Source organism: Callithrix jacchus, chromosome 12, assembly GCF_049354715.1.
Source record: "Callithrix jacchus isolate 240 chromosome 12, calJac240_pri, whole genome shotgun sequence".
Classification (NCBI taxonomy): Eukaryota; Metazoa; Chordata; class Mammalia; order Primates; family Cebidae; genus Callithrix; species Callithrix jacchus.
Window position 1 is genome coordinate 24,986,151 of NC_133513.1, and position 72,089 is coordinate 25,058,239.

Consider the following 72,089-nt stretch of genomic DNA (forward strand, 5'->3'; position numbering starts at 1 on the left):
AGTCACTGATTGCCTGTATTAAAAACATTGGAGGAAGTGTAGCAATTAGAGCTTCGGGAAATATTTAAAAAACAAAGTGAAAAGAGGCCTCTGAGTGCAAGGACAAGGAGAGACAGCCAGGAGCCCCTGCCCAGCTGCAATGGACCCTTAGCAACCCTAGACGTCTGGGTGGTGCACGCCTGGGACAGTGGCCATCACAGTCTCAGGAGGAATAAGTGAGTTTCCTCCCAGTCACTCTCCAGACAGGACTGTGAAACCGCCCTGGAAAGGCAACACAGGAGGAAGACATTTTGCAAACAATGCATAAAGATAACAATAATCCCAGATATGCAATAATTATACTAACATGTTAAATCCATACAACAAGCCATAGCATTGTTCCCATTTTAAAGAAGAGGAAACAAAGGTCTTCATTTGCAGAGAAAGCTGAAGACTTTCTTAAGGTCATACACAGAGCGGGTAGCACATCCCAACTCAAACCCAGACTTGTTTGATTTCAAAGCACATGGCTGGAACCATTCTGTTATTTTATGTCTTCCTCAGCTCCAGAGCCCTGGATTCTTCTAGCCACTAGCACCCCAGAAAAGCAAGCTTGCAAGCTCACACCACTCCTTCATACCAGCCCTTCAGCATTTCTCCCTCTAGAACCTGCTTCCAGTCAACAAACGAGCTGATGACTCCATTGCCCAGCTCATGCCTCCCCAGCTGCTGCTTCTCAGCCCTTCCAACCAAGCTCAATGAGAATGAGGTGAAGGAATTTCTTCACTCCCCTTCGCAGATAAGATCTGAGATCCAAGGTCCATCATCTGTTTCTATAATTCTACTTTGAAGAATTCTAATCACCTTCATTGCTCATCTCCAAAATTCTTCCTATCCTTTCTTTATTCCTCCAAAATTCTTTCAGAGAATCCTTTCAACTATCAACCAAATTCACTTGGCCTCTTGGTCCCCGACTACCCTTAATCCGGAATGTAAGCTCCATGAGGGAAGACATTTAGGTCTGTTTTATTTCCTCCAGTAACCCTAGCATGTAGAAGAGTGACCGACCATAGTAGATGCTCAATAAATGTCTGCCAAATAAACAAGAGCTTTCTGTTATCCAAACAGAAATACATTCTCTCCATTTCTGGGCATCTCTTCATACATGATGCTTTCTCAATTGCCAGAAATGTGTCCTTTTTATTTCTTTTTAATAAATACACTTTCTGTAAAAACATACCTCCCCAACTTCTTAGGTTTAGATATGTCAATTTGTCCCTTCCCATCTTAGAGCACAGAATGCATTTACATCATAGTGAGACTCTGACTCTCCATTTTTTTTTTTTTTTTTTTTTTGAGACAGGGTCTCACTCTGTCGCCCAGGCTGGAGTGCAGTGGTGCAATCTTGGCTCATTGCAACCTCCGCCTCCCAGGTTCAAGCGATTTTCCTGCCTCAGCCTCTCTAGTAGCTGAAATTCCAGGCATATGCCAACTCACCTGGTTAATTTTCGTATTTTTGGTAGAGATAAGTTTTGCCACGTGGCCAGGCCGGTCTCAAACTCCTGGCCTCAACTAATCTGCCTGTTTTGGCCTCCCAAAGTGATGGGATTACAGGCATGAGCCACCACACCCAACTTTAAAAAAAAAAAAATTCTAAAGCCTGATTTAGGATTACCTCCATGTCACTGTGCAGCACCCCTGTAGGTAAAGGTGTTTTCAAATTAACCTGTATGGTGTCCTGAAAAGACGGTGTTCAACCACACGTGTACTATGTTCATGAGGAAAAGAGATTAAAATTTTATTTCCATCTCCTAATTGGTACTGGCATCCCAAGAGAAATACTGGTCCATTAAGTAAGGAACACTAATTGCTTACTCACCTCCTACTGACAGTGATGGCAGGCTTGGTTAAGGGTTTTTATTAAGGCCCATTAAAGGGAAGACTGTGTGGCAAGTTGCTGGATTGCTTGGGAGGCAGAGACTTGCACAGAGAGGCTGAGGGAGTGCTGGTGGGAGTGCAGAGTGTAGGAAGGTGCAGGTGAATGAGGAAACAGATTCTGGGGGAGGGAGGACAGCTGGGAAGAGTGCAAGTCGCATAGATCACATGCCTTAAAAATGTTTTTGGATCTGAAATAGTTTGTTGTAATTTAAAACAAATTTAATCCTCACTGATTGTGTTAGTTCATTTTGTGTTGCTAGATGGGAATACTTGAGGCTGGGTAATTTTTTTTTTAATGGTGTATTTGGCACACAATTTTGATGTCTGGAAAAAGTTCATGATTGGGCATCTGGATCTGATAAGGACTTCAGGCTGCTTCTACTTCTAGTGGAAGGTGAAGGGGAGCCGGTGTATGCCGATCACATAGTGAGAGAGGAAGCAAGACAGAGAGGGGGAGGCACCAGGCTATTTTTATCAACTGCGCTCGGCCAGGTGCAGGGCTAACGGACTGTAACCTCAGCACTTTGGAAGGCCAAGGAGGCAGGATCGCTTGAGCCCAGGAGTTTGAGACCTTCTTGGGTAGCATAGTGAGACCCATCTCTACAAAAAAAACAAAACAAAACAAAATTAGCCTGGCATGGTGGTGCTTACCTGTAGTCCCAGCTACTCGGGAGCCTGAGGTGGGAAAATCACCTGAGGCCAGGAGATCGAGGCTGCAGTGAGCCAAGATTGTGCCACTGCGTTCCAGCCTGAGCGACACAGCCAGAACTTGTCTCAAAGAAAAAAAAAAGGCTGGGTGCAGTGACTCACACCTGAAATCTCAACACTTTGGAAGGCCGAGGCGGGCAGATCACCAAGTCAAGAGATCAAGACCATCCTGCCAATATGGTGAAACTCTGTCTCTACTAAAAATACAAAAAATTAGCTGGGCGTGGTGGTGCATACCTGTAGTCCCAGCTACTCTGGAGGCTGAGGTAGGAGAATCACTTGAACCAGGGAGGTGGAGGTTGCAGTGAGCCAAGCTCTCATGAGAGCTAATGGAGGGAAAAGAACTCACTGGCCCTCAAGGGAGGGCATTAATCTATTCATGAAGGATCCGCCCTCATGATCCAAACACTTCCCATTGGCCCTCCTGCCTCCCAACACTGCCACACTGAGGATCAAATTTCAACATGAGCTTTGGTGGGACAAATATTCAAGCCAGGGCACTGATACATGCACTAGGTACATATCTACTATATGGCTCAGCAATTTCATGATGTAGTATTTTATCTACATCACATGAAAACACACATCTGCAAAAAGACCCGTGCACAAATGTTCATAGAAACCTTATTCACAATAGCACCAAACTGGAAACAACCCAAATGTCCCCCAAGAGGAAGATGGATAAACACATTGTAGTATGCTCACACAGTGGAATACAGGTTAAATATTCCTTACCCAAAATGCTTCAGACCAGAAGCGTTTTGGATTTTGGATTTTTTTCAGATTCACATGGTACTTACTGGCTCAGCATTCCTAATTCAAAAACCCCAATCCAAAATGTTTCAGTGAATAATCCCTTTGAGCAGCATGTCGGCACTGAAACAGTTTTGTATCTTAGAGCATTTCAGATTTTGGATTTTTGAATTAGGGATGCTCAACCTGTTCTACTCAGCAGTACAAAGTAATAAACCACCGATACCTACAACAGCATAAATGAACCTCAAAAACATTATGTTTGACAAAAGAAGTTGGTCAGAAAAGGGAACATACTGTATGATGGAGCTTAAACAGTCCAGGCTTAGTCTACACTAATCGAATCTATGGTGATAGAATAAATAGATTGACCAGAAAGGGACATGGGATGATGGAGATGCTTCATATCTTATTTTGGAATGGTTGTTACACAGATGTATACAAGAATCAAAACTCATCATAAGGTCTGGACATTTCATCCCATGTAAATTATACATTGATTTTTTAAATATGTTTTTAAAACTCTGTGAGTCATGTTTTCCATTTTTATAGGTGAATATCAAAGTTCAAAGTAAGTAAAGTGGTGGAGCCAGAATTTATGACCAGCTTTGACTGATTTCAAAGCCCATGCTATACCATATGACCACTATATTAAAACATTCTAAAGTTCTTCTGCTAGAAAAAGTAGGCGAGAAAAAGAAAGAAAAGGCATTCAGGTTGGAAAACAAAAAGCAAAACTATCTCTATTTGCAGATGACATAATCTCATATATAGAAAATTCTTTTATGTTGTTTTTGTTATTGTTTGTTTGTTTTTTTGTTTTTGTTTTTGTTTTGAGACAGAGTGTTGCTCTGTTGCCCAGGCTGGAGTGCAGTAGCACAATCTCAGCTCACTGCAACCTCCATCTCCTGGGTTCAAGCGATTCTCCTGCCTCAGCCTCCCAAGAAGCTGGGATTACAGGGATCCACCACCTTGCCCAGCTAATTTTTGTTTGTTTGTTTGTTTGTTTAGTAGAGACAGGGTTTCACCATGTTGGTCAGGCTGGTCTTGAACTTCCGACCTCAAATAATCCAGCTGCCTTGGCCTCCCAAAGTGCCGGGATTACAGGCATGAGACACCAAGCCTGGCCATATATAGAAAATTCTAAGGAATACACACACACACAACTGGTAGAACTAATAAACAAATTCAGCAAACTTGTAGAATATAAGAGCATTATACAAAAATATTCTATACAGTAGCAACGGTCAATCCAAAAATGAAATTAAGAAAACAATTACACTTACAATAGGATCAAAGATAATCAAGTATTTAGAAATAAAATAAAAAAGAGAAGTGCAAGACTTGCTCACTGACTACTGCAAAACATTGTTGAAAGACTTAAAGAAGACTTAAATCAATGGAAAGACATTCTGTATTCATAGATCAGAAAGTTTAATATTGTTAAGATGGCAGTATTCCTTAAACTAGTCTATAGATTCAGCACAGTCACTATCAAAATCCCCACAGCACTTTTCTGCAGAAATTGATAAGTTGGCCCTAAAATTCACACAGGAATCCAAGAAATTCAGAATAGCCAAAACAATATTGAAAAAGAGTTGAATAGTGCACCATTCCCCATTTCAAACCTAGAGTTTCAAACCTAGAGTAACAGTATGAAGACAGTGTGGTACTGGCATAAGGATAAACACATAGATCAATAGAATAGAATTGAGAGGTCAGATATTTATAGTGAATTGATTTTCAACAAGCGTGCAAAGACAATTCAATTAGGAAACCATAGTCTTTCCACAAATGGTGCTGGGACAACTGGATATCTCTATGCAAAAGAATAAAGTTGGATCCGTACCTCACATCATAAAGAAAAAAACCTCAAAATGAATCATATCTAAATGTAAGAGCTAAAACTATGAAATTTCTGATGGAAACTCAGGAGTAAATCTTTATGACCTTGAGTTAGGCAGTGGTTTCTTAGGTATGACACCAAAAGCACAAATGAAAAGAAAAAATACATAGATAAATGGGACATCATCAAAATAAAAAATAGTTTTGTGCTTCAAATGACACCATCAAGAGAGTGAAAAGACAACTCACAGAATGAGAGACAATACTTGAAAATCAAATATCTAACAAGAGCCTTGTATCTAGACTACATGAAGAACTAATGCAGTTTTCTTTTTATTTGTCTTTTGGCTGAGGAGGGATTCCAGATAAAAATCAGAAAACCTGATAGACAAATTCTAAAAGAACTGTAACACTAATGCAACTCAGTAATAAAATGACAACCTAATTTTAAAATGAGCAAGAGATTTAAAAAGAATTTCTCCAAGGACACGTAAATGGCTTATAAGCATATGAAAAGATATTCAACACCATCAGTCATTAGGGAAATGCAAATCAAAACCACAGTGAGAGATACCACTTCACACTCATGAGAATGGCAAAAATATGAAAGACAGACGATTACAAGTATTAGCAAAACTGTGAAGAAATTGGAACCCATATACATTGCCAGAAGGAGCATAAAATGGTGCTTCTCAAAAAGTTACCATATGACCTAGCAATTTAACAGTGACTCAGTTGTCATTTTGAGTTACCACATGACCTGGCAGTTGCACTCTTATAGATATACCCAACAGGATTGGAAAGTTTGTCTGCAACAAAACTTGTACAAAATGTGCATAGCAGCATTATTCATAATAGCCCAGGATGGGAAACAACCCAATTGTCCAGCTGATGGATGGAAAAATCAAATACATATCCATACAATGGAATATTTATTACTCTGCCATAAAAAGAAATAAACTACTTGTATCTGCTATGACATGAATGAACCCTGAAAACATCATGCTAAGTGAGAGAAGCCACACCCAAAGGCCACATATTGTATGCTTCTATTTAGATGAAATGTCCAGGATAGGCAAATCCTATTTTGAGACAGTAAGTAGAAAAAGTAGATTCGTGGTTGCCAGGGGTTGAGGAGAGGGGGAAATGAGGAGTCACTACTAACAAGTATGGAGCTTCTTTGGGGAGTGATAAAAATGTTCTAGAACTAGATCACAGTGATGATTGCACAGCTTTGCCAATAGAGTAAAAATCACTTAATCGTTTAATGGTACATTTTAAAGGAGGTAGGTTTTATGGTATATGAATTATATCTCAATAAAGCTGTTATTTAAAAAAAAATTCATCTCCTGGAGAGGAGAGAGTGGGGCTGGGATACTGAGTACTGAAGGACTTGAAATGAGTAATGAGGTTTGAAATTGATGGCAGTGGGTGTGTAATAGAATTGCTAAGTGGTGATGAGTCCCTGTCTGAGATATAATACCACAAAATTATAATGGCACCCATCTGTATGGTTGGGAGCATTTCACGCCTGTGCCTTCCAGTTTATAGGTCACAAGCTCAGAGGCCCCAGGCATTAAAGAAGCCCCTCCCTCCACCATGATGGGTACCATATCTGGCAGTCTTTAGCAGAAAGAGCTGAGGGATACCTGTTTTTCCTTCCTGCCCACATCCAAAACACCCTGGTCTTCATGCCCAACCAGAAGAAAACTGAAGGCTTGGCTCACTATTTCTCAAGTAGAATTTCTGGAACAAAAATATCTACTAAACCTGCTGCCTAAGCGTCAGGCAGGGGAAAGAATAAAAAGAAAAAAGAAAAGGAAGGCATTTTTCCTAGTAATTAAATCTGAATTATTCACAACCTGTTAGACACTTTTTCTCCCTCTGCTATAGAAGCATGCATTTTCATTTCTCCCCTAAGTCCTAAATGCCTTTGCAATCAAAGTTGAATTTTTGGCTGACAGCCTTCACTTTATATGGAGAGCCAGGGTCCCAGGCTACACCTTCACCCGAGTCATCAACAGACCCCTTCTCCAGCTCAACCCCTGAGCTGTTCAAAGGGGCTAGCTTTACCTAATGCTTTCATCACTACCCCTCAATTAATTCCCCCAAGGCTTGTGTATTATGAAAGTTCTTTCAAGTGTTGCAAGTGGCCTAGTTTCAACTAGCAGAGGCAAAATGGGGAATTTATCGATCAAGGTAACTAAACTTTGGGAAGCCTAGGATGCAGCTGCCTTTAGGGACAATAAAACCAGGAACTCAGGTGATCCTGCCTAGTAAAAGACACCTCCCCCTCTCTTCCCTTTCTCTCCCATACAAACCACTCCCCGCTGGGTGGTATTTTTCTTTTTCTCAGACCTGTTTTCTCCATGAAGCTGCAAGCATGGCAGCAAATGGTGGCCAAGCTCACATCTCCTGCAGTTCTAATCCAGAAAGTCCCCCAGGAAAGCTCTGATTTTCCTTGCTCAGGTCATATGCCCTGCAGCCAAAGAAACAGGGCATGTTGCCGTTGGCAATCCCCATTAAAATAATATCATTGGAATAGGAGCAGGAGTACCCCTAGTGAAGGGAGGCCAGGGCAAGCAAGGGTATAGATGGCCATATCCATGGGAGCCACATTTCTGCAGCCTGGTGGGAAAAGCTTAGGATCTGAGGCCAGAACTCCCAGGTTTGAACACAGCTATATCAGCAAGCAATGTGATCTTGGGCTTAGTTTCTTTATAAAATGGGCATAATCAAGAAAGCAGAGAAAAACCTCCATTTCTTGATAGGAAGAGCTGCAAATTATCATGGCTGATTTTGAAATCTACCACAGTTGTAAACAGCCAGAAGAGGGTGCATCAGGTTACTGCTTAGAAGAGCAAAGAAGAATATTCCATGGGAATTAGGGCTGAGACTGGAAGCAGGAAGAGGTGACCAGGGACACCTGGAGTAACTAACCTCTAAGGTGGGTGGGAGAATGAATAGGAATTGACCAGATGAAAGAAGAGAGGAGAATGTTCTAGGCAGAGGTAATAGCATACAGAGAAATATGAAATTGAGGGAAACAGAGGGCACTCGGGGAGCTAAACATACTTTAATGTGGCTGTTGCATGGCATGCAAAGGGGGCACAGGGTAGTAACACCTGGGCTTGAGAGACAAGCAGTAGTTTATCCAGCAAGTGGGTCTTCCAAGTCAGGCTAACCAATTAGGGCTCAACCTTAAAAGCAAGAGGGAGTTGCAGAGAGTTGTAAGCAGGGAAGGAGTGTGACCAAATGTGCAATTTATGCAAATGGTGAACTACCGTACACCCAGTGGAATACCTAGAATTATAAACACAGACAATAGTGAGTTTTGGCAAGGATATGGAGCAACTGGAACTCTCATACGCTGCTGGTGCAGACGCAAAACAGCAGCGCCATTTTGGAAAACAATTTGGCAGTTCTTTATAAAGTTAAACATACACATATCACATAACCCAGCAATCTCACTGCTATATATTTACTGAAAGGGAATGAAAATGTGTGTTCACACAAAAACCTATATGCAAATATTTTTAATATAACTGTTTATAATAACCAAAAACTAGAAATGATCCAAATGTCCTCCAACTGGCAAAAATGGCTAAATGAGCTGTGGATCATCCACACAATGGAATACTAATCAGCAACAAGAAGGATCAAATGAATGATACACAAATAACTTGAACGAATGCCAAATGCAATATGCTAAGTGCAAGAAGCCAGAGAGTCTACATGCTGTATGTGATTTCATTTATAGGACAATCTGGAAAAGGTAAACCAATAGGGACAGGAAATAGGAAATACATCAGTGGTTGCCAGGAATTATGAGTGGGAATAGGGGTTGATAAAAACCTGATAGCATGATTGAATTTGGTTGGGGCTAATAAAAATACAAAATTAGCTGGACATGGTGGTACATGCCTGCAATCCCGGCTACTTGGGAGGCTGAGGCAGGAGAATCAATTGAACCCAGGAGGCGGAAGTTGCAGTGAGCCAAGATTGCACTACTGCACAAGAGCAAAACTCTGTCTCAAAAAAAATAAATAAAAGCATATAGATAATAGTAAAACAAAATTATCAGGAAGCATTTCAAGTATTTATTACCTTTCAAAATATAATTTAAATATAAGTTTATATAATTTAATTTTTAATGATAGCTGTATTTAATAGCCAGCTTACAAAAATCCTCAAAACTTAACAATCATCTCTATAAGTCAGCCCCAGCATACCACTAGACAGATCCCAGCATTGGGCAGGAACTCAGTCACACATTGGGAGGCTTCAAGTTTCACTCATATAGGACTAAGGCAGGCTCACCTCGAAGCAGGCGAGGAACCAAGGTGCAGGTTTGGGGTTAGAAAACATATTAGTCTTCAATGTCCATGCTCCTGGGATGTTCCTAAAGCCTAGGAAACGGCCATGAAGTTAGGGACCCCAAGAGTAGGTTTAACATTAACAAACAGATGAAGGAGGGAGAGTTCACTCTACAAGGGCTGGAGAGTAAACTCTACAGGTGAAGTGGAAGGAACACTCAATAAAATTATTCCATACCCAGGAAACCTGAGTCTTTAGGGATGAAGCCTGGTGATTTTTTTTTCAAGCTCCTAGGTAGTTTTAATGCTCTGAGGCTGGAAGAAAGAATCCAAGTTCCAGCCAGAGAATACACTTGGAAAGTTGACTCCATCCTACCCCCACCTTCATTCTATTTAAGATGCAAAAGTAAAAGGGGAGCTTTAATTGCTCTGGAGGAACAAAGGACTAAACTGATAAAGGAAATTCATAGTGTAAAAACATTGAGTGTGCCATGTCTAGGGAGTTTTATGTCACAAGTGTTGCACAAGAAGAAAGAGGCAAGAGCAACATTCTTCTGGTGTTTGTCTTTTCTCTTAGGATTCTTATTTATGGGTCCCAATCTTGATTTAGTTCTCTCTGATCCCAGGCCACTAGCAGGGTAGGAATAGGTCCAAGCCTTCTCTTATGTAGGGGACCAAGGAGGATCCAGAGTAGGATATACAAGAAGGAAGCCTGAAGTGGGTTATGTAGGTTTTACCAACTTGAGGCAAGTGACGTGCTCTGCATTCACATGAACATCAGCTAACTCAACAGGGGAGTGACACTAGAGTCTGCAGTCAGCAATAAAAAAGTCCCCTGGCTACTGGGTGCAGTGGCTCACACCTGTGATCCCAACACTTTGGGAAGCCAAGGTAGGCAGATCACCTGAGCTCAGGAGTTTAAGACCAGTCTGGGCAACATGGTGAAACCCCATCTTTACTAGAAATCCAAAAAAATTAACTGACATGTGCCTGTAATCCCAGCTACTTGGGAGGCGGAGGCAGGAGAATCGCTTGAACCCAGGAGGCAGAGGTTGCAGTCAGCTGATACCATGCCACTGCACTCCAGCCTGGGTAACAGAGTGAGACTTCATCTAAAAACAAACAAACAAAAAAAGAATTCCCCTGGCATTTTCCTCTGAACCTAGAGGTGGTGAGCCTCATTAGGTTTTGGGTGGAGGTTCAAGGATTTGGGTGGAGGTTCATTGCTCAACTTTTTCTTAATCTTATTCCTATGTATAAGACCAACAGTGTTATGGAATTGAACTGGGGTCCACTCGCCTGGTGCAGTAACATCCACACCGAGGTTTGCAGCAGGAGAAAGGAGGATGTTTATTTGCAGGGCACCAAGCAAGAAGAATCAGGCAGCTTTCAAAGTTCTGAGCTTCCTACTGGCTTGCAAGTAATGGTTGTTTGTTTGTTGTTTGTTTGTTTGTTTGTTTGTTTGTTTGTTTGTTTGTTTGTTTGTTTGTTTTTGAGACAGAGTCTTGCTCTATCACCCAGGCTGGAGCACAGTGGCACCTCACTGCAAACTCCGAATTCCCAGTTCAAATGATTCTCCTGCCTCAGCCTCCTGAGTCGCTGGGATTATAGATGTGCACCATCATGCCCAGTTAATTTTTGTATTTTTAGTAGAGATGGGTTTTACCATGTTGGCCAGGCTGGTCTCAAACTCCTGAACTGAAGTGGTCTGCCTGCCTCAGCCTGCCATAGTTCTGGGATTACAGGCGTGAGCCACTGTGCCCAGCCAAGTAAGGGTTTTCAAAGGCAAGGGTATATTTCAGGAAAGCAGACATTATAGGCAAAATCATAAATCAATCCATGGAGGTTATGCATCGGTTTGGTCTAAAAGGGTGAGATATCTTGGTTTACAGGTCATAGGTAGATTCAAAGATTTTCTGATTTGCAACTGGTTAAGGAAGAGAGGCTTGGTTTAAAATTTTGAAGTCAGCAAAAGAGAATGTTGGCTCTGGCTCATGGGCATGACCTCCAGGTCCCTGAGGAAGAACTTTAGAATCAAAGATGATGATCAGAGTTCAGTTCTTGCTTCTCCCTTTTCTAAGGTCTATTTGCCAGCAGATCCATTCAGTGGGGGTCTGGGTTTTTGAAAATAAAAATTCAGGAATTCAGGAGCTGATGTTATATTTAGTGAAACCAAATATCCTGTGATTCTAAATTCCTTGTCTATTATTTCAAGCTACTATTGCAATCTCCTGATGAGTTCTTCCTGCCTGCTGCACAGACAAAACCAATTCAGTGAGATCATGGCATTCCAGTAAAAAATTTAAAAAAATTTAAAAAGTGTTTAATTGACACAAAGCTGGCCCACACAGAAGAACTGGAATTATCACTCAAATCAATCTCACCAGAAATTCAGAGGTTATGGTTTTTCTTAAGACAGTTTGGCAGGCAGGGGGCTAGGGAATGGGGGTACTGATTGGCTGGGGAATGCAATCATGGGGTTGTGAAAAACAGTTGTCTTGTGCTGAGTCTGCTTCTGGACTGGGATCACAGGACCGATTGAATCAGGTGTAGCAGGTTTGAATGGAGTCAGCCAGTAGTCAGAAATGCAAAAATCTGAAAAGACATCTCAAAAAGTCAATCTTAGGTTCTAAGGTTCATTAAAAATAATGGAAAAAAAATCACAATTACTTCTGCACCAACCTAATACAGTAGCAATGTCATTTACAAGGACAATTGGAAAGTTATAAATCTTGTGACCTCCCAAACGGCTGGTTCCCATTTAACTATGCCTACATCTTAGCAGAATTCAGGCCCCTCTCATAATCCTAACCTTGCGGACTTTCATTAGTGTGGTGGTTTAGTTTGGGGAAAGGCCATTATCATCCTTGTTTGAAGATTAAACTATAAACTAAATTTCCTCCAAAGTTAACTTAACCCATGCCCAGGAATGACCAAGGACTGTTTGGAGGTGAAAGGTAAGATAGAACTGATAGGTCATATGTCATTCACTGTCATAATTTTCTTACTGTTACAATGTTTGCAAATACAGCTGCACTGTTACTCTCTTGATTATCAAGTTGTTTATTTTGTTCTCAGGGCAAGCTGGGCACCTGGAATTTCCCCTGATGGAACTCAAGATTTTCCTTTATTTTTGTGCTTGGCAGGGGGCAGGCAGGAGGATGGGGTGTGCCTGCTGGCCTCCAAAATGGACCCCTGCTTCATCTCAAAAGGTATCAATGGCCTTATATGCCTTTATCATGGAGGTATAACCACAGAACCAGCCCAAACTGGTCCTACTCTGTTGATAACAGAATGTTTACTGTCAGGTTACCTTTTAGGTATAACAGAGCCAAAATTCAAGTCATGTAACCCAGGCTTGCATTAGAAAATGCATTGACCTCTAACAATGGCCCAAACCAACATCTCCTCCCTGCAGAACCAAGAAAACCAACATGTCCAGAGCCTGAGATGAACCTAAATGCTGGAACCCTTTCAGATGGAAAGGTTCTTCTGAACCCTTCTCAGAAGGGGTCTGTTGGTCAGAAAAAGTCCAGTGCTGAAATTTGCTGGAACATATATTACTGTAAATGGTCAAATTTGAAGACCTCCAATCAGACTCTGCCAAGCCAACATTCCTGACACTGTAACAGTACTGATTCCGTGCTACGGAAAAGCTTGTTTAAGCAAACACAATTATTATTTTGCCTGAGTTTTTAGATTATTCATTAAAAACAGCCTCAGGAAAACAGGACCTGGGATTAAAAAGAAACAGAGATAAGAGAGAATATGCTGACCAACAACTCTGGGAACTGGCTGACCGGCCTGATAAGAACAGCTTGAGGACACCAGCAGAAGACTGCAAGACATTGACCAAGAAAGCAATAATCAACTGCACCTCTGAGACTGCAAATTTCACAAGAATGTTTTAATCATCATTTTCACTTTCCTAATTTCCCTCAAAAACCCCTGATTCAGGCCGAGTCTGGTGGTTCATGCCTATAATCCCAGCACTTTGGGAGACCAAGACAGTGGACCACTTGAGGACACGAGTTTAAGAGCAGCCTGGCCAACATGGCAAAATCCCACCTATACTAAAAATACAAAAATTAGCCGGGTGTGGTGGCAGGTGCCTGTAATCCTAGCTACTTGGGAAGCTGAGGCAGGAGAATCACTTGAACCCAGGAGGCAGAGGTTGCAGTGAGGTGAGATGGCACCACTGCACTCCAGCCTGGGTGACACAGTGAGACTCCATATATATTTAAAAAAAAAAAAAACTGATCCAGAGACACAACTCGGGGAGAGGTGATCTTTGAACATGAGTTCATTAGCCTCCCCTCAACCACAAGCTCATTGCTGGCTTCTCAAATAAAGCTAATTTTCTTTTTCACCAAAAGTTTGTCTCTGGAATTGTAGCTTTCAAGCAATGTGTGGCACAGATCTAAATTCAGTTACAATCCATTCCCTTGATCTCCCACCCCTTTAAAACTTGCCCAGACTCCAAACTAGGAGGTAGATTTGAGCCACACCTTGTGCCTCCTTCCTGACTTCTCTCAAAAGTCAATACCATCTTACTGGCTTCTTTATGCATCTGGTAGCAAGCCCCATTACTCAGTAACAGAGGGAGTTGTTAAGAGCTAAGAGTTTGGACATTTACCCTTCCCTCTTAGCTCCTCCAAAATCAGTTTTCCCTTCTATGTTCTCTAACGTTGGGGTCCAGAAACCAATACCACAAAATACAGCACTTTGACATGTTGAACTGAAGAAGTCTCAAGGTTTCTCTGACCTTTCCCACCCCCAACCCTGTCGTCTCTTCCAAAACACAGGAGGAAGCTGAAGTTCCCTTATCTGCCTAAAATCTAGGCCTACCAAGAAGAATAATTATTTTTCTCTTTCCCTCCCTGTAAGATCAAAAATGTACGCACACCAGAACAGACCTTTCACAAAACGATGTCTGTCCAAGAGAACTATTTACAACTTAATTTCAGTTCCTGGATCCATTCATTCTTCCTGGTAATCCCTTATTGCTCCCCAACAGAATTCTTCTTTTTCTTTCTCCCGTAAGCTGATTTTCCATGATCCAAGCCCCCATTCTTTCTGTAACCTCAAGATGGAATTTAAGCTTCCGAGCTCCTTTGCGGATAGGTAATCACTCTGTGTACACATTAACACATTGTATATGTCCTTTCTCTAATTAATCTGCCTTTTGTGAGTTGATTTCTCAGTGAACCTTCAGAGGGTGAAAGTGTTAGTGTTGGTAGACAGACAGACACGAGCAAGGTAGGACAGAACCCCAAGGAATGTCAGGCGAAATCAGACGACTGTCATGTTCCTCTTCAGGAATGATGGGTGCAGCTAGCACCAAGGAGGGGAAAATTTCCTAACAAACAGGAAACATCCTGAGCTTATAGGTAACAACTTCCCAGTAAGATCCTAGGAATGAGCAGACACATCCAGTATGCATAGTAGGGAACAAAATGGTGGAGTCTGACCAGTATCTGACCTTCTTCTGGGGGTACTAGACTGGTAAGGGAGAATTGCCCTAAGAGAGCATCACATAACTTCAATCACCAAATGGCATATGAAGTCCTCCCAGACACTAGCAAGACACTGTGCATGCAGTGATTAGCCAACAGCCTGCCCAAGGGGAGGCTACTAGAAAAAACAAACAAAAAACACAGCAAACAGTATATCTATAAGAGCCCCGAGCCAAAGATCAGGTGGAACACTCAATCTTTCAAGTTGTCCACTTGCTCCCTTCCAAGAGTATTTTTCTTTGCTTCAATAATCTCTCATTTCTGTCTCAAATTTGTTTCTGTTTCTTGGCAAATTGTTTCCTCCAAGCAGACAAGAACAGAGTGAGGGAATAGATTCTCTTCCTGGGTCCACAAGGGGGTTTAGTTTCAAAGGCAAGAATTTCCCAGTGCCATACCTCCACCTGCATCTCTATCCGGGAGCTTGGAGGTCTTTGTTTAACTTTCACACTCACAGGAAAAAAACATCAAAGATCAATCACTCCAGGGGAAATGTAAAGGAACTCCTTTTATAGGCCAGAAAACTTGGACGGGGCAGGAATATCTCTCAAGTTAAAAGTCCCCTTCCCCCACATCCAATGCAGACTCCATTTCTGGATCCCCTTCCCTGACCTCATGGGAGCTGTGCTCTCTCCCTACCTCTTTATCCTTTTTTTTTCTCTCTCTCTGCCTAAATAAATCACTTTCTGCAAAACTCTATGGGGTCCAATATTTACTTATGAGCCCACCATGCCTGGCAGGGTCCTCTCTCCCATTCTTGGGTGAATGAGGGACCAAGAGGCTGGAAGAACATACCATATGGGGGAGCTAAGCCTCCCCTAAGTAAGAAACCCATTCTCAAGAGGACAATGGACCCCACCCAGACTTGCCATTGCTACTAAGAGGAAAGCTTTCTCTTGGACCCAACTCTAATAGAATGAGAATTCCACCCAGTCACCAAAGCTCAAAGACCAAAAGTCCTCATAGGCTCCTCCATGTCTACAGATACTTGAAAATCTCTTAGTTTTTACCTCTTAAATGCCTCACTCTTCTATCTCACTTTTCTCCATCTCCTTTGCCGATACATTATTTATGGCTAGCATCATCTCTCTTATGTAGTTGCAATAGTCTGCTTTATTTATTCTTTCAAATTATTTTTAATTGGATAAAATATGAATATATTATCATTTTTAAACATTCAAGCAATATAGATAATCAAACATTCAAGAGTTAACCATGGTAAACAGCTGGGAGTGTTCTAGATATTTTCTATGCATATCTACATAGAAATTGTTTTTGGATGAATTTTTTTAACATAAATGATCTCGTGAATGATATTGTCTCTTTCTTTTTTTTTCTTTACAACATGTCTTGAAGATCTTCCTTGTCAGTATATAGAGAACCACCTAATCTGTGCTGCTACATAGTATTCCCTGGTGTGACAGGCACCCTCTAAGATGAGTCCTGCTTCCTGTTTTCTGGTATTTACAGCCTTGTGTAATCCCCTCTGGGTGTGTCTGTGAGGGTATTTCCGGAAGAAAGTAACATTTGAATCAGTAGACTAAAAAAGATCCACCCTCGTCCATGTGGATGGGCATCATACAATCTGTTGAGGGCCCAAATAGAACAAAAAGGCAGAAGAAGGGTGAATTTTCTTTCACTCTGCTCAGGCTGACATGTCTATGGCTTTTAAGTTTGAAATGAAAAAAAAAAAAAGTAAGTAGCTGAAAACAGTCAAGAAAATAAGGTACACAAAAATTCTCTGGGTTTGGTGGTGCATGCCTGTGGTCCCAGCTACTCGGGAAGCTGAGGTGGGAGTATTGCTGGAACCATGGAAGTCAAGGCTGCCGTGAGCCAGGATCGTGACACTGCACTCCAGCCTGGATGACAGAACAAGACCCTGTCTCAAAAAGAAAAAAAAAAAGGAAAGAAAATAAAAAGAAAAAAAGAAAAATTATGGAGTGATGAGACTTGCCTTATCAGATATTAAAATTTACAATAACAGGCTGGGCTCTGTGGCTCACACCTGTAATCCCAGCACTTTGAATGGATCACTTGAGGTCAAGAGTTCAATATCAGCCTGGTCAACATGTGAAACTCTGTCTCTACTAAAAATACAAAAATTAGCTAGGCAGTGTGGCACACACTTGTAATCCCAGCTACTCGGGAGTCTGAGGCAGGAGAATCACTTTAGCCCAGGAGACAGAGGTTGTAATGAACCAAGATCACACCACTGCACTCCAGCCTGGGTGACAGAGGGAGATTCCATCTCCAAAAAAAAAAAAAAAAAAAAAAAAAAATTGCTATATAACATAATTGCAATCAAAACAATAATATAAACTACATTAAAAGACAAATGAATGTGAGGTGCAGTGCTATGTGCCTATAGTACCAGCTACATGGGAGGCTGAGGCAGCAAAATCTGCTCAAACCCAGGAGTTCAAAAGTTTGAGGTTGTAGTGCACTGTGATTATACCTGTGAATAGCCACTGCACTCTAGCCTGGAGAACAAAGCAAGACCCTATCTCAAAAATAATAATAAAAACAAAAAATAAAAAGACAACCAGGTTCTGATATTGAACTAGAGTTACATAAGATGTTACCTGGTATAGTTTGGATATGTGTCTCACCCAAATCTCATATTGAAGTGTAATCCCCAATGTTGGAGGTGGGGCTTGGGGAGGTGATTGGCTCGTGGGGCAGGTTTCTCATGAATGGTTTAGCACCATCTGCCTTGGTTCTGTCCTTGTGATAATGAGTGAGTTCTCATGAGACTGGTCATTTAAAAGTGTGTGGCACCTCCCCCTTCACTCTCTTGCTCCTGCTCTGGCCATGTGATGTGCCTGCGTCCCCTTTGCAATTCATCATGATTGTAAGTTTCCTGAGGCCTCCCCAGAAGCTGAGTAGACACCAGCACCATGCTTCCTGTATAGACAACAGAGCTATGAGCTAATTAAACCTCTTTTCTTTATAAATTACCCAGGCCCAGGTATTTCTTTATAGAAAAGCAAGAACATACTAATACATTACCCTTGATGGAAGCTGGGTTAAGGGCACCTGGATCTCTCTGTACCAGTTTCACAACCTCCTATATTAGCCTCAAGTTATTTATTTATTTTTATTATTTTTCAATGTTTAAAATTTTTTTAATGTTTTAATGTTTTTATTTTTTATTTATTTTATCTATTTTTAATTTTTTATTTATTTTTATTTTTTATTTTTTTAAACTTTAATTTTATTTTTTTAATGCCTCTATTTCTAATTTTAAAAGGTTTTTTAAAAGACATGATAATCTGGTTAGAGGAGACAACTTCTACAAAATATATGGATAAATATTAACAGTTACTAACATTCAAAAAACTTTTACCAATCGAGAAAGAAAAGACAACTGAATAGCAAGCAATTCACATAAGGGAATCTGCAAATAGTCACTAGACAGCATAAGAGACTCGACATCTGTAGTAGTCAAGGAAAGGTAAATTAAACCAGCCTTTTTTTCACCCATTATATTTGCCAAATCTTACAAGCTAAAGAACGATAATGTCCAGTTCTGGCTGACAGTGTTGAAAAATAGGAATTGCTACAGTCTGTTAGAAAAATAATCTGAAAACACCTATTAAAATTAGAACTGCAAACATCCACTGACCCAGAGATTCTACCTTTGTAAATCTATTTTACTGAAAGTCTCAATATACCCAGGAATATTCTCAAGGAGTCATACTGTAGTAATTGCATCACTGTTAAAAACAGAAAGCAACCTTAATGTCCACCAAAAGAGAATGGTTGAATAAACAAAGAGTTAATCTAATTCATTCAGAGGGAAAAGGGCAAGTTGCAGAGTAATAAGTATACAATGTCATTTTTGTAATCCATGCCAGATCAAATAATCAACCCTTCTTTTAGCATAAAAGAAAGGTGTATACTACTCATTACTAGCTCTGGTTACCTCCAGGATAGAAGAAGACAGGTATTATTACCTTTCTGTTCTTTTTACATCATTTTTTTTTAAGAGACAGGGTCTCGCTATGTTGCCCAGGCTGGAGTGCAATGGCTATTCACAGGAGCGATCCCACTACTGATCAGCACGGGAGTTTTGACCTGCTCCGTTTCTGACCTGGGCCAGTTCACCTCTCCTTAGGCAACCTGGTGGTCCCCTGCTCCCGGGAGGTCACCATATTGATGCCAAACTTAGTGCAAACACCCAATCGGCATAACGCACTACAGCCCAGAACTCCTGGGCTCAAGCAATCCTCGCATTTCAGCCTCCTGAGTAGCTGGGACTACAGGCATGTGCCACCATGCCCGGCCATTTTTTAATTATTTAAAATAAATATGAGCCAGGAGGAGTAGCTTACACCTGTAATCCCAACACTTCGGATGGCTGAGGTGGGTGGATCACCTGAGATCAGGAGTTTGAAATCAGCCTGGCAAACATAGCAAAACCCTGTCTTTACTAAAATTACAAAACTTAGCTGGGCATGGTGGCAGGCACCTATAATCCCTCAGGAAGCTGAGGCAGGAGAATTGCTTGAACCCAGGAGGTAGAGGTTGTGGTGAGCTGAGATTGTGCCACTGCACTCCAGCCTAGGCAACAAAGAGAGACCCTGTCTCAATAATAATAATAATTACAATAATAATAAAATAGAACAATTATAACAATATATTGTAATAAAAGTTATGTCAATGTATTATCTCTTTCTCTATATATCTTTTTGTTTGTTGGTTTTTTAAGACAGGATCTCACTCTGTTGCCCAGGTTGGAGTACAGTGATTTAGTCATAGCCATAGCTCACTGTAGCCTTGAACTCCCTGGCTCAAGTGATCCTCCCACCTCAGCCTCCCAAGTAGCTGAGACTACAGGCTCAAAATGTCAGTATGCCTAGCTAAATTATTTTATTATTTTTAGCAGAGACGAGGTCACTATGTTGCTCAGGCTGGTTTCGAACTCCTGAGCTTAAACAATACTCTCACCTCAGCCTCCCAAGTGCTGGAATTACAGGCTCAAAATATCTTACTGTACTGTGATTACCCTTCTTATAATAATCTGAGATAATATAATGCCTATTGGATGAGATAAATTGATGCGAATGATGTTAAGTACTGTGACATAGCTTTAGGCTCTTATTGGCTTTCTGAAGATATGTCAGTAGGAGGGTCATCTGCTTCAGGACATCCTGAATCACGGAGCCATGATGATATCTATGGTTAAAGGTCTGGAACAGACCATGTAGATGACTAGTGGGTGGATAGCATATACAGTGTGGATACGCTGGACAAAGGGATGACTCACATTCCACGTAAGATGGAACAGGACAATGAGAGATTCATCATGCTACCCAGAACACCATGCAATTTTAAACTTATAAATCATTTCCTTCTAGAATTTTCCATTTAATATTTTCAGACCGTGGTTGACTGACCATAGGTAACTGAGATTACAGGAAGTGAAATCACAGATAAGGGAGACTACTTGACGGAGATAAATACTGTGATGAGTATTTGTCTCAGATAGAGTAACTCCACTTGAGTTCTTTTGGTCTGTGCTACAAAACAAAAAATATCAGGGTTGAGTAACCCAATTAATAATAATAATAATAATAAGCCCCATGAAAGTTAAAGTTGTTAAATAAAATTCATGGCAGGCTATTGTTTTGGACTGAGTTCCAATAGACCATACCAAACCAGAATGAAATCAGTTATGCTAGATGCCAAGTAATCAAAATGAACTTACAAAGGGGCCAATTTTCTGCAAAAACAGGATTTTCACAGCAACCAACCCAAAGTGGCCAGGTAAACCTGAGGCTACATTCTAAGGAAGTCCCCACTGCTTTAACCCTACAAGGGAAGTAACTTCAAGTAACCTGATGTCAACCAATCCACTTTTTGCCCTGTTCTGATTTCTTGTTCCTGCTCAAGCTACCTTGCAAAAGCCAACTGTCCTGTCATGCCTGGCAGAGCATCTATTTCATTGATAGGATGCTGCCCAATTCATGAGTCAATAAAACCATTAAATCCAAATAAAAGCCAATTAGATTTAAAACTCAATTTGTTGAACTTCTGTTCTTTGACAAAGCCTTATCTACAGTCTCACCACTGTATCTCCATTGCCCGACAAAAGACCAGCACACGGTCGCTGGAGAACACATATTTACTGAATACAAATAAAAGATGTGTACATGATGCTAACTGAGATGCCGATGAGAAGGAATTCTGAGAACAGGGAAAAGCTTTACAAAAACAGGTGATTTATAAAATTTAGACTGAGAAAGAGTTGTCGCATTTTGGCAGGTAGAGAAGGAGATTGAAAGGAAAACCAAAGGTCCAGCATGAGCAACACAGAAGAGTGTCAAAGTGTGGGTTAACTTCCCTGAGATGATGAAGCTGTTCTGGAGTCATCCTGGTACAATCATTACCCATATGTTTCTCTGAGCCCGTCTCCCTGAATATTCAGAAAGTGATTTGAGGCCTAAGCAGCTCATAGTTGGCAAAGAATGACTGCATTAACCTTCAGGCTGCTATGAAAAGTGCCCCCCCTCCCAACAAAGCTGGGTGCAATGTGAGTTTGGACAATTTCTCCTTGGGGTTTGGGTGTTTTTGAATGCATGCCCAGAGGCTGCTACAATAAATCTTTTTTTAGAATCTAAACAAACACACAGGAAAGCAGGGGAGTCAGAGGCAATAGCAATGGTTCTCAGGGGAGCTTGGTTGTTGAGAAAGACATCTGGATCAGGGGATGAGAGGGACGCTGGTGAGAGTCAGAGGACTTAGCTCAAAGTCCTTTACCAAGCCACCCAGCCTGCTTCTCCATGAAAGAATTAAGTGAAACCTCCCTTTTATTCTATCTGGGACCCCATCAGACATCCAAAAAACTCCACATGGGATAGCATAATTCAACTGGGAAAACCTGCAGCCCCCTCCTCCTGTAGCAGTCAACCAGATAGGACAAAAAACCATTTAGAGGAAGAGAAACTGTATTGGTTCTTGATATTATGTGGTGCTTCAAGTTCAAGGTGTTCAAGGTGATTCAGAGTCTTAAATTCTCAACCCTGTGGCTTAAATCTTAGAGCAATACTCAACTTTTCTTCTAACCCATGCTACCAAACCCTACTGACCCTTGTTTCAATTTTTTGTTTGAGACAGAGTCTTGCTCTGTTGCCCAGGCTGAAGTGCAGTGGCAAAATCTTGGCTCACTGCAAACTCCACCTCCTGGGTTCAAGCGATTCTCCTGCCTCAGCCTCCTGAGTAGCTGGGATTACAGGTGCCCAACATGCCTGGCTAATTTTTGTATTTTCAGTGGAGATGTGATTTTGCCATGTTGGCCAGGGTGATCTGAAACTTCCAAACTCAGGCGATCCCCCCACCTTGGCCTCCCAACGTGCTGGGATTACAGGCATGAGTCACTGTACCAGCCAATCCTAATAGTTTTTAGGTGTACAGTTCAGTCATATTAAATACATTTAGAATGTGCAACCATCACCACCATCCATCTCTGTAACTCTTTTCATCTTGCAAAACTGAAACTCTATACCCATTAAACAATAACTCCTATTTCTGCCAGGCCCCATTCCCTGCCCCAGTTCCTGGAAACCACCATTCTATTTTTAAAATTTTTTTTAATTTTTAATTTTTGTGGCTACATAGTAGGTATATATATTTATGGGGTACATGAGATGTTTGTTACAGGCATGCTATGCATAATAATCTCATAATGGAAAATGGTGTATCCATCCCTTCCAGCATTTATCCTTTGCATTACAAACAATCCAATTACACTATTTTAGTTATTTTTAAATGTACAATTAAATTATTATTGACTATAGTCATCTGGTTTTGCTATGAAATACTAGGTCTTATTTATTCTTTGTAAGCATACTTTTTTTGGCCCATTAACTACCCCCACCCCTCACTACCTTTCCCAGCCTCTGGTAACCATGCTCTCTATCTCCATGAGTTCAGCCCTTTTGATGTTTAAATACCACAAATACGTGGGAACATGCAATGTTTGTCTTTCTGTGCTGGCTTATTTCACTTAGCATAATGACCTGCAGTTTGATACATGTTGTTGTAAATGACAGGATCTCATTCTTTTTCATGGCTGAATAGTACTCCATTGTTTATAGGTACATTTTGTCTATCCATTCATCTATCGATGGATACCTACGTTGTTTCCACATCTTAGCTATTGTGAACAGTGATGCAAAAAAACATGAGACTGCAGATATCTCTTTCACACAGTGATTTCCTTTCTTTTGATTATATACCCAGCAATGAAATTGCTAGATCATATGGTACCTCTATTTTTAGCTTTCTGAGGCATCTCCAAGCTGTTCTCCATAGTGGTTGTGTCAATTAACATTCCCATCAACAGTATATGAGAGTTTCCTTTTCTGCACAACCTCCTGTCTTTTGAATATAAGCCATTTTAACTGGGGTAGGATGATAGCTCACTGTGATTTTGATTTGCATTTCTTTGATAACCAATGATGTTGAGCACCTTTTCATAGGCCTGCTTGACATTTGCATGTCTCCTTCTGAGAAACGTCTATTTAAACCTTTTGCCCATTTTTTAAATTGGATAATTAGATTTTTTTCCTATAAATTATTTGTGCTCTTTATATATTCTGGTTATTAATCCCTTGTCAGATGGATAGTTTACAAATATTTCCTCCCATTCCATGGGTTGTCTCTTCACTTTGTTGATTGCATCCTTTGCTGTGTGGAAGCTTTCTAACCTCATGATCCCATTTGTCCATTTTTGCTTTGGTTGCCTGTGCTTGTGGGGTATTACTCAAGCAATTTTTACCCAGACTAATTTCCTGGAGAGTTTCTCCAATGTTTTCTTGTAGTAGCTTCATAGTTTGAGGTCTTACATTTAAGTCTTTAATCCATTTTGATTTGATTTTTTGTATATGGAGAGAGATAGGGGTCTAATTTCAATCTTCTGCATATGAATATCAAGTTTTCCCACCACAATTTATTAAAGAGACTGTCTTTTCCCCATTGTATCTTCCTTGTACCCTTGTTGAAAATGAGTTCACTGCAGGTGTGTGGATTTGTTTCTGGATTCTCTCTTCTGTTCCATTGGTCTATATGTTTGTTTTTAGAACAGTACCATGCTGTTTTGGTTACTATTGCTCTGCAGTACAATTTAAAGTCTGGTAATATGATTTCTTCCTTTTTATTCTTTTTCCTTAGGATAGCTTTGATTATTCTGGGTCTTTTGTGGTTCTGTATAAATTTTAGGATTTTTTTTTTTTATTTTTGTAAAGAATGACATTGGTATTTTGATAGGTATTGCATTAAACATTGAATCTGTAGATTGCTTTGGGTAGTATGGACATTTATACAATATTGATTCGTTCAATTCATGAACATGAAATATCTTTCCATTTTTGGTGTCCTCTTCAATTTCTTTCATTAGTGTTTCATACTTTCCATAATAGAGATTTTTCACTTCTTCAATTAATTCCTATATAATCATTTTTTGTAGCTATTGTAAATGGTATTGGTATTACTTTATAAATTTCTTTTTCAGATTGTTAACTGTTGACATATAAAATGCTACTAATTTTTGTTGTTGGTCCTAATAGTTGTTGTTTTTTTTTTTTTGGTGATGTCTTTAGGTTTTTCCAAACATAAGATGAAATCATCTGCAAACAAGAATAATTTGACTTTTTCCTTTCCAATTTGGATAGCCTTTATTTCTTCCTCTTGTCTGATTGTCCTAACCAGGACTTCCATACTATGTTGAATAACGGTACTGAAAGTGGGCATCCTTTTCGTGTTCTAGGTCTTAGAAGAAATGCTTTTAGCTTTTCCCCATTAAGTATGATACTAGCTGTGAGTCTGTCATACATGACTTTTATTACATCATTCAACTTTCTGTCTGTATGATTTTGACTAAGTACCTCACAAAAGTAAATTCATATAATATTTATCTTTTTATGACTGGCTTATTTCACTTAGCAAAATGTCCTCACATCAGTACTGTGGCATATTGCAGAATTTGCTTCCTTCTTAAGGCTAAGAAATATTCCGTTGTATGGCTATACCACATTTTGCTTTTCCATTTATTCGTCAGTGAACACTTGGGTTGCTTCCATGTTTTAGCTATTACAAATCATGCTGCTATGAACAAGAGTGTACAAATACCTCTTCAAGACCCTGCTTTCAATTCTCGTGAGTGTATACCCAGAATTCAAACCCTTTTGATTCTTACTAGTGTTCCTAACCCCTGCCCTTCAGGGATGATGGCAGGTTTCCCATAGGTTAGAGGAAATTCACACTTTAGGTAGGGGTCGGGTAGTGTTCTGGTCTTAGACAAGGAGATTGAAAATCAAGGACTGGAAAACGTGAGAGGGCCAGTGAAGAGTACAGAAAACAGTGAATTAAGAATGGCATTGGCCAACATTTCCTTGTCCTGAATATTGGGCAGAGTTCCTCTGGGCGTGCAGGTAGCTAGTTTGTTTTTGTATACAAGATGATTTCTCTCCTCTCAGAAGGCATGGCTACACAATCTTTTTGTTTTTTATTTTATTTTTATTGTGAAGATGGGTATGGATGTCTCCCTACGTCATCAAGGTTGGTCTTAAACCTGGCCTTAAGTGATCCTCCTGCCTTGGCCTCACAAAACTCTGAGGTTACAGGGGTGAGCCACTGTGCCAGCACAGTCTCTGTTTATTTCATATGGTGCTCAGCTGAGGCTCACTTCCTTATTGTCAAGGCACTGCAAAAGCAAAAGCGTGCAGCCATAGAGAAGGAACTCCATGAATAGGAAAATGACCTTAAAGAGAGAAGACCTCACTCAAAATTTTTAATGCAAACAGAATCAGAAGAGAGCAGATTGGTTATTGTAGAAAAATCAGTAAATGGGCCAGGTGTGGTGGCTCATGCCTATAATCCCAGCACTTTGGGAAGCTGAGGCAGGTCAATTTCTGGAGTTCAGGAGTTCAAGACCGGCCTGGGCAGCATAGTGAAATGTCACCTTTACCAAAAATAAAAAAACTTAGCCAAGCACGGTGGTACATGCCTGTTGTCCCAGATACTTGGGAGGCTGAGGTAAAAGGAGGACGGCTTGAGGCCAGGAGGCAGAGCTTACAGTAAGCCATGTTTGTGCCACTGCACTCCAACGTGGGTGACAGAACAAGACTGTGAGAAAGAAAGAAGAAAAGAAAGAAAGAAAGGAGAAAGGAAGGAAAGAAGGAAGAAAGGAAGGAAAGAAAGAGAGAGAAAAACAAGGAATTTAAAAAATAAGCTCAACAAAATCTGAATCTCTTTATGTTTTTACAATAAAGAGATAAAAGTTATAAGGAAAAAGATAAAACATGAAAAATAGATATGTGACATCCAAAAATATATGTCTATTTAGCCACTTCAGAAAGAGAGAACAGAAAAACCAAAATACAGTATTCAGCAATTTAGCATAGATTTCATGAAAAAAAAAAAAGACTTCAAAATCAGAAATGCCTGTGCTCAAATCCGAGCTCTGCTTTTTTTTTTTTTTTTCTTTTTTTTTGAGGATAGTTTTGCTCTTGTTGCCCAGTCTGGAGTATAATGACACGATCTCAGCTCACTGCAACCTCTGCCTCCCAGGTTCAAGCGATTCTCCTGCCTCAGCCTCCAGAGTAGCTGAGATTACAGGCATGTGTCACTATGCCTGGCTAATTTTTGTATTTTTAATAGAGACAGGGTTTCTCCATATTGGTCAGACTGGTCTTGAACTCCCGATCTCAGGTGATTCACCCACCTCAGCCTCCCAAGGTGCTGGGATTATAGGCATGAGCCACCACGCCCGGCTCCTCTGGCACTTTTAACTGTGTAAACTTAGGCAACTTCTTACCCTCTCTACTTCAGTTTCTTGGTTTTATAAAATGGGTTATAATAATCGTATTGATCTCTTAGGATACTTGGGAAATTATGTGAGGTGATGTTTGTAAAATATTTGCACGAGTGTAATACATAATAAATAATAAGTGGTACCTGGTATGGGATGAATGGTGTCCCCTCAAAATTCCTATGTTGAAGCCCTAACACCCAGTCCTTCAGAATTTGACTCTATATGAAGACAGAACCTTTGAAGAGGTAATTAAGTTCAAAGGAGGCCAATAGAGTGAGTCATAATTCAATCTGACTGGAGGTTTTTTAGGAAGAGATGATTTGGACACACAAAAAGACACCAGGAGTCCAGGCGCGGTGGCTCACACCTGTAATCCCAGCAGTTTGGGAGGCCAAAGCGAATGGATCACCTAAGGTCAGGAGCTCGAGACCAGCCTGGCCATCATGGTGAAACCCCGTCTCTACTGAAATACAAATAATTAGCTGGGCATGGTGGCAGGTGCCTACATTTCCCCTAGCAACTCAGGAGGCTGAGGCAGGAGAATCACTTGAACCTGGAAGGCAGAGGTTGCAGTGAGCCAAGATCATGGCACTGCACTCCACCCTGGGTGGCAGAGGGAAGAATTGGAGAAAGAGAAAGAAAGAGAGAGAGAGAGAGACAGACAGACAGACAGACAGACCAGGGATGCCCAGGCACAAAGGAAAGACCACGTGAAGACACAGCAGGAAGATGGTCATCTGCAAGCCAAGGAGAGAGGCCTCAGAAGAAATCGACCCTGCTAACACCTTGATCTTGAACTTCCAGACTCCAGAACTGTGGGAAAATAAGTATCTGTTGTTTAAAGCACCCAGTCTGTAGTATTTGATTATGGCAGCCCTAGTGAACTAATATGTCACTCATTGTAATTATTTTTAAATCCAGATGCACAGTTGAAAATCAAGGTGTTCTTCATTTTCTATGCTAATGAAGGTTCTCAGACCTATTGTGCAGAGGAAGCCAAAATCCACACTCATTTCCTGCACATTGGCTGGCTCGCTGCAGAGACCACTGCAGAATGACTCATCCCATTTATGGATTCAGTATAGTCTGCAGAGCTTGGTAGAGACCATCTGACAATTGCTATGAGTCAACAGCAGGGAAGTCCCTGAGAGTCTACGACCTGTTCCATTCCCCAGCCCCCAGCTCCTCTGGGCATGCCAAGACCATGACACCCCAAAATAACACAGTTCTCCTTTGGTTTCCAAATCATCAGAATTGCCCTCCCATCACCCTCCTGAAAGTCAGAAGGTCAGATTCCATCAAAGACAACCACAGATGTGGTTTTAAAATAGTCCCTTCAGAAGCCCACAATTAAAACCTAATTACATATTCTTGCCAATTAGGGAAGGAGTTGCCCTCTCTAGTGATGGCAGAGTCCCCAAAAATCCATAATCTGAAAATAGGATGCCTGCTGTCCCCTAACAAACCACTCTCCTTTTAATGGCAGATACCTTACAAACCTCTGCCATTATTTGTAATCTTGAAAAGCTATTTAACCTCTGAACCTGATGAATTATCTTTAAAATGGTGCTAACAATGCCGACTGTTTGAAGGATCAAATGAAATCATTCAGGGTACTATACTCACTTCCTAGGTGATGGGTTGTACCCCAAACCTCAGCACCATGCAGTATACCCATTTAACAAACCTGCACATGTACCCCCAAATCTAAAAGCTGAAATTATAAAATAAAAAATAAAAGATGACAGCAACATTTTTTAAAATAATTCATTCATTTATTCAACCAATATTATTTGAGCCCCTCTCCCGAACTCCTATGTATTCATTCTTTTTTTCACTTACCAAATATTTACTGAACATCTGCTATATACCATCCCCCACCTCCCGCCCCTGCCCCCAGGGATGCAGCAGTGAATCCAATCTAGAGAGTCTTAGCTCTTGTAGAGTTTGCCTTCCCTCTAGGAAGGAGACAAAGAACAAGTAGATAGATAAACCAGCTAACATCAGACAATGATAAGCTATATGTGAAACAAGACACAATAATGTGATAGAAAGTAATAAAGAAGTACATTAGAGGTTGCGTGGTGGTGGAAGACTTCCCAGAGTCCTGAATATCAAGCTGGCCCTGGAAAGACTGGGAAAGACCATGTCGCCAGAAGAAGGCAAAGGGAATGACAGGTGCATAGGTTCTAAAAGGAGAGAGATATTTAAAGAACAGAAAGAAGGGCAGTCAGGGAGAGGATAAGAGATCAGGGTTAGATTGGAGATATGGTAGCGACAAGAACACCAGAGCTATTTATCTCCCTGGGTCAGTGATCTCAGAAGACATGAAAAGTACTCAACACAGAGCAAAGAACTAAAAGATAGAATACTTAATCTCAGTTAAGACACAGAACACAGCCGGGCACGGTGGCTCACGCCTGTAATCCCAGCACTTTGGGAGGCCCAGGCGAGTGGATCACCTGAGGTCAGGAGTTCAAGACCAGCCTGGCCAACATGGTGAAACCCTGTTTCTACTAAAACTACAAAAAACATTAGCTAGGTGCGGTGATGCGCGCCTGCAGTCCCAGCTACTTAGAAGGAACAAGAATTGCTTGAACCCAGGCGGCAGAGGTTGCAGTGAGCAAAGATTGTGCCACTGTACTATAGCCTAGGCAACAGAGCGAGACTCCATCTCAATTTAAAAAAATAAAAGGAGGATAAATGTTCAGAGATGAGATCTGAGAGAAAGGTAGGGGCCAAATCAGATAGAGCATCCCTGGCTGTGGTCAGATTTTTTGATTTAATTCAGAATGTAATGCAGTGGGGTTTCTTTTCTTCTTAATTTTTTCTCTTAAGAAGTGGAGTCTGTCTCTCTCACCTAGGTTGGAGTGCAGTAAAGTTATCCTAGCTCACTGCAGCCTCAAGCTCCTGGCCTGTAATATGGTGGTTCTTAATATTGAGTGCATTGGGAATCACTCAGGAAACTAACAAACACTGATATCTGGGCTGCAGCCTCACCAATTCTAATATAGTTGGTCGCAGAAATAACCTGGGCATTTGGGGTTTTTAAAGCTCTCCCGTGATTCCATCGGGTAGCCAAAGTTGAGACCACTAGAATGAGAAGCCATGAGAGAAACGTGGGGAACAGGAGAGTGACGTGATCTGAATTCTCTTTAAGAGAGATCTCTGTGGACAGACATGGTGGCTCATGCCTGTAATCCCAGGACTTTGGGAGGCTGAGGCAGGAAGATCAGTTGAGGCCAGGAATGTGAGACTTTTTCTTAAGCCACATAAAGACTAGATGGAGCTTGGCTGGGTGTGGTGGCTCACGCCTGTAATCCCAGCACACTGGGAGGCAGAGGTGAGTGGACTACCTGAGCTCAGGAGTTCAAGACCACCCTGGGCAACATGGTGAAACCCCTTCCCTACCAAAAAAAAAAAGAAAGAAAGAAAGAGAGAAAGAAATCACTCTGGCTGCCACATAGGTACAAGATGCTCCCACACAATTTCCAGTGTTTTCTTCCTTCTTTCCCCACTTCCTGACAACCCTCAGAAATTTGACGTTACTGAATATTGCAAAGAGAAAGCCCAACCAGATATTGAGAAGTGAGTATCCCACTGGTTCTGCCTCCAGCTACTGACTTTTTCCCTTTCTCTGTTTCTGGAATTGCTCATCCATTCCCTCCCAGGACTCGCAGCCTCCTCTCCTGCATTTTTCAGATCCAAACTTTGCACCTTCGTTGGCAGCCCTGAGGACCCCAGCCCCCAGGAGAGCAGCTCCAAGGAACATTAGAAGCAACTTGGTGAGTTTATTTTGATGAAATACAATAATTAGTGTGCTTAGCAGCTGTTGCTATTTAAAATAAGAAAAACCTGGGCTTGAATTTAAACTGTTTGGTAAAAGCATGTGCCCCACCAATCTGGTTCAACAAAATCAGACATTATGAAATCCGCAGAAGAAGCGGAGCTTGTTACAGGAAGTTAAGATGCAAATCATATTTTGTTTCAAATGAGCCCAATGAATGCATAATTTTCCACAAAGAAATACTTTTGTGTCAAGATCCTTTTACCAAGAACTGAAGTTCTTGGGCTGCAGCTGTTAGCAGTGTCTGATTGTCCATTTCATTCTGCAGGGAGTTCTGCTTTTCTAAGGAAGATTTGGAGCAAAGGTAGGAAGAGGACAGAGCAGCTCTCTCTCATCAATTGCCTTCCAAAATATTCTCTGTGAGATCTGCCTGTGCTTCCAGATGAAGGAGAGATGGAAACTTCACCCAAAATGTAGCTCCTTGGTATAATGCATATTTTAAATTAAAGAACCCTAGAGACTTTTCCTTTAGCTACATGAAGACTAGACGGAGCTTGGCCGAGTGTTGTGGCTCACACCTGTAATCCCAGCACTTTGGGAGGCAGAGGCGGGCGGATTACCTGATCTCAGGAGTTCAGGACCACCCTGGGCAACATGGTGAAACCCCGTCTCTACTAAAATACTAAAAATTAGCCGGGTGTGGTGGCGCGTGCCTGTAGTCCCAGCTACTTGGGAGGCTGAGGAAGGGCGATCACTTGAACCTGGGAGGCAAAGGTTGCAGTGAGCAGATATTGCACCACTGCAATCCAGTTTGGGCTACAGAGTGAGACTCTGTCTTTAAAAAAAAAAAAAAAAAAAAGGACTAGGCAGACCCTACAGGCTTCGCTTCCCTATCTTACTGCAGAAAAGAAGACCAACAAGAAGGTAACCACACCTAAACAGACCCTTTCACAAGATAATGTCTGTCTGCCTCTCAGGCTCATTTAATCGCCAAAAAGAACTATTCACAAATTAATCTCTGTTTCATTCATTCTTCCTAGTAATCATTTATTGCCCTTCAACAGCATTGTCGATGTTCCCCATCTTTCCTCTCCCCTCTGAAATAGGCTACGGTAAGTATCTGGGCCTTGTTGAGATATTGGGAAATCACTATAATTTCACCCCATGCATAATAAAATTGCACACCATTTCCCTTATTAATTTGACTTTTGTCGATGAATCTTCCAAGGACAAAGGGGAAGTTTTCCCTTTGTGCCCACACAGACTACCATGCTTTGTCCTCAGAATTTGCAGAGACCGGGTATGGTGGCTAATACCTGTAATCCCAGCACTTCGGGAAGCTTTAGTGGGAGGATCACTTGAGCCCAGGAATTTGAGACCAGCCTGGGCAACATAGCAAGACCCCATATCTACAAAAAAATTTAAAGATTCATCAAGGCATGGTGGCACGCCCCCGTAGTCCCAGCTATCAGAAGGCTGAGGTGGGAGGATCCTTACTGCCCAGGAGTTAGAGGCTACACTGAGCTGTGATCATGTTACTGCACTACAGCTTGGGTAACAGAGTGAGATTCTGTCTCAAAAACAGAAAAAAAAAAAAAGAATTTGCAGAAACTGGATGTCAAATTGAATCAACAGCTACTCTCACATTATTATTCATTCAAAAGGGGCTTTTTCCCTTCTTCCCTAGCGCCTCCTCTAAGCTTGGGGTCATTAATTCTATTTGTCAAGAGCCTTTTGATTTCAAGTGGAAGAAGCCCAATTCGAACTAAATAAACAAACAGAAAAGGCAGGAGAGGAATTATTTGCTCTTGTAGCTGGAAAGTCCAAGCATGATTTGGCTCCAGGCATACTGGGTCCAGGTTGAGGGGGCAGGGGAAGGAACCCGTCATGGGCAAGTAAAAGGATTAACGAGCAGCCCTCTGGGCTCAGTGTTTGTTACCATGGATTTGCAATGCACTAGTTTTCAAGTTGTGCAATTTTCTTCAGGTAAAGATGCAGAAATGGCTGATTGAAGAATCTGAATTGAGTTTAGCTTGATAGGTATGGTTTTAAAAAAAAAAGAAAAAGTAGAAGTCAAGAACTCTAAGAGAAATGACGATTCAGATGACCTCCCCCGAGATGGATCTAAGTTGAGAAGGGGATGAAATCATTTTTACAATAATTATGGCAGTGATAACCAGGTGCAATGGCTCACACCTGCAATCCCAGCACTTTGGGAGGCTGAGGCAAGTGAATCACTTGAGGTCAGGAGTTCGAGAACAGCCTGGCCAAGATGGTGAAACTCCATCTAAAAATACAAAAAGCAGCCAGGGACTCCTGCCTGTAGTCCCAGCTACTCAGGAGGCTGAGGCAGAGGAATCACTTGAACTTAGGAGGCAGAGGTTGCAGTGAGGTGAGATCACCCCACTGCACTCCAGCCTGCATGACGGAGCAAGACCCTGTCTCAAAAACAAATAAGTAAAAGAGAAAGAAAATAAGAGGCAGTTGTAAATGAAAATGAAAGAGAAAAGAAAGAGGAAAAAAGAACGCTTGTTAGTGCTGGATCAGCTCTTGTCTGATTTTTCTGGTTTCTTTTTTTACACAATGATTAATAGACTCAGCTACTCCGGGACCAGCTAATCCAGTGCTTCTCAAACTTCAGCGTGCATCAGAATCTCCTCAAGGGTTTGTTAAAGCATAAAAGTACTGGGCTCCTTCCCAAGAAAGTCTTGGTGGGGGTCCCAAGGGAGATAAATTCTCCCAGACCAGATATAAAAGGTCTGGGAGGGGCCCAAGAATTTGTATCTGTCTCTCTTTTTTTTTTCAAATGGAATCTCGCTATGTCACCCAGGCCGGAGTGCAATGGTAGGATCTCTGCTCACTGCAACTTCCACCTCCCGGGTTCAAGTGATTCTCCAGCCTCAGCCTCCCAAGAGCTGGGATTACAGGCATGTGCCACCACACCCAGCAAATTTTTGTATTTTTAGTAGAGACGGGCTTTTACCATGTTGGCCAGGCTGGTCTCGAACTCCTGACCTCAGGTGATCCACCCATCTTGGTCTCCCAAAGTGCTGGGATTACAGGTGTGAGCCACGAATTTGTATTTCTATTAAACACCAGGTGATGTTGATACTGCTTAGTTCACAGTAGATATAGCACTGACCCAGTGCCACGTTCCGAAAATAGACACCCACAGAGGTAAATGACTCACCCAAGGTCATCCTGCAAGCCAGTGAAGGAGAGGGCCTCAGGGATTTGTTTTGACTTCTATGGGACCACACACCCATCCCTGGACAAATCCCGCTGATCCTACTGGAGCTGGAAGAATGCAGGCTCTAATTGGCCAGGCCTGAGTCAAGGGTCTCCTCTGTAGATGATGGTAGAGTCAACCCCATCAGAACCACGTTTTTTTTTTGTTTGTTTTTTTTGAGACAGATCTCACTCTGTCGCCCAGGCTGGAGAGCAGTGGCACAATCTCAGCTCGCTGCAACCTCTGCCTCCTGGGTTCAAGTGATTCTCCTGTCTCATCCTTCTGAGTAGCTGGGACACATGCCACCACGCCTGGCTAATTTTTGCAGTTTAAATAGAGACAGGGTTTCACCATGTTGGCCAGGCTGGTCTCGAACTCCTGACCTCAGGTGATCTGCCAGCCTCAGCCTCCCAAAGTACTGGGATTGCAGGTGTGAGCCACCGCACCAGGCCAGAATCACATATTCTTAATGGAAGAGAAGTTTGTCCCTACTACTAACCCACAGAACTCTTCTGACACCAAATGTCTGGGGGCTTTTTCTCCTGTCAACCAATTATCTTAGACCGGCTGGGTGTCCTACAGTGTATTTCAATTCTGACACTATGTGCCAGGATTTAACCTCTGTTAATGAAAAAATAAAATTTCATAAAATATTTTAAAGAGGTTTATTCTGAGCCAATATGAGTGACTGTGGCCCAGGGAAAACCCTAACCCAAAAAGCCTTGAGTAAAGGATCCTGAGGTGGTCAAATTATAGTTTGGCTTTATAATTTTAAGGAGGCAAGAGTTACAGGCAAAGACATAAATCAGTACAAGGAAATTTTACATTGGTTCAGCTGAAAAAGTTAGGATGGGCTTACATCTTATAGGCAAGGGCTTACATCTACATCTATAGGCAGATTCAGCAATTCTTTCATTTGCAATTGGTTAAAGCCATAAGGCTCTGGCAAAAACTTGGATCAGCAGAAAGGAGAGTTTTAAGTTAAGGATGCTATGTAGCAAGATTGATGGCCTGCAGGCAAGATTAAACCCTTGTCCTACAAGCCTTTGGTCCTGATTATAATTTGACACAAAGAGCCTGTTCTATCAGCCTTAATGGTCTGTAGTTTAACATAAATGTTGTCAGTTGTTGTATCTAATCCCTGAAAGGGAAAGGGTATAAGGAGGTGTGTCCAGCCCTTTCCCATCATTGCCAGACACTGAGTTTGTCTGTTTTTTTTTTTTTTTTTTGACAGAGTTTCACTTGTTGCACAGGCTGGAGTGCAGTGGCACGGTCTTGGCCCACTGCAACCTCCACCTCCCAGGTTCCAGTGATTCTCCTGCCTCAGCCTCCCAAGTAGCTGGGATTACAGGATAGTGCCCAGCTTCTTTTTTTTTTTTTTTTTTTTTTTTAGTAGAGACGAGGTTTCACCACATTGGCCAGGCTGTTCTCAAACTCCTGACCTCAGGTGATCCACCCACCTCAGTCTCCCAAAGTGCTGAGATTACAGGCATGAGCCACTACACTCAGCCAGAAACTGAGTTTTTAAGGTTTCTTTGGGGTCTGTTCAATCAGTGGGAGGCTTAGGATTTTATTTTTAGTTTATAGATCAGACCCCACAGGTTAAGAGCTCAGTCCCACAATCTGCCTTTACTTCAGATACCAATCCTGGGTCTCCAGTACTTTTTTTGGGGGGGTGGGGAATCTCACTCTTGCTCAGGCTGGAGCACAGTAGTGTGATAATGGCTCGCTGCAGCCCTGAACTCCCAGGCTCAAGCAATCCTTCCCCCTCAGCCTCCCAAGTATTTGGGAGCACAGATTCGTACTACCACACATAGCTAACTTTTAAAATTTTTATAGAGGTTGTTTCTTGCTATGTTGCCCAGGCTGGTCTTGAACTCCTGGCCTCAAGTGATCCTCCTGCTTGGGCTTCCCAAACTGCTGGGATTACAGGCACAAGCCACTGTGACTAGCTCCTCAGTACTTCCAACCAACCAGCTCTAAGTTTCCCAGGATCCCCTCCTTGGGTTCAATAATTTGCTAGAATGGCTCACAGAAGTCAGAAAGACAGCTTGCTTACTAGATTACCAATTTATTATTTAAAAAAAAAAAAAACCTCAGGAACAGCCAGATTAAAACATAAAACAGTATAATTGATTAAATCACTGGCCATTGGTGACTGGCTCCCTTTCCAGCCTGTCTTTCCTCCCTGAAGTTTGTGGGATTGGGGTTGAAAGTTCCAAACTTGATGGATGGATGGATTGATTGATTGATTGATTGATTGAAACAGAGTCTTGTCACCTAGACTGGAGTGCAATGCTGTGATCTTGGCTCACTGCAACCTCTGCCTCTCAGGTTCAAGTCATTCTCCTGCCTCAAGTAGCTGGGATTACAGGTGTGCACCTCCACGCTCGGCTAATTTTTGTATTTTTAGTAGAGACAGCCTTTCACCGTATTGGCCAGGCTGGTCTCAAGCTCCTGACCTCAGGTAATCCACCCACCTCGGCTTCCCAAAGTGCTGGGATTACAGGCATGAGCCACCCCGCTCAGCCTGAAATGTGGCTGAGCCATGGATGTGACTCCTCTGGCAACCAGCCCCAAGCCTGAAGCTATCTAGGGGAACCCCCCTTAAGTCACCCCATTAGCATATACTCAGGTGTGGTTGAAAGGACATTATTACGAATAACAACAGATGCCCCTAACATGCTGTCACTCAGGAAATTACAGGAAGCTCTTGTACCAGAAACTGAGGAGGAAGACCAACTATATATTTCTCATTACATTGCAATATTACAATTTCCCAAATGAAAACGAGCAAAAGTGAGGTAAATTGTTGACATAGGACTGGCAACAACAAATTTGATAGACCAGGGGTCCCTAACTCCTAGGGCCACAGACCATGACCTGTTAGGAACCAGGCTGCACAGCAGGAAGTGAGCAAGGCAAAAGAGCATTACCGTCTGAGCTCCACCTCCTGTCAGGTCAGCAGAGGCATTTGTTTCTCATAGGAGTGAGAAACTTATTGTGAATGGCACATCCGAGGGATCTAGGTGGAGTGCTTCTTATGAGACTCGAACGCCTGATGATCTGTCACTGTCCCCCATCACCCCAGATGGGACCGTCTAGTTGCAGGAAAACAAGTTCAGGGCTCCCACTGATTCTACACAATGGTGAGTTGTAGAATAATTTTATTATATATTACAATGTGATAATAATAGAAATAAAATGGGCATTCAACATAATGTACTTGAATTATTCCCAAACCATCCATCTCCCTCCCTGCTGTCCATGGAAAAACTGTCTTCCACAAAACTCGTCCTGGTTGCCAGGGAGGTTGGGGATGGCTGCTATAGACCATAAACTACAGGGGAGAGCCTACGGGGAGACTCAGACAGATCTACTTCATAGGTAAGAGCAGAGTCTTAGAGGGAGCTTGTCCAGGTTCAAAATGCCCCTTGTTATCTGACCCTGGGAAAGTCATATAATGACAGTTACAGAAAGAGGAGAGACTGGACATAGTGGCTCACACTTGCAATCCCAGCACTTTGGGAGGCTAAAGTGGGTGGATCACTTGAGGCCAGGAGTTCAAGACCAGCCTGTGCAACATGATGAAATCCCTTCTCTACTAAAAATATAAAAAAGTAGCCAGACTTGATGGCATGCGGACATCTGTCACGCAGCTGTAATCCCAGCTACTCAGGAGGCTGAGGCACAAGAATCTCCTGAGCCTGGGAGATGGAGGTTGCAGTGAGCCAGGATCATACCACTACACTCCAGCTGGGTGACAGAGTGAGACTCTGTCTCAAAAGAAAAGAAAAAAGAGGAGAATGTCAATTACTGCTTCATAGGGCCTTTGTGAGGACTGAATGAAATGATACACATCAAGCATTTAGCAGGGTGCCTGGCTCATTGCAAGTGTTGACAAAACATGCCCTCCATATCCAGGGGGTGTGGAGAGAGACAGTCTAGTCCCTGACCCCAGCCCTGACCAGCTTAATACCTACCCTCGAGCGCACCCTTTGGAATGGAGTGTAAACTTCATGTTCAAAGCCTTAGTCAGGGATTATTTGTTTTTTCTTCTTTTTTTCAATGCTGCCAATGCTGGGAATGAGGGTTGGCAGAAGGAGATTTTTAGGGGATGGGCTTTTTATTCCCATGAGATATAAGTAACTCTCAGCTGTGCCTCTCCCTGTGAAGGTGTGATTGAGCAAATGGCTTGCAGCCTGATGTGCATGGAAGCCGATAACTGTAGCACCAGAATTTGAGAAAAGAAAGGCTTTATTGTGTAACTGGCCAGCAAAGAGACAGGAGTCAGGCTCAAATCTGTCCCCCTAGGGCCAGGCACAGTGGCTCACATCTGTAATTCCAGAACTTTGGGAGGCTGAGATGGGAAGATCTATTGAGGCTAGAAGTTTGAGACCAGCCTGGGCAACATAGTAAGATCCTGTCTCTATAAAAAAAAAAAAAAATAGCTGAGGGTGGTGTTGTGCACCTATAGTCCCAGCTGCTTGGGAGGAACACTTGAGCCTGGCAGATTAGGGCTGCAGTGAGCCATGATTATACCACTGCACTCCAGCCTGGGTGACACAGCAAGACCCTGCCTCAGAAAAAAAAAAAAAAAAAAAAGGTAAAAACTTCTGTTTTCCTAATTTGGGGTCTGGGACAAGTTTTAAAGAATCAGAGGGCAAGGGAAAAGATTTAAGAATGTTGGCTTGGCAGGATCTGATTGGAAGGCTTCAAATTTGACCATTTGCAGTAAGATATGTTAAGACTGGGCCGGGCACAGTGGCTCATGGCTGTAATCCCAGCACTTTGGGAGGCCAAGGTGGGTGGATCACCTGAGGTCAGGAGTTTGAGACAAGCCTGACCAACATGGTGAAACCCTGTCTCTACTAAAAACACAAAAATTAGCTGGGTGTGGAGGCATGCACCTGTAATCCTGGCTACTTGGGAGGCTGAGGCTGGAGAATCACTTGAACCTGGGAAGCGGAGATTGCCGTGAGCCAAGATTGTGCCATTGCACTCCAGTCTGGGTGACAGAGTGAGACTCTGTCTCAAAAAAAAATAAATAATGATATATTGAGGCTGATTTTGGTCCCAGATCTTTCCAGCCAGTGAGCCCCTTGCTTTTGAAGAGTTCTGGCATTCAGGTTTCGGTCATGTCCTGGTCTTCTTGGTTCCAAGGGGAGGAATTTTTGATTCTTGGTATTGTCAAAGCTTTTTCTATTGCATATGCCCAGGCTGCCTGACTTGCAGCTTTTGGCTCCGTTACACTTAAGAGAAAACTCCACATTTGCTTATAAGCAGAGTAGGCCCAGTTTGGATGGTCCCATGGTTATAAATGAATGTGACTCAGTCACAGGAATCAGGAAGCATAGATTGGCCTATTGGGACCAGAACTTTGGTGCCCATCTGACAAGGAAAGGGATGGGTCCCAGGCAGCACCCACCTGCCCCCTCTCGCTACTTCCCTTAGTGGCTGCCACCATAGCAAGCATCACTATGGTTTCAGAGCAGCAAAGGCTGGGGTGGGGCCCAGGGAGTCACAAGAACCTTCTGTAGGGATGTTCCCATTTGGATCGGAGGGTGGGTGAGACTAAAAATACCACCTACATGATATATTTACTCTGCTCTTGTTAATACTCCAGAGAGATTGCCAAGAGTCACTACCACCAAGCCTGTGATTAAGCTGTAATAACCACTTTCATGTTTATAAATTTTGTCCTTGATATCAGAGAGAAGTATTTTTAGGCTAGAACTTGGAGCTAACAAACCCCATCGCAGGAGTGCGGATTTAGGCAAGCATCTCTCAGCGAGAACTTCCCAGGCACAGCAACAAGGCCAGGAGAGATCGATCCATAAGAATAAATTGGGAGACTCCAGGCACCATGTCTCCATCCTTGTGTAAAACTTTATAGGGAAAACTCTCTGCAAACTGCCCTTTTCCTCTACTCTGATGCTACAACAACCATCAACACAGAAGAATACTTCTGTGACCAAATGTGTGGATCTGCACACCAAAGAGTGGACCCCAGCTGGGTGTCCTCTAATGCAGTTCCCTCACTACCTACCTGGAGACGGTGTCAGATCCCATGGGTTGAGAGCTCAGTCCTCAGGACTGCCCCCCTATTACACGAGTTGCTAGTCTGGCATCTGGAACTTCAAACTGGAGTTCCCATGATTCACTGAACTCAGGGAAACGCTTACTTACATTTGCCATTTATGATAACAGATATTTCAAAGGATAGGATGAAGAGATATATAGGGCGAGCTATGGGGGAGGGGGTGAAACTTCCATGCCCTTCCCAAATGCAGCATCCTCCAGAAGCCTCCACCTGGTCAGCCATCTAGAAGCTTTCTGAACCCAGTCCTCTTGCGTTTTTATAGAAGCTTCATGAGGTAAGCATTCCTTCCCCGAGAGTATAGGGTGTGACCGTCTAATGGGAGGGTCTTAAGACCCACAATCAGAAAGGCAGGTAATGTTTGAGTCCTGCCTTTGGGCAGGTGAAAGGAGGGCAGGGAGAAGGTCAGAGGCCTGCTCCTGAGGCCTAACATACCCAACATGACCACAAGTCACTGTAGCAAAGGCTGTGAGAGTTAGGAGCCAGGAACCATGAATGAAAACCAGTACCTATCATAAAACCACAGAAGCTAATCATATTAGGGTGCACAATCCCTTAACTCAGGGCTCAAGCAATCTTTCTGCTTCAGCATCCTGAATAGCTGGGGCTACAGGCACGCACCACTACACTCAGCAATTTTTTTTAAAGGTTTTTTTGTAGCCGGGGGTCTCATTACGTTGCCCAAGCTAGTCTTGAACTCCTGGATTCAAGCAATCCTTTTGCAATCCTAAAGTGCTGGGATGACAGGAACGAGCCACAGCACCAGACCAAGAACTGCATCTGTTGGTTCATGGCTATATCCAGTGCCTGGCATCTGTGTGGTCCTCGTTAAGTTATTTGTTGAATGCCCGGGAGCTGTGGCTCACACCTATAATCCAAGCACTTTGGGAGGCCGAGAAGGGTGGATCATCTGAGGTCAGGAGTTTGAGATCAGCCTGCCCAGCATGGTGAAATCCTGTCTCTACTAAAACTACAAAAATTAGCTGGGCATGGTGGCACAGTATGTGGTCCCAGCTACTCAGGAGGCTGAGGCAGGAGAATTATGTGAACCCAGGAGGTGGAGATCACAGTGAGCCAAGACTGCACCACTGCACTTCAGCCTGGGCAACAGAGAGAAATTCTGTCTCTAAAAAAGAGTATTTATTGAATGAACAAGTGAGGCCTGCCTTTTTTCTGATGCCCCCTAGAGAGACAGAGAAATCCCCACACACCTGTCCTGGAGTCTATATTAATTTGCTCAGGCTGCCATAACAAAATACCACAGACTGCACAGTTTCAACAACATCAGTTTATTTTCTAGCAGTTCTGGAGGTGGGAAAGTCTAAGATTGAGGTCTGGCAGGGTTGGGTTTCTCATGAGAGCTCCCTTCCTGACTTACAGATGACCGCTCCTCACTGTGTCCTCACAGGGCCTTTCCTCAGCAAGTGTATTTGGAGAGAGAGTGAGGTGTCTGATGTCTCTTCTTTTTTCATTATTTTTAATTTATTATTATTATTTGAGATGGGGTCTCACTCTGTCACCCAAGCTGGAGTGCAGTGGTGCAATCTCAGCTTACTGCAACCTCTGCCTCCTGGGTTCAAGCAATTCTATCTCAGCCTCCCAAATAGCTGGGACTACAATTGTGTACCACCATGACTGGCTATTTTATTTTTATTTTTTATTTTTTTTCATTTTTTTTTTTTATAAAATATAGAGACGGGGTTTCACCATGTTGGCTAGGATGGTTTTGATCTCTTGACCTCATGATCCACCCGCCTCGGCCTCCCAAAGTACTGGGATTACAAGCATGAGCCACCGCGCCCGGCCTTTTTTTGCATTTTTAGTAGAGATGGGTTTCACCCATGTTGGCCAGGCTGGTCTCGAACTCCTAACCTCAAGTGACCCCGCCTGCCTCAGCCTCCCAAAGTGCTGTGATTATAGGCCTGAATCACTGTGCCCAGCCTTTTTTTTTTTTCATTTTAAACAACTTTTATTTGATTCATTTAGACTAGATTAAGAGGACAAAATCAATATAAATATTACATTAATATCATTCAAGAGTCATTATTAAAGAAAATATTAAAATAAACTCAGACAATTATTTATATCTGAGGAAAATAATATTCAATGCCTAAAAATAAGACATATGTAAGGTAGTGAATTAGTCTTTTCATATGCCGCTAATAAAAAAATACCTGAGACTGGGTAATTTATAAAGGAAAGAGGTTTAACTGACTCACAGTTCAGCATGGCTAGGGAGGCCTCAGGAAACTTAACAATCATGGCAGAGGGGAAGCAGACACATTCTTCTTCACATGGTGGCAGCAAGGAAAAGTGCTGAGTGAAGGCAGGAAAAGCCCCTTATAAAAACATCAGATCTCGTGAGAACTCACTCACTATCATGAGAACAGCATGAAAGCAACTGCCCTGTGATTCAATTACCTCCCATCAGGTTCCTCCCATGACACATGGGGATTATGGGAACTATAGTTCAAGATGAAATTTGGGTGGAGACACAGCCAAACTATATCAAATGGTCATGCTTTTCTCTGCTATGCTTCTTATAAGGATGCTAATTCTATCAGATTAGGTTCCTACCCTTATTGCAAAGCAGTTTCACTGTTCATTGGTGACCACTTCAGCCCACTGCAAATAGGGCTGCAATTTCTATCACTTGTACAAGTCTGGTAAGACAGAACACTCACATGAGTTCAGCAAAACAGCTCTATTACTCACAGGTAGACAGTAGGGGAAAATAGAAGCCTAGGATTTGGGCCAAGCCAGTCTCCCAAGGCTCAGGGAAGCTGTCTGGGGAGATGGAGTCTTGTTTGTGCATGCCCAAGTGCACCACATCTAAGGGACTCTGAAAAGCAACCCACTCTCAGTTTTATACCCCAGGGGCACGTGATCACTAGGCTAAAGCATTGAAGGATATGCTCCTATTTCTAGGAGCTTTGAAACAGAGCCCAGACTGTTCTTGCCAAGAGAGCCAAGACACTCTCTTCCCAGCACTTTCTACAGCTATTCTTTTTTTTTTTTTTTTTTTTTTTTTGAGACAGAGTCTAGCTCTATCACCCAGGCTGGAGTACAGTGGAATGATCTCAGCTCATTGCATTGCAACCTCTTCCTCCTGGGTTCAAGCAATTCTCCTGTCTCAGCTTCCCAAGTAACTGGGATTACAGCCATGCACCACTGCATCCAGCTAATTTTTGTATTTTTTTAGTAGAGACAGAGTTTTGCCGTGTTGGTCATGCTGGTCTCAAACTCCTGACCTCAACTGGTCCTCAGATCTCGGCCTCCTAAAGTGCTGGGATTACAGGTGTGAGCCACTGCACCCAGCATACTGTTATTCTTGAGAAGTAGAGGTGAGAAGGCAGAGTGGTAGATGTTCTTGGGAGGTACTGGGCTGATTCAAGGCCATAGGGAAAACTGTCCTGCACTTATGACCTCAATTAAACTTCATCACTTCTGCACTCCAAATACAGATACACTGGGGGTTAGCACTTCAACTATGAATCTGTGGGGCTGGAAGAGGGTGAAGAAACAAACATTCAGTCCATAACACAGTCCTACTAATTTCCCTTCCCCATCTCAAAGACTCACATCTCCATCTCATTCTCATGCTCTCTCCTACTCTTCACATCCACTCATGCTCAGGGAGTTTTTATCTCCTCTACAGCAGGAAAACTCAGCTAAGCAAATAGCCTGAGCTTTAGAAACTCGAAATCCCTTCTGCTGTGCCACTCTCCCTCAAGGCAACAGATGCCTCATTTCCAACTTCCCAAATGGAAGAGGGTCATTGGGTACAGGAAAAAATAAGGAGAAACTACAAGAGAAAACAAAAAATTCACATGGCTTGCATATCAGTATATTACCCTTCCATAGGAATAATCAAAGTATAGAGCGTTGAGTAAATAATCAGTGATAATTTTTATTTCTTTCAAGTTATAGAGGAGAAAAAGAAATAAGGTTTAAAATGTGAACAATTATAATATGTAGGAAAAAGCAAACTGCAGAGCAGTGAGGATAGCCTGATTTTGTTTGTTTGTTTTTTGAATTAGGGTCTCACTCTGTCACCCATGCTGGAGTGAAGAGGTGCAGTCATAGTTCACTGCAGCTTCAACCTCCTGGGTTCTAATGATCGTCCCACCTCAGCCTCCCAAGTCGCTGGGACTCTAGGTGTGTGCCACCACACCCAGCTAATTTTTAAACTTTTTGTAGAGACAGTGTTTCACTATGAAAACAAATATGTTTAGATACTTTATCAGTTTATAGGAAGAAAAAAAACAAAACTTGAATGGACACACAACTTTTTCACAGTAGCTTTCATCTAGAGAATAGAAGAACTAGGGAGGGAGCATCTGAACTTTTTGTTTTCTACACATCTACATTTAAATAAATCTATGAAATGTTTCATGTGAATAATAAAATGTTAAAACATGATGAGAAGAGATTACTAAAAGAAAAGACTAGATACTTAAGATTAATGTTTCTTTTGTTAATATTCCAATAAAATGGTATCTGTAGGACTAAAAAAGAAAAAAAAAATTCCAATAAAACAAGGCTGAGATAAAAGGACAAAAACAGATGCAGTTTGAAATAAAATAATGAAAATGAGAAGTTATAACAATCATATATGCAACGTTAAAAATTAAAAAGCACCCTGAGATGAAATGTCAAAGACGTAACAATGAGAAAGGCAGTATAATCTGCATTTTTTAAAAATGCGTTAGAGAAAATAAGAAGACAAAGACCAAAGTTTAGAGGTATAAAAGAAAGCCAGGGAAGTCAATCATTAGAAACAGTTAAGACTGAAGCTTTGTTAACATGATTTTTGTCTGGTTTCCTTAGTAAAAAGTCTCCTGTGTCAGAATTACTTTTATTGTCCCCAAAGCACCATCAGCCCCTCTACCTTCACTCACAGACCCTGTGGCTCCAACTTCCACCTCTAGTTAACCTTTTGGGGCATCCACTTTTGAGCACAGGGTGCAGCTCCTTAGAGCCACAAAAACGCACTCAGGCCAGGCACAGTGGCTCATGCCTATAATCCCAGCACTTTGGGAGGCCTAGGTGGGAGGAATGCTTGAGCTCAGGAGTTTGAGGTCAGCCTGGGCAACATAGCAAGACCCCATCTCTACCAAAAAAAAAAGATAACAATTAGCCTAGCATGGTAGCATGTACCTGTACTCCCAGCTACTTGGGAGGCTGAGGTTGGAGCCCAGGAAGTCAAGGTTACAGAGAGCCATGATTGCACCATTGCACTCCAGCCTGGGTGGCACAGCAAGATTGTCCCTAAAAAGAAAAAACAAAACACGCTCAACTTGGCTAAGCACAATTAACCTCAGAGATCCTGAGCCACAGAGTTGCAATTCTGTCCTTTGGAACCGAATCAGCTTTGTAGAAATTTCTGGAATCTTAGCTCACAGAAGGAATGTATCTCCACCCTCACCAAAGCAAAGCAGAACTGCGTTGAAATTCCATGTTACTTATCTAAACCTCCATTTCCTCTTTTGTCAAGTGGAGGAAGTAAGAGCCCACCTCATAGAAATGTCATGGGCACCAAATACACATAAGGAGAGTTGGAAAACATTCAGATGAGAACACTTGTCTCCTTTTGCAAAGGAGTAGAATGTGGTTTGAGATTTGTCCAACATCACACAGCAAATACGTTTAATTCAATATTCTCTCTCTCCGAGACATGTTCCTTTGTGCTAGGCTTGGTATGGGGATTACGTTTTTGGTTTGTTCATTTTCTTCAAGGGACATTTTTGGTTGCATGTCTTCAAAGTTGTCAAGGAGCAGAGATTTCCAGAGACAGGCTGCCACCTGCCCCAAAGAACAATCTTTAGGATTAGTTGAGTTCCCGGAAGTTGGAATAGAAGTTCAGCTTCCACTCAAGTGGAATTTTCTAGCATTAAATGAAGGAAAGATTCATGTATCGTCCCCTTTCATTTTGCTGTCATTCAAGTTTCCTTATTTAAAGACATAAACTGAAAGATTAGAAGGGCAACGTAAAAGAGTCACCTTTTTGTAAAATGAATTAAAATGATACAGAATACTAAAACTGGACCAAATAGTCATTAGGTAATCAGGGATTGCCACTCCCATCCCCACCCCAACCCAAGGATGCTTAAACCCTCTAATGCCTGGCTTTAAAACCTGGGAATGAAATTAACAAGCAAGAAAGGGGAGCCATGAAGTAGACAGGACTTTAGATTTTCTGGGTCCGGGCTTGCACATGGAGGCCTGACAGAAATTAGCCTGGGCAACATAATGAGACTTCGTCTCTTAGTTAAAAAAAAAAAAAAAGCAGTTCAAGCCCTTAATGGTGTTGCCTTAAAGTCAAGAGAGCTATCAATGTTGAAATGAGGAGTTCATTTCTTGAGAAGGATTGCAACCTGGAGTTGGGAAGTGGAGCCTCCAGGTGAGACCAAAAACAGGCACTTCAATGGAGGAAGTGTGGGGCAGCAGTTTTATGCTAAATGGGTTGACTGAACATATATATCTAAGAGGTTATGGGGGAGCTATGAACATTCATGAAGGGGGTAGAGGCATGTGTGCTAAGCAAACATGCATGTTATGTGCATCCCATGTTCACTCTGGGATGGAGAGTTAACATTAAAATGCAGTAAAATTTGGCTCTATACATCAAAAGGTGAAACACGGGACACAATGTCATTTTGTGTGCACCCTCTAAAAACTGGCCAGAACCAGTCCGTGGTTGGTGGTCATTTATTAGGAAGGAATGCTTTCTGAAGCTGGTCAGCTGCCATGTCAAAAACAGAAAAATGGAGAGGACTCTGGCCATGGTGCCAGGCAGCTTATTGAAGTTGGAGTCAATGAAGAAGTTTTCCTTTTTTTTTTTTCTTTTTTTTGCAGGGCTAGTTTTTGTTTAATTCTTAGGAAAATATGTCTGGTATCAGCTAATAAAGAGAGTAGACCAATTTCCTGTCATCATAGCTAGGAAAATTTGTTTTTAATGTTTTTTTCTGGGTTTTCTTTGGCCAAGTGAGGTTCATTCAGTCAGACGGGGGCTTAGGATTTTATTTATTTATTTATTCATTCATTCATTCATTTATTTTTGAGACAGGGTCTTACCCTGTTGCCCAGGATGGAGTGCAGTGGCACAATCTCAGCTCACTGCAACCTCTGCCTCCCAGGTTCAAGAAATTCTCCTGCCTCAGCCTCTCAAGTAGCTGAGATTACAGGCATTCACCACCATGCCCAGCTAATTTTTGTGTTTTTAGTAGAAACGGGGTTTCACCATGCTGGTCAGGCGGGTCTCGAACTCCTAACCTTGTGATCCACTCGCCTCGGCCTCCCAAAGTGCTGGGATTACAGGCGTGAGCCACTGCACCTGGCCAGGATTTTATTTTTGTTTCACATTGGCATAGTTGTTTTATTTGACCACTTGACCCTTCTGAAAGGTCCCTCAATGTAGAGGCAGATACAATTCCTCTAATGTCACTGTTCAGCCCCTTCCTTCCCAGAAAGCATGAGCACTCTAGCCCATCTAGACCCAGAATCTCTGCCCTCTCAAACTCCTGAGCCTTCACAGAGCCCAGACCCCAATATCAGACTGTTCCCCATGGGAAATATGGTGATGGTTGTCTGGGGGGTTTCTGTAGTCCCTCCTGATACAGTTTGGCTCTGTGTCCCCACTCAACTCTCATCTCAGATTGTAATCCCCATGCATTGAGGGAGGAACCTGGTGGGAGGTGACTGACTCATGGGGGCAGTTTCTCCCATGATGTTCTCATGACAGTGAGTGAGTTCTCATGAGATTTGATGGTTTGATGGTTTAAAAATGGCAGTTTCCCCTGTGTTCTCCCTCTCTCTCTCTCTCTCTCTCTCTCTCTCTCTCTCTCTCTCTCTCTCTCTCTCTCTCTCTCTCTCTCTCTCTCTCCTGCTGCCATGTAAGACATGCCTTGCTTTCCCTTTCTTTTCCCCCATGATTGTAAGTTCCCTGAGGCCTCCCCAGCCATGTGGAACTGTGAGTCAATTAAACCTCTTTTCTTTATAAATTACCCAATCTCAGGTAGTACTTGTATTGCAGTGTGAAAATGGACTGATACACTTCTCTAAAGACAAGTTTCCATCATGGCCATCCCAAGTTCATTAGACAGGTCTGAACATGTTTAAACCCAAATTGCAAACTTTCCTTACCTTCTGGGACCCAGACAGATGAGGCTGAGGGAATGAATCAGCTGTCCACAAGCATTATATGCAGTTAGGGCAGTGCTATTTCCCAACATTTATAGAAAGGCCTCTAAGAAAATATTATCTAACTGCACAGAACAGAATATTTGAGTCCTAGTGAAGATGCCCTGTTATATACACATACACACACACACACACACACACACACACACACACACCACTACATGACATTTGGGACTGAATGAAAATACAAATCGTTTTGTGTTTCATTTTCTTAATAATACACTATGATTTGTTGGGGCTGGGCATGATTGCTCACGCCTGTAATTCCAACATTTTGGGAGATCAAGGAGGGTAGACCACTTGAGGCCAGTTCAGACTAGCCTAGGCAACATGGTGAAACCCTGTCTCTACTAAACATACAAAAATTAGCCAGGTTTGGGCCAGGCACAGTGGCTCACGCCTGTAATCCCAGCACTCTGGGAGGCCAAGGTGGGTGGATCACGAGGTCAAGAGATCGAGACCATCCTGGTAAACATGGTGAAACCCGGTCTCTACTAAAAACGCAAAAAATTAGCTGGGCATGGTGGTGCGTGCCTGTAGTCCCAGCTACTCAGGAGGCTGAGGGAGGAGAATTGCCTGAACCCAGAAGGCGGAGGTCGTGGTGAGCCTATATCGCGCCATTGCACGATACTCCATCTCAAAAAAAGAGCAAAACTCCGTCTCAAAAAAAAAAAAATTAGCCAGATGTGATGGTACATGCCTAAAGTCACAGCTACTCAGGAGACTGAAACACGAGAATCGCTTGAACCTGGGAGGCAGAGGTTGCAGTGAGCTAAGATCACACCACTGCACTCCAGCCTGTGTGACAGAGCAAGAATCTGTCTCAAAAAAGGAGGGAGGGCTATGATTTGTTATTAAACATTTATTTCTCCCTTGTTATTCATTTATTCACAAAATTTATTTTATTACATAGGATGAGTGTGCCATAACGTATTTTTTCAACTTTTTTTTAAGACATGGTCTCACTCTCACCCAAGCTGTAGTAAAGTGGCACTATCACAGCTTTCTGCTGCAGCCTTGACCTCCGGAGCTCAAGCAATCCACTCCTGCTTCGGCCTCCCAAAGTGCTGGGATGACAGGCATGAGCCACCGTGCCCAGCCTTTTTTCTTCCTCTTTAACTTCTTATTGGGAATATTTCTTATTCTTTGCTCTTGTGAGAGCATGATGATGAACAGTTATATATAACCCTTTATTATTTCCCTATTTGTTTCCTCAAGATAGATTCCTAGAAGTAGCATTGCTGGGCCAAAGGGCTTTTTCCAGACTCTTGGTATATATTGCCAAACTGCTTTCCAGAAGGTTTTCCAAGTTTACACCTATCAGGAAAGGGTGGATCTTACTTCAGCTTCTTCAGAAGTGAGTACTTTGTGATCAGTTTTTCTTTATCCTTTTTCTTTTCTTTTGATTCATTTTTCTTTAACCTTTGCCTATTTAATAGAAAAAGGTTTCTTGTTGTTTTAATATGCGTTTATTTCACTACAAGCAAGGTTAAACTATTTTATTACAATTATTATTTATTAGTGAGCACACCAAGAACTTATGTCCTTTGCTAGTTTTTTTATATTTAGTTATTACTGGAGATTTTCTTCTTGAATTGCCAGACTGCTTTTGATAGTAAAGTTTTTGTTTGTTTCTTTATTTGTTTTTTTGAGACAGGGTCTCACTCTGTTGCCCAGGCTGGAGTGCAGTGATGCAAATACAGCTCACTGCAACCTCCACCTTCTAGGCTCAAGCCATCCTCCCACCTCAGCCTCCTGTGTAGCTGGGACCACAGGTGTTCACCACCACACCCAAATTTTTTTATTTTTTGTAGAGACATGGTCTCACTTTGTTGTCCAAGCTGATCTTGTGGGCTCAAGCTATCCTCCCACCTCAGCCCTCCAAAGTGCTGAGATTACAGGCATGAGCCACTGCACCTGGCCAGAGCACATATTACTTTAATTTTTTTAATACATTAAACCTTTTAGGGCTCCCTAATTCCTTCAGGCACTCTTATATTGGTGCAGTGTACAAAGCCCCCCTTTTATTTTCTTTCTTTTTTTTTTTTTTTTTTTTTTTTGAGATAGGGCCTTGTTACATTGCCCAGGTTGATCTTGAACTTCTGGCCCGAAGGAATCCTCCTACCTCAACCTCCCAAGTAGCTGGGATTACAAGTGTGTGCCACTGCTCCCAACTTACAAAACCCTTTTTTTTTTTTTTTTTTTTTTTTTGAGATGGGGTCTTGCTCTGTTGCTAGGCTAGGCTGGAGTGCAATGGCATGATCTTGGCTGACTGCAATCTCTGCCTTCCAGTTTCAAGTGATTCTCCTCCCTCAGCCTCCCAAGTAGCTGGAATTACAGATGCACGCCACCACACCAGCTAATTTTTGTATTTTTAGTAGAGACGGGGTTTCACCATGTTGGCCTCTATCTCCTGACCTCATGATCTGCCTGCCTCAGCCTCCCAAAGACAAAGCCCTTCCTAAACTTGTCTTTTTTCTTCTTTAACTGCACCACAGGGCACTTCTGCCTCAGCTGTCTGAACTGTTGCTGGAAGACACTTATAGGGACCTGATGCTCCTTGATACTTCAATTCCTTTAAAGACACATTTTCTTCCTCCTAGTGCAAAGTTTCTCTTGGTACTATTGACATATTAGCCCAGGTAGTTGTGGGGGGCTGCCCTGTGCACTGTAGGATGTTGAGCATCAATCCTGGCCTCTACTCACTAGATTCCAATAGCACTCCCACCCCAAGTTGTAACAACCAAAAATAACTCCCAACATTACCTACTGCCTGTAGAGGAAGGGAAGGTTAGGGGAGGGAGGAGTTGACCCTCCACTGAGAATCATCATCACACAGTGACAAACCCTCCACCCCATCCCCAAGGGTCTCACCTACCTACATCACTCCTGCTTATGCTCTGAGACTCAGGTCAACCCTTCCCTCTGCCTGAAAGTTTTCCCTGACCTTCCCAGGCAAGCAAGCTGTATCACATCCCACAAAAGTGGATGCAACCCTCTCTTTTTTCCTCTCTTATTAAACTGTTTTGTAATCTTGAAGTCTGTCATCCCACGTGACCTTATGAGCTCCCCCAAGCGTCTGCATTCCCCCAAACATGGTGCATAATAAATGTTTGTAGAGTATATGCAAAAATCCTATAGCCTGTGTAGCCTGTGGCAGTCCCATATGAAATGTCATCTGCCTGTACCCGGGAGATGGGACACAGGGAGTGAAACAGTGGAACTTTCTAGGTCCAATAGGATGAGTACCTTCACCAGCCTCGGGCCTACAAAATTACAACTTCATATCTGCATTTTATCTCTGTGATGGCAACATCCTATGGGGATCTATAAATTGGATTCAGCCACTGCCACTACCTCTTTCTAAAGCCAGGCCACCCTGTATTCACCCATGTATTAGTCAGGATTCTCTAGAGGGACAGAACTAATAGGATAGATGTATATGTGAGGGGAGTCTGTTAAGGAGTATTGACTCACACGACCACATTGTGAAGCCCCATAATGGGCACTCTGCAAGCTGAGGAGCAAGGAAGCCAGTCCAAGTTCCAAAGCTGAAGAACTTGGTGAACTTGATGTTCCAAGGCAGGAAGCATCCAGCATGGGAGAAAGATTATAGGCTGGGAGGCTAAGCCAGTTTAGTCTTTTCACATTCTTCTGCCTGCTTTTATTCTGGCCACGCTGGCAGCTGATTAGATGGTGCCCACCCAGCTTGAGGGTGGGTCTGCCTTTCCCAGTCCACTGACTCAAATGTTAATCCCCTTTGCCAACACCCTCACAGACACACCCAGGAACAATACCTTGCATCCTTCAATCCAATCAAATTGACTCTCAATATTAACTATCACAACCCAGTTGCAGGCATAAGAGCTGGACTATAAGGTCACAAGACTTTCTCTCTACCTTGTGTGATAATAAAGAAGTTGCCTGCCAATCAACAAGTGGAAAAACCCCCAGGCAATAACTCCTTACAGACGTTTCTTGCAAGACTGCAGTGCTTCACCACGTTGGCCTCAATCTCCTGACCTCGTGATCTACAAGGATCTCAGCCTCCCAAAGACAAAACCCTTCCTAAACTTGTCTTCTGCCTTCTTTAACTGCTCCACAGGGCACTTCTGCATCAGCTGTCTGAACCACTGCTCAAAAGACCTATAGGGACCTGATCCTCCTTGATACTTCCATGGTTTAACAGGGCAATGAAACTGCCTTGCTACAAGCCTGATACAATGGCATTTCATGAAATCAGATATTGTCAAAGAACCATGGAACACATGAACACACTTTCCTGGTGCAAGAAATGGCCCTGGGCATTAGAGCAGATTAGGGCTTCTGGGAAGCTGACATAGATGCTTTGCAGGACGCAAGTGAGGCCTACCAGTCTTCCTGTTTGAAGATTCCATCCTGGTACCACTCATGTCAAATGAGGAACTATCGTGCTCCAAAACACCCAGACAGCCTGCTACATACTGGAGACCATGCTTAAGTTCCAGTACAACAAGAAACATTTTCTTGCCAAGCCCATAAAAATACCTTTTTCTCCCTTTGCTATTATTGGAAATCTGAATGTAATACTATTTTTTTTCCAAGAGGGAAGACCAATCTTAGTATGACAGGACATGGAAAAATTGAAGACAGAAATAGATATTGACAAATTATTTTTTCTTTCCATTTTCATTTGTGTGGGGATTTTTCATGCAAAGCAGGGACATAAAGGATTTGTGCAAGTCAAAATGTTTACTGAACAATTCTATAATAATCACAAATAGACCAGTTAAGTTTTTTCTAGACCATGCCAGCATTTGGATTTTTTTTAAACAGGTAGCTTTTTTTTAAATCAATGACAACTAAATGATGTTAAATGTATAGTAGAATCCATGCATTCCCTTTCTTTTTTTCTTTTGAGACAGAGTCTTGCTTTGTCACCTGGGCTGGAGTGTAGTGTCACGATCTTTCCTCACAGCAGCCTCCACCTCCTGGGTTCAAGCAATTCTCCTGCCTCAGCCTCCTGAGTACCTGGGATTACATGTGTGAGCCACCATGACTGGCTAATTTTTGTATTTTTCTTTCTTTCTTTCTTTCTTTCTTTCTTTCTTTCTTTCTTTCTTTCTTTCTTTCTTTCTTTTTAAAAAAAAGACAGGGTTTCACCATCTTGGCCAGCCTGGTCTTGAACTCCTGACCTCAAATGATCCGCCTGCCTCGGCTTCCCAAAGTGCTGAGATTACAGGCTTGAGCCAGCATGGCCAGCCAATTTTTGTATTTTTATTAGAGACAGGATTTCATCATGTTGGCCAGGCTGGTCTTGAACTCCTGACCTAAGTGATCAGCCCACCTAGGCCACCAAAAGTGCTGGGATTACAGACGTAAGCCACCACATCCAGTCCACTTTTTTTTTTTTAAGCAAGTTATCTTACATGTAAGTACATGTTTTGTTTGTTTGTTTTGAGACAAATTTTCACTCTTTCTTGCCCAGGCTGGAGTGCAATGGCATGATCTCAGCTCACCGCAACCTCCGTCTCCCAGGTTCAAATGATTCTCTTGCCTCCGCCTCCCGAGTAGCTGGGATTACAGGCATGTGCCACCATGCCAGGCTAATTTTGTATTTTTAGTAGATACAGGGTTTCTCCATGTTGGTCAGGCTGGTCTGAAACTCCCGACTTCAGGTGATCTGCCCACCTTAGCCTCCCAAAGTGCTAGGACTACAGGCGTGAGCCATGGCGCACAACCAAGTACATGTTTTTTTAATGAACTTCCCTGCTGTTCCTGGGGATTTGTAATTAAAATGCATTGAACTACTTATTTTTAGCGCTAGGAAGGGCTGGACATTTTAATTTTACTAATTACCTGAAGCCCTACGAGGATTTTTGGGATTTGTTTTTGTTTTTGTTTTTTTGTTTAAAGACTGAGTCTCGCTCTGTCACCCAGGCTGGAGTGCAGAGGTGCAATCTTGACTCACTGCAACCTCCACCTCCCAGCTTCAAGGGATTCTCAGGCCTCAGTCTCCCGAGTAGCTGGAATTACAGGCATGCGCCACCATGTCCAGCTAATTTTTGTATTTTTAGTAGAGACAGGGTTGCAACATGTTGGCCAGGCTGGTCTTAAACTCCTGGCCTCAAGAGATTCCTCACCTTGGCCTCCCCAAGTATTGGGATTACAGGTATGTGCCACTGTGCCCAGCTCTCATGAGGTTTAAGACAGTAGTTTGAGACAAGGTGCAGTGGCTCCTACATATAATCCCAGCACTTTGGGAGGCCAAGGTGGAAGAATCACTTGAGCTCAGGAGTTTGGGGACCAGCCTGGGCAACAGAGTAAGATCCTGACTCTACCAAAAAACAACAAAAACGAATTAAAAAAAAAAAAAAAAAGACAATAGTTTGCAAACTGTAATGCACAGGTAAATCTGCTGGGAGACTTGTTAAAATGTGTATTCTGGCTCCGAAGATCGGGGTGAGGCCTGAGAATCTCCATTTTGAACAAGCTCCCAGGTGAAGCTGACTTGCTGGTCCAGGGACCACACTTTGAGAGTGAGAGTTTGCCATTATCAAACCCACAGAGCCCGTTTATCTTCTGGCAGGGATCAGAATCAAGTCTCCAGGTAATCTAGCTATTGTTCAACTATCCCACATGGACCTTAATAAGGTAACCATAAAACTCATCATCTGGCTGGGCATGGTGCCTCACGCTTATAATCCCAGCAGTTTGGAGGCCAAGTCTCACTTGAGGTCAGAAGTTCAAGACCAGCCTGGCCAATGTAGTGAAACCCCCTCTCTAGTAAAAATACAAAAAATTAGCCAGGCATGGTGGTGGGAACCTGTAATCCCAGCTACTTGGGAGGCTGACGTAGGTGAATCACTTGAACCCAGGAGGCAGAGGTTGCAGTGAGCCGAGATGGTGCCATTGCACTCCAACCTGGGCAACAAGGGCAAAACTCCATCTCAAAAAAAAAATTCATCATCCCAAATGTGACTTTTTGTAATAAGGAAAAAAAAAAAGTGCTGTTAATGATTCCTGGGCCAGAGCAGGACTGTCCAAGGCAAATACAGACTTATGATTACATTGCAATAAAAGAAGTAGAGATTAGGCCAGGCGAGGTGGCTCATGCCTGTAATCCCAGCACTTTGGGAGGCCCAGGTGAGCAGATCACAAGGTCAAGAGATTGAGACCAGCCTGGCCAATATGGTGAAACTCTACCATTTTAGTCCCATCTCTACTAAAAATATAAAAATTCACTGGGCATGGTGGTGTACCACACCTGTAATCCCAGCTACTCGGGAGGCTGAGGCAGGAGAACCGCTTGAACCCAGGAGGTGGAGGTTGCAATGAGAGGAAATCACACTACTGCACTCCAAACTGGCAAAAAAAAAAAAATCATCATCCCAAATGTGACTTTTTGTAATAAGGAAAAAGGAGGTGCCATTAATGATTCCTGGGCCCAGAGCAGGACTGTCCAAGGCAAATAGAGACTTATGATTACATTGGCAGTAAAAGTAGACATTAACGTCAAATGAACAAATTATTAAGCATTTTTAAAAAGGTATTGAGAGGAAATGCAGCATTTACTCTAGGAGGAAGTTAATCAGGAATCTGTTGCAATTGCTAGAGATTTTCGGAAGCAGTAAATAAGGAGGGAAGATAAGAGGGATAGATTTAATTTCTGTCGTTTTCAAAAGGCTATTGATAAGGTTCTCCAGGAAAGGCTGATAAAGATGAGTCACCAGAGGATGGAAGGAATGTTTCCTCGTGATAGGAAAGTGACTTAGAGCCTGGAAACAAAGGCAAGGGACAAACAAACACTTATCTACGCTAGGGTGGGTGGCATGCCTGGCACAGCACTGGAGAGAAAGGAGGGGAGATGGGATGGGCTGTAAGCCAAGAATGTGCACTTGCTTTCATTTAAGGCAATGATTACATTAAAAAGGCAGTTTCAAGGTGTTGCAGTTTAGGAGAGAGTGAATGGGAGGCGGGAATAAGTGCCAGATGAGATAATATCTTGAATAGAACCGACTCTTCTACTTAGAGAACAACTGACTTCAAGGCAAATGCAATTAAAAATAAAATGCTTAGGTTGTCAGTTTGGGTGAATATCGGAATGAAGTGGATGACTAAGGGAAATACACTATATAGAAATTGCAACAGAAGAGCATAGTTTAAACCAGAGGGTCTCTGCTTTAAGCCAGAGGCTGCAGATCAACATTGCTTGGGGAATGTCTGCAAATTGCCAAAATCTGGGCTCCAAGCTGAACCTGCTGAATCAAAATCTTAGAAGGAGATGGGCTCAAGCATTTGTGTTGTGGAGGAAGAAACACTCCACTGGAGATTCTGATGCACAGCTAGAACTGAATCCCAATGAGCTGGGTTGTTAGAATGATGCATAAAGAAAGACTCATATTTGTCAACCTAAGAAAAATGTTTTTCAGTTAGTTAATGGAACATAATAGCATGGGGCATGGTTCTTAATATTCATTTTTCTTCAATAATTTATTGAGAGATAGAGACAGAATTTATATAGAGACAGAAAAGAACACAAAACACAAATATACAGCTTACCACATTATATCAACACCTGTGAAACCCCCACCAGATTAATAAATAAGATTATTGCCAGCACCCCATGAGTCTCTTAGGTGCCCCTTCTCAATTACGCTCCCCTATTTACCCTCCAAACTAACCTCAATCCTGACATTTTAAAGACTCAATTCCTTGTTTTGCCTTCAGTTTCACCACCTCAAGATGCTCCCTTTTCATGCTTTTGAACTTTTTCTAAATAGAAGTACATATTATTTTATGTTCAATTTCTTTCATTCAGTACCTTTCAAAGACTTATCCATGTTGTTGTTTGTAGCTAGGCTCTTTCATTCTCCATCTTTTCAAAATTTTACTTATTTCTTTTTTTGAGACAGGGCTTTGCTCTGTCATCCAGCCTGAGTGATACGGTTTGGCTGTGAACCCACCCAAATCTCATCTTTAGCTCCCATAATTCCCATGTGTTAGGGGAGGGACCCTGTGGGAGGTAATTGAATCATGGGGGCAGGTCTTTCTCATGCTGTTCTCATGATAGTGATTAAGTCTCAAGAGATCTGATGGTTTTATAAATGGGAATTCCTCTGCAAATGCTCTCTTGCCTGCCTCTGTGTAAGATGTGGCTTCGCCTCTCCTTCGCCTTCTACCATGATTGTGAGGCCTCCCCAGCCATGTGGAACTGTGAGTCCGTTAAACCTCTTTCCTTTATAAATTATCCAGTCTTGGATATGTTTTTATTAGCAGCGTGAGAACAGAGTAATACACTAAGCGTGGCTCACTGCAGCCTCCACATCCTCAGCTCAAATGATCCTCACATCTTAGCCTCCCAAGTAGCTGGGATCACAGGCACAGACCACCACACCTGGCTAATTTTTTACATTTTTGGTAGAGATGGGGTATATTAGTCCATTCTCACACTGCTATGAAGAACTACTGAGACTGGGTAATTTATTTTTAAAAAAAAAGAGGTTTTGGGAGAACGATCCAAGATGGCCGATCGCTAACATCCCGGGATTGCAGCTCTCAGGGAAGGCACGGAGAACTAGAGGACGCCACACTTTCAGACAAAGTCTGGGTGCTCACGGAGCAGAAGATCCCCCAGTGGTGGAAACACACGGGTCGCCAGCGCGACTCTCGTGGTCGGCGCAGCGGTTCCGCCGGCACCTTGACGCAACAGCTCTCGGAGCAGAGTAAACGGGACCGCTTCCCCTTCTGACCGAGGTTTGGAGCCCCAGGAAGGCAGAGTCGCCTACTACGGACACAAGAAGGAAGCCCGACAGGAGAATCCTGGGCAGAAAAGCACCATCAGTTTTAACGCCACTGCTCTGGCCCTGGGAACTAACAACCTGGACGTCCACTCAAGAGACCTAATTGAAAGTTGGTAATTTCAAAGACGACAGGAGGATAAATTTACAATGACGGGAAGAAACCAGCGTAAAAAAGCTGAGAACACGCAAAGTCAGAATTCCTCTCCCTCTAAAGATGATCACAGTTCCACATCAACAATGGAACGAGGTTTGATGGAGAACGAGCGCCTCCTGATGACAGAATCACTCTTCAAGGAATGGATAATAACAAACTTCGGTGAGTTAAAAGAACATGTTGTAGCCCAACGTAAAGAAACTAGGAACTTTGAAAAAAGGTTTGATGAAATCCTATTGAGAATAGACAACTTAGAGAGGAGTATGAGTGAATTAATGGAACTGAAGAATACAATACAGGAACTCCGAGAAGTATGCACAGGTTTAAACACTCGAATTGTTCAAGCAGAAGAAGGGATATCAGAGGTCAAAGTCCAACTTAATGAAATAAAATGTGAAGAAAATATTAGAGAAAAAAGGATAAAAAGGAATGAGCAAAGTCTCCAAGAAATGTGGGACTATGTGAAAAGACCAAATTTACGTTTGATAGGTGTACCTGAATGCGACGGAGAGAATGAATCCAAGCTGGAAAATACCCTTCAGGATATTATTCAGGAAAATTTTCCTAAACTAGCAGAGCAGGTCAACATTCAACCCCAGGTGATACAGAGAACACCACAAAGATATTCCTCAAGAAGAGCAACCCCAAGGCACATAATCGTTAGATTCACCAGGGTTGAAACGAAGGAGAGGATACTAAGGGCAGCCAGAGAGAAAGGTCGGATAACCCACAAAGGCAAGCCTATCAGACTTACAGCAGATCTCTCGGCAGAAACTCTACAGGCCAGAAGAGAGTGGGGGCCAATATTCAACATCCTCAAAGAACAGAACCTTCAGCCCAGAATTTCATATCCAGCCAAACTAAGCTTCACAACTGAAGGAAAAATAAAATCTTTTATGAACAAGCAAGAACTCAGAGATTTTATTACCACCAAGCCTGCTTTACAAGAGCTTCTGAAAGAAGCATTACACACAGAAAGAAACAACCAGTATTAGCCTTTCTAAAAATACACCAAAAAGTAAAGAGCACCAACATAAAGAAGAATTTACACCAACAAATGGATAAAACAGCCAGTCAACATCAAATGGCAGTAACCCTAAATTTAAATTGACTAAATTCCCAATCAAAAGACACAGCCAAAACCCAACGGCATGTTACATCCAGACCTGTTTCACATGCAAAGATACACAAAGACTCAAAACAAAGGGATGGAGAAAGATTTACCAACCAAATGGAGAGCAAAAATAAATAATAAATAAATAAAAAGCAGGAGTTGCAATTCTTATATCGGATAAAATAGATTTTAAAGCAACAAAGATATAGTGGTAAAAGGATCAATGCAACAACAAGAGCTAACGATCCTAACAACCAGATAGGAGACTTAGATTCAATGAGACAGAAAATTAATAAGGATATCAAGGACTCGAACTCAGATCCAGAACAAGTAAACTTAATAAATATTTATAGAGCTCTCCACTTCAAATACACAAAATATACATTCTTGTCAATACCACATCACACCTACCCATTAGTTTAAATAAAACATTGATTGGCCATTATTAATACCCAATTTTTTTCAAAATAAAGCAATATTTCCATTTACTCTCCCTCTTTCTTCCTCTCCTTTACTTATTTTTTTTTTCTTTCCTTCTCTCAAAAAAAAAGAAATCAACTTGTAAACCTCTAGATCCAGGTCGGCAATGTCTCTTTCATTGCTTGATTTTCTTTCTTCCCTTCCCTCCCTCCCCGCTTCCTCCCTTCCTTCCTTCCTTCATCCCTTCCTTCCTCCCTACCGTCCTTCTTCCCTTCCTTCCTGCCTTCCTCCCCCACCCAAAAAAAAAAAAAAAAAAAAAAGAGGTTTATTGGTTCATGGTTCTGTAGGCTCTACAGGAAGCATGGTGGGGGAGGCCTCAGGAAACTTACAATCATGGCAGAAGATGAAGTAGGCTTGTCTTATGTGGCCAGAGCAGGAGGAAAAGAGAGAAGGAGGAGACATCACACACTTTTAAACAACCAGGTCTCATGAGAACTTACTATCACAAGAACAGCAAGGGGGAAGTCCATTCCCATGACCTCCACCAGGCTCCTCCTCCAACACTGGGGATTACAATTTGACATGAGATTTGAGCAGGGACACACATCCAAACCATAATATGGGGTCTCATCATGTTTCCCAGGCTGGTCTTGATCTACTGGCCTCAAGCAATCTTCCTGCCTCAGCATTCCAAAGTGCTGGGATCACAGACGTGAACCACTGCACCTGGCCCCTTTTACTCTCAACATTATAGAGTAATTGTCACAAAACTGTGGCCCCTGGCCCAAATCCAGTTCCCCATCTGTTTTGTAAACCAAGTATAATTGGAACGTAGTCACACCTATTTATTTCCCTATCATCTGTGGCTGCTTACGTGCTACAACAACAGAGTTGAGTAGTTATGACAGAGACCATATGGCCCTTAAAGCCTAAAATATTGGCTCTCTGGCCCTTTACATAAAAAGTTTTCCAATCCTTTCTGTATAACATTTAATTGCACAAATACAATTGACCCTTGAACAATGCATGGGGTTAGGGATATCAACATCTCACAGAATTAATAATCTGTGTGTACTTTTGACTTCCCCAAAACTACTTATAGCCTACTGTTGATTGGAAGTCTTAACCGATACTAAGCAGTTGATTAACACATCTTTCACATGTTATCTTTATTACGTACTGTACACTTACAATCAAGTAAGCTTAGGGAAAAGAAAATGATATTAAGAAAATCTTAAGAAAGAGAAAATATATTTACTATGAAAGTGGATCAAGGAAAATGGGGAGTTGGTCTTGCTATCTCAGGGGTAGCAGAGGTAGAAGAAAATCTGCATATAAGTGGACCCAGAAAATGTGCATTTTTTTTTTTAAGATGGGGTTTCACCGTGATGGTCAGGCTGGTCTTGAACTCCTGACCTCAGGTGATCCACCCACCTCGGCCTCCCAAAGTGCTAGGATTTCAGGCATGAGCCACTGCACCTGGCCAAAAATGTGCATATTAAGTGGACTCACACAGTTTAAATTCATGTTGTTCAAGACTCAGCTGCTACCAATATTTATTTATCCATTCCATTACTGATGGACATGTGGATGGTTTCCAGTTTGAGGCTACTACAAATATTACTGCTATGAACATTCATGTACATGTCTCCTGTGCACAGGATCATGCACTATATACCTAGAAGTGGAACTGTGAGATTATGTAATAGGCACAACTTTAAAATTGTAGATATTGCCACCTGGTATGCATTGCAAAATAGTTTTTCCAATTTCCTTTTCCACTAGCACAATACGAGCATTCCTGTGGCTCCATGACTTTATCTACACCAAGTATAGTGTTTAGTGCTCTCTCATTGCATTTAGTGTTATCTCATTGCATTTCTTGACTATTGCTTCAAAACAAATTATCTAAGAACTTAGTACTTAAAATACCAGACACATGATCTCACATAGTTCCTTTGGATCAGCAATCTAGGAATGGTTTAGCTGGGTAGTTCAGTCTCAGGCTTTCTTATCAGCTTGAAATCAAGGGCAGAACTGCAGCAAGTCCTCATGTAGTCTTCTGAAGGCTAGAGGACCCATTTCCAAACTCACTGATGTGGCTGCTGACTGGAGACCTCAGTTACACATGGCCCATAATCCTCCCTGGAGGGCTGTTTGTCACATGACAGCTGGCTTCCCCCAGAGCAACTGATCTGTGTGTGAGAGAGAGAGAAAGAATAAGAAACCAAGGTGGTTTCTTTGATGACCTAAACTCAGGAGGGACATACCATCACATCTCTACTCTATTGATTACACAAACCAACCAGGGTGCAATATGGGAAGGTGTGAACACAAGGAGGCAGGGATCACTGGGGACCATCCTGAAGTCTAGCTACCACATTCATTGTGGTGTTAATTTTCTTTTCACTGGTTACTAATATGTGGAGCACCTTTTCATTTGTATTGGCTATCAGAATTTCTTCTTTTGCAAGTATTTTGGTCATTTTTTCTGTGGAGTTGTATGAGTGCTTGAATGTTTGGGGTTCTCTTTTGTTTCATTTTTTTTGAGACAGGGACTTGCTCTGTCACTCAGGGTGGAGTCCAGTGTCATAATCATGGCTCACTCCAGCCTCCACCTTCTACTCAAGCATTCCTCCTGCCTCAGCCTCTTGAGTAGCTGGGACCACAGGCATGCACCATTCCTGGCTAATTTTTTGTTTTTTGTAGAGATGGGGTCTGCCTGTGTTGCCCAGGCTGGTCTCGGACTCCTGGACTCAAGTGATCCTCCTGCCTTGGCCGCCCTAAGTACTGGGATTACAGGCATGAACCACCACTCCTGTCCTGTAAGAATCCTTTTTTTTTTGTCTAGAGGAAGTCCTGCTGTGCTGCCCAAGCTGAAGTACAGTGGCTATTCACAGGTGCAATCATAGGGCACTACAGTTTCAAACTCCTGGGCTCAGATGATCTTCCTGCCTCGCTTTCCTGATTAACTGGGACAACGAGCAAATAGCGCCATGCCCAGCCTATGAATACCTTTTATATTCTGCATATAAAGCCTTTGTTGGTGTGTTTTACAAACATTTTCCACCACGTGGTACCTTTTCACTCTTTTTTAAATTAGTGTCTCACTATGTTGCCCAGGCTGGTCTTGAACTCCTGGCCTTGAGCTATCCTCCTGCCTTGGCTTCCCAAAATGCTGAGACCATTTCACTTTCTTAATCATTCATTCATACACACACACACACACACACACACACACACACGTACACACATTAGAGACAGAGTTTTGCTCTCGTCACCCAGGCTGGAGTGAAATGGTGTGATCTCAGCTCTCAGCTCATTGCAACCTCTGCCTCCTGGGTTCAATCGATTCTTCTGCCTCAGCCTCCCAAGTAGCTGGGATTACAGGCATGTGTCACTACACCCAGATAAGTTTGTTTTTTCAGTAGAGATGGGGTTTCACCATGTTAGCCAGGCTGGTCTAAAACTCCTGACCTCAGGTGATCCATCTGCCTTGGCCTCCCCAAATGCTGGGATTACAGATGTGAGCCACTGCACCTGGCCCTTAATCATGTCTTTTAATAAACAGAAGTTCTTAACTTGAACATAGCCAAATTTATTGACCTCTTCATTTATGGTTGGTGATTTGGATCTTATTTAAGAAATCTTTCTCTAACATGAGTTCAGGAAGACATTCTCTCATATTATCATCTAAATGCTTTATTATTTTGCCTTCCAAAAAACAGGTCTATAATCTTCCTGGAATAGATTTTTGTGTAAGTATGATGTAGGTGTTCAATTTTATTTCTTCTCCATATTGATATCCAATTTTCTCTATACGAGTCACAAAAAAGACTAGCCTTTCTTAAAGTTCTGCTGAGTCCCTCCTGTGATAAATCAATTGTCCATATATTGTGTCTGTTTCTGGGCTTCCTTTTCTGCTTTATTGCTCTGTTTTTTTGTTGTTTTTCTGGGCTTTTTTTTTTTTTTTTTTTTTTGAGACAGGGTCTCCCTCTGTCATCCATGCTGGAGAGCACAGCTCACTGCAACCTCAAACTCTTGGACTCAAGCAATCCTCCCACCTCAGTCTCCCAGTTAGCTGGAATTACAGGCACATGCTACCACGGCCAGCTAGTATTTGCATTTTTAGTAGAGACAGAGTTTTACCATGTTGGCCAGAGTTGTTGGCTATTTTTTTTTTTTTTTTTTTTTTGAGACGAAATCTTGCTCTGTCTGTCACCCAGGCTGGAGTGCAATGACATGATCTCAGCTCACTGCAACCTTCACTTCCCAGGTTCAAGTGATTCTCCTTGCCTCAGCCTCCCAAGTAGCTGAGACCACAGAAACACGCCACCATGCCTGGCTAATTTTTTTGTATTTTTAGTAGAGACAGGATTTCACCATGTTGGCCAGGCTGGTCTAGAACTCCTGACCTCAGGTCATCAGCCTGCCTCAGCCTCCCAAAGTGCTGGGATTACAGGCATGAGCCACCGAGCCTGAGCTAACTTTTGGTATTTTTTAGAGACAGGATATTGCTCTGTTGCCCAGGCTGGTTCTAACACTACACCTTTTTATGACCATACCTTTATAATAATCTTAATATTTTTACAGCAAATCATCCAGTCATGTTTCCAAGAAACAGAAAAAAAGAGCAATGCAATTCTTGTCCTTAGAATCGCTGATCTGATTGGCTGGACGTGGTGGCTCATGCCTCTAATTCCAACACTGGGAGGCCGAGGCAGGTGGATTGCCTGAGGTCAGGAGTTTGAGACCAGCCTGGCCAACATAGTGAAACCCCATGTCTACTAAAAATATAAAAAACTAGCTGGGTGTGGTGGTGGGTGCCTGTAGTTCCACTTACTTGGGAGGCTGAGGCAGGAAAATCACTTGAACCGGGTAGGCAGAGGTTGCAGCAAGCTGAGATTGCGCCATTGCACTTTAGCCTGGGTAACCAGAGCAAAGCTCCATCTCAAGAAAAAAGAATAAACGACTAATCCGATGAGAGATATACAGTCTCTGTCTTTAGAAGTCCCTAAATCCTGGTATTCCTTTAAAGCCTAAATTAAATCCTACCTTGTCCATGACACCTTCTCCAGACAGAGAATTCCTCATCTGACCACCTCTGATAATGTGGATTCTGTCTCTGCCAAGTGGGTAACCACAAATGCTACCTTCTAACTTAACTCCTGTAGCTACTACGTTTTCCATTCAAAGATAGGAATCGTGTTTTAGTCAAGGATTTTATTGTATTCATTTTTGTGCATCTAACACAGAGCCTATACATGTAGGAGATGCTTAATAAATAAACATAAAATTTTTCATTCTTTGAATTGTCCTTTTTGTCTATGCTAGGCACCAGAATGAATGAATGAATGAATATCTTCAACAACATACAAACTGAAGATGCTGATCAGGGTTCATCCCCAGGAGTAGAGCTGAATATCATTTGCTAAACTATAATGTGGTATTCAACTAGCTCCATGCATGCCTTTCAATGGCCCCTGCAGCCCTTCAGGTCCAAGAATTGGAGCCCTATTTGTGATCACAGCAAAGAGGCAAAGGGCCATTGAATGCCCTGCACGCACATCTCCTCTCTCGTTTGTCATGCACACAGATACACAGTGTTATTACACGAGATCCGAACTCAGTGGAGGTATAAGCACAAAAGCAGTTTCACTTTTCTCCAATCACTCACTACCTTTAACTACACAGTTGACCTTTGAACAGCATGGATTTGAACTGCTTGAATCCACTTCTACATGGATTTTTTTCTGCCTCTGCCACCCTTGAGACAGCGAAACCAACCCCTCCTCTTCTTCCTGCTCCTCACCCTACTCAATGTGAAGAGAATGAGGATAAAGTCATCTATGATGATCCACTTCCAGTTAATGAATAGTAAACATGGCTGGGTGCAGTGGCTCACACCAGCAATCCCAGCACTTTGGAAGGCTGAGGCAGGCAGATCATGAGGTCAGGAGTTCAAGACCAGCCTGGCCAACATGTTGAAACCTCATCTCTACTAAAAATACAAAAATTAGCCAGGCATGGTGGTGCATGCCTGTAATCCCAACTACTGGGGAGGCTGAGGCAGGAGAATTGCTTGAACCCAGGAGGCAGAAGTTGCAGTGAGCTGAGATTGCACCACTGCACTCCAGCCTGAGGGACAGAGCAAGATTCCATCTCAAAAAAAAAAAGAATAGTGAATATATTTTCCTTATGATTTTCTTAATATTTTATTTTCTCTAGTTTACTTTATATAAGAATACAATATATAATACATATAACACAAAACAGGTTAATTTACTATTTATGTTATCAGTAAGACTTCTGGTCAACAGTAGGCTACTAATAGTTCAATAATTTTTGGCCAAGTGCAATGGCTCATGCCCGTAATTCCAGCACTTTGGGAGGCGAGGTGAGTGGATCACCTGAGGTCAGGAGTTCAAGATCAGCCTGGTCAAGATGAAACCCCATCTCTACTAGAAATACAAAAATTAGCCAGGCATGGTGGCACACACATGTAGTCCCAGCTACTCAGGAGGCTGAGGCTCAAGAATTGCTTGAACCTGGGAGGCAAAGGTTGCAGTGAGCCGAGATAACCCCACTGCACTCCAGCCTAGGTGACAGAGTGAAACCCCATCTCAAAAAAAAAAAAGAAAAGTAATGGTTAAATGTTTGTAGAATCAAAAGTTACATGCAGACTTTTGACAATGCAGGATGTCAATGCCTCTAACCCTTGCATTGTTCAAGGGTCAACTGTACTCCCAAATGCTCCTGTCTCTTAGAAACATAGCTTTTCAGTCCCATTAGGGCATTTAAAAGCCTAATACATACAACTCAATAAGTTTAAAGCTTTAATATCACATGCGATTTCAAGGTCCTCTCCTCATAGCTCAGTTTGACCACTGGTCAAAAGGACCTTTGTCTGTTTCTCAGATGGTTGCAGAATCTAACTGATGCATGCATACATGTGCACATATGTGTGCACATACAGACACACACACATACTGGCACATACTTATACTAAGAAATAATTTGTGGTTTATCTGAAATTCAAATGTAACTGAGAGTCCCATATTTTATGTGGCAACCCTACTTCCCACTCCCTCTTCTGGGTTTCCCATTCTCCTCCGAGGTGTTGGGCTCCAGGAAGAGAGATGGAGAGCGAGGAAGTGTGAACATCTTAACTGCTGCTGCTGTAATTCTCCTTCAGCTGTCATCTACCGTGGTTGCAGCCTGCCAAATCTGGCTCTCCCCAGGCACTTGTACAAGCTTTCAGGCGGCCCTGCTGGGTGGCACATTTTCTCTAAGACAACTAGTCACGTGTCCAATGCCCATGAGTTCAAGAGCTTCCCTTCCTCCCACCCAAAGCCCTTATCCCCAAGGAGGTGAGATTCATTTCTGCTCAGGTGGGCCTTGTCCCAGCTATTATTTAGTTGTTATCTCTCAACTCCAAACTCAACCTTCTGTGTGTTCTGCTTTGTGATACAGAAGTTGAAACTGACAAAAGCATATTTCTGCTGTTCCAGCTGCTTCCTGTTAGGTTCTACTCATGGGGGTGTTAGGGGGCAACTGCAAGGCTGGAGGAAGAAGGAACTTGCTCTTTCTGTTCCTGTGAACATTCTCCTAGCAAGGCTTCTTTTCTCCTGCAATGACAGTTCCTTCCCATAGCAGCATCTGAATCCAGTTTGCAGTTTTCCTAACACTGGCAGAACCAGCCTAATTGCACCCCTCAAAGACTCCAGCCCCTGTACCTCCTTAGAGATCTGAGTTTCCGTTTGCAGGGCACTTTTCTCCTATGATTCTAGTGATTTCTTGGTTGGTGGGTTTGTTCGTTTGAGATAGGGTCTCGCTCTGTCTCCCAGGCTGGAATGTAGTGATGCGGTCATAGTCACTGCACCCTTGAACTCCCGGGCTCTAGTGATCCTCCTACCTCAGCCTCCCAAGTAGCTGGGACCACAGGTGATTGCCACTCTGCCTGACTAATTTTATTGTTTTTTTGTACAGACAGGATCTCGCATGTTGCCCAGTCTAGTCTCAACCTCCGGGCCTCAAGCAATCCTCCCACCTTGGTCTCCTGAGTCTCCGGGATTACAGGTACAAGCCACTGCACCTGGTGGATTCTGAGTATTAATTCCAACCTATTCTCTTTGTTCTCCCAGACCTCTCAGTATAACTGTTTCCTTCAGTTGCCTCTTCTGTGCTAAATTAACACTATATAGTTGGGTTTTGTTGTTGTTGTTGCTTGCCTTTTTAGTTGCCTGGTTATCAACTTTATTCCTAGTTAACAATTCTTGGCCAGGTGCAGTGGCTCATGCCTATAATCCTAGCACTTCAGGAGGCTGAGAGTGGGGGATCACTTGAGGTCAGGAGTTTGAGACCAGCCTGGCCAACATGGTGAAACCCCGTCTCTACTAAAAGTCCAAAAATTAGCCAAGTGTGGTGGCAAGCACCTGTAATCCCAGCTAGTCAGGAGACTGAGGCAAAAGAAGTGCTTGAACCCAAGAAGCAGAGGTTGCAGTGAGCTGGGATCATGCCACTGCACTCCAGCCTGGGCAATAGAGTGAGACTCTGCCTCAAAATAAAACAAAACAATTCTTCATATTAAATTCTTTTCTTTAGGTGGGGTCTCACTATGTTGCCCAGGCTGTTCTCAAACTCCTGACCTCAACTGATCCCCTGCCCTCAGCCTCCCAAAGTACTGGGATTATAGGCATGAACCACTGTGCTTGGCCCAGACTAAATTCTCTCTGTTAAAATAACTGATAATGAGGCCAGCAGTTTGGGAGGTCGAGGCAGGTGGATTGCGTGAGCCCAGGAGTTCAAGACCAGCCTGAGCAACATAGCAAGACCACATCTGTAAAAAATAATAATTAATTAATTAATTAAATGAAATAACTGGTGTAGTTTCTGTCTCTTGATTGGACCCTGACTGATATCAAATGGTCCCGATTCTCCTCTGAGCAAAGGACTTTCCTGTTCTTACCCATTCAATAGTGCCTATACCCAGGCATAGTACTCCGAAAATCTGCACTTTACCACTATTCAGTGCCAAATCTAAAATAAGCTGCCTAAAGTCTCTTGGTCTTTATTTGACCAACTGAAATCAGAACAGTAATAGCCACCTTCAGAGGAGGGTCTGGACCTCCATAAAGATACACAATGAAACATGCTCATTCAAGAAATATCAGTTATAATTCCTCCTATTTGTACCATTTTTGTATCCATTACCTTAACTCATGCATTCATACAACAAACATGTATTAAAAGCAAATACGTCCTAGGTTCTGGGAAGGCACTAGATCATCAGAAGAGCACTATATGATGATTATCATTCACTGAGCATTTGCTTCATGCTGTTATGTGGACCATTTGCATGTGATTTTTTTTATTCTATCATGGCAAAGAGCATTATCTCTCCACCAAAAGTTCCTTCCATTGTATAGACGTATTCCCAGCTACCCTCCCAGCAAGACATGACATTTCCTAGCTACCTTCATAGTTAGATGCACCATGTGACCAAGTTCTGTAGAATATGAATAGAAGAAATGTTCATCATTTCTTACTCTTGTCCATTAAAAAACAAAACCCACATGGGTCTCCTTCATCTCCTTTCCCTTTCCTCCGTCTTGAAGCAGAAAATGCCAAGACCCGAGGAACTGCAGCCATAGATCCTAGTATATGTATCCTTGCTATGTAAATCATTGGGAACCATCTTGGAAGTTGCCTGCCAACTTTATCCCCATATATTGTGACTCTTATATTGAATAGGGTAGTCCTGTGTAACCAATATAGGATGTTATGGAAATGATAAAATATTACTTAGGTCAGTTCATAAAAGATATTGTGGTTTCTGCCTTCTTCATTCTGGATTACTCACTCTAGGGGAACTACTGCCATGCTGTGAGGATGCTCAAGCAGCACTGTGGAGAAGACCACATGATAAGTTACTGAGCCTGCCTGCCAACAGCCAAGTGAATGTGCCATCTTGGAAGTGGGTACAGTCCCAGTCAAGCTTTCAGTTGATGGCAACCCTAGCCAGCATCTTGCCTACAACCTCAAGAGAGACTCTGGTCAGAACACCTCAGCTAAGCCACTCCCAGATTTCTGACCCTCTGAAAGTGTGCAATAATAAATGGTTTTTAAGGGGTACACAGAAATAGATAACTAATATGCTTGGATTCCTGAATGACTACAAGGAAAATGACTGTTAACAAGGAACACATGCATTGAATGAGTGATAAATAAATGTATATAGTGTTAAGCCACTGAATATTTGAGGTTTGTTACATTGCATAACAACTACCCTATTCCAGTATTATTAATTCAAATTTCATTCTAATCTACTATTCTGTATAAGAGGTCCTCATGGCACTGAGGTTGGGACAGAATAATATTTGAATCTTATGCACTTGCTTGTTCTTGTAGAAAGTGGTTGCCTTCAAGTTTCATTTGCTAATGGAAACATTTTTTTGTTATAAATCCTTTCCAAATCCCCCAATACAAAACAGAGAATATCTGAGCTTGTTCATATTGAATGAAACAAGATTAGAGTAGTGACAATCTCATACCCTCTGTCTCAGCCTCTAAGCCACTCCTTGAAGTCTCCTTGGGCCATAATACAGCATTTCCAACAGGGAAGACATGGCCTGAGGAACACAGATTCACCAATATAAAATTCTGGGACACACTTAATGGAAACAGTACTTGGAAGAGTTAATTATTTTATTAGTTTGCTAAGGCTGCTACAACAAAATGCCACAGAACAGAAATGGCTTCAACAATAGGAATACATTTTCTCATAGAGTTCTGGAGGCTGGAAGTCCAAGATCAAGGTGCCAGCAGGATTGGTTTCCTCTGAGGCCTCTCTCCTCAGCTTGTAGATAGCTGACCTATTGTTGCCTCTTCACATACTTGTCTGGGCACTCACATGCCTGGTATCTCTGTGTCCTAATCTCTTCTTATAAGGACAGCAGTTGGATTGGATTAGGGCCTACCCCAATGGCCTCATTTAAACATAATCACATTTTCAAATGCCCTATCTCCAGATAGTCATAGTGTGAGGTACTGGGGTGTTAAGACTTCAACAAACTAATTTTGGAAGAAAATAATTATCCTCTCTCTCTCTCTCTCTCTCTCCTCCTCCTCCTCCTCCCCCTCTCCTTTCCCCATCCCTCTCCCTCTGTCTTTGCTTCATCCCTGCTTCCCTCCCTCTTTCTCTCCAGCTAGAAAATTAGCCTGAAATAATGTGTTCAAAGTAAGTAGGCAGGGCTAGGTACAGTGGCTCATGCCTGTAATCCCAGCACTTTGGGAGGCCGAGGCAGGTGGATCACTTGAGGTCAGGAGTTCAAGACCAGCCTGACCAACATGGTGAAACCCTATCTCTACTAAAAACACAAAAATTAGCTGGGCATTGTGGCATGCACTGGCAATCCCAGCTACTTGGAGGGCTGAGGCAGGAAAATCACTTGAACCCGGGAGACAGAGGTTGCAAGGAACTGAGATTACAGCACTGCACTCCAGCCTGGGTGACAGAGCAAGACTCCATCTAAAAAAAAACAAAAACAAAAACAAAAGCAAAGTAAGTAGACATTATGTATAAGGTGAACTCCAATAAATGTAATTTGGTTGAGAAAAAAATAAGTTCATCAAGGTAGATGTAATTTTGGAGAGTCAGAGAGAATTCTGAACCTTAAAAAGATAGCCAAATTATACTGCTCCAGTCAGTGTGAGCCTTACATCTCTGGTCATCTCAGCGGTTAAAACCCAGTTCTTCTTGAAATCCTTTTAAGTTCCAAGACTTCCTTTCTTTCATAGGGCAAGGCAAAGGTGATTCTAGTTAAAGCTGAAAAGCAGCGGTGGGTTTGATGTTTAATGGCTCTCGGCTCACTTTCCAGGCAACTCTAGAAGATATATATAATTTTAATCATACACTTTTAAAAGGAAAAAGGATTCTTTTGTTCATGTTACAAGTGTGTCTTCATCTCTTCCCTTAGGAAATGTCCTGAAGGCAAATAGAAGGAGATGCTACCATGTGAAGTAGATCCCGCTGTCAAACTCAGAGAGTTCAACAGCTCGGGAATAAAGCTTGCTTCAAGGAAGAAATTCCAAGTGCTTTCAAAGTTAATGCCTATTAGCACCATTTTCTTTTTTGCAATCATATGGATACGATGATAAAGCAAAGGCCTGGCATAGTAGCTCACGTCTATAATCCCAGCACTTTAGGTGACTGAAGCAGGAGGATCCCTTGAGGCCAGGGATTCGAGACCAGCCTGAACAACATAACAAGACTCTGTCTCTACTTTAAATAAATAAACAAAATTTTAAAGTAAAAATAAATTCAAAAATGATGTAGCAAGACTAGCAAGGTTGAAAATTTGTCCACACTCTGTCTCATTAAGGATGCCTTTGGCTGCAAGTAACAGATACTCATCTCAAGCAGATTGAAATTA

The 72,089-nt window shown here is 42.4% G+C and overlaps 1 non-coding gene across 1 annotated transcript; it reads right to left on the reverse strand.

The window, feature by feature from the left end:
* Positions 1 to 5,576: 5,576 nt before the first annotated feature.
* Positions 5,577 to 5,638, reverse strand: LOC118146549 (U7 small nuclear RNA). The gene has a single exon (XR_004732405.3). It is a non-coding gene; the product is annotated as a U7 small nuclear RNA (small nuclear RNA).
* Positions 5,639 to 72,089: the final 66,451 nt, after the last annotated feature.